This window comes from Aquarana catesbeiana, linkage group LG09, assembly GCF_042186555.1.
Source record: "Aquarana catesbeiana isolate 2022-GZ linkage group LG09, ASM4218655v1, whole genome shotgun sequence".
Taxonomy (NCBI): Eukaryota; Metazoa; Chordata; class Amphibia; order Anura; family Ranidae; genus Aquarana; species Aquarana catesbeiana.
The window spans coordinates 216879144-216951232 of NC_133332.1; the positions used below are offsets into that span (position 1 = coordinate 216879144).

At 44.1% G+C, this 72089-nt stretch overlaps 1 long non-coding RNA gene across 1 annotated transcript; it reads left to right on the plus strand.

Moving 5' to 3' along the window:
* Window positions 1–22688: 22688 nt before the first annotated feature.
* LOC141108263 (uncharacterized) lies at window positions 22689–58034 on the plus strand. The gene is made up of 3 exons (XR_012236044.1): window positions 22689–23141; window positions 44860–45014; window positions 56785–58034. It is a non-coding gene; the product is annotated as an uncharacterized lncRNA (long non-coding RNA).
* The last annotated feature ends 14055 nt before the right edge of the window (window positions 58035–72089 follow it).

Consider the following 72089-nt stretch of genomic DNA (forward strand, 5'->3'; position numbering starts at 1 on the left):
CGCCCTGGAGCACTGTAAGAAAGCTTCTGACTCTGGCTATATGTGATTATAAAATAATCTCACATTATTGAACTTGGCTTTGCCCATCAATGCCAAAGCAACACATTTACTTTATATTAGGGATGCACCGATACCAGTTTTTTAGTGTCATGTGACACTTTTTTTTTTTTAGACCAATGAAAAATGATTACCGTTACTTTATAATTATGAAGAACAGTTCCTCTGTGGCTTTTAAATCGCGCTACTTCAGCAAGATTTTAAAGCCGCAGTTCAGTGCGATTTGGACCTCGGATTTCATTGCGGCTTGCGAGTTAATTTAACAGAAGTCAATGCAAGTTCAAATGGAATCGCAAAAGAGGTGTCAGTTTTAGTATAGGAGCATTTGTATGAGTAAATGCTTAGTATCAGCACTGATACCGGTATTGGTTTGGGTGCAACTCTACTTTAAAGTGATATTAAAGTCTTTTTTTATTAAAATAGAAAAGATGTTATACTAACATACCTGCTCTGTGCACAGATATTGCACAGAGCAGCCCCTTACCTCCTCTTTTTCAGTTCCCTACTGAAGCTCTCACACCTCCTCCTCTCTGAGTGCCCCCTCAGCAAGTCGTGGGTTGAGGGGGCACCCATGCAGGCGTTCTCCTGAGCCAAGCTAAGTGTGTCCACAGTCCAAGCTCCCTTCTCACTGGATTTGACTGATGGCAGTAGGAGCCAAAGGCTCCTGTGAGTGTCCTGTGGGAAGAGATGGAGTGCTCTGTTGCAGCCAGGGACAGAACTGGATTGGCAGAGAGAACTCAGATATGTGTTTAGGGTGGGGGAGGGGGGTGGGGCAGTTGCTGAAAAGTTATTTACCTTAGTGCACAGAAGGCATTAAGTTTAAAAAAACCTCCTCAGGGGGTCATGACGTGAGACGTCGGACGGGAAGGGAGGAGCTTGAGGGGTGCCGGCTGGCCGGCGAACTGTCGGGCTTCCACACAGATAGGCCGGAGCCTACGTGGTGGCGAAGGAGAGGAGGAGTGCCAGGTGAGGCTGCGGGACTATAGACACTGACGGCGCTATCATACAGACGCTCCAGGGCCTGATGTGAACCGGGCACGGCACCGGGCGTATAGCGGGACCAGCGAAGTGGTAGTTGTGGCCGTCCCCTCCCCCCCGACCCGGGCTGAGAGGCTCTGATTGGGGAGTGCCCTAAACAGCAGAGTCAGCAGTGCACGGAGACGGATGAAAGAAGTCTGGCAAGATACCTGCTCGGGGCAGAGACTGCAAAGCTTCACTGGTGGACTACAGCGGGACAGTAGGAAGGTCCGTGGTAAGGGCTGCTTGGTGCTCCAGAGCAATCGGCTTAAGGTAAGAGCGGAATGACATGGAGGATGCTCCTGCAAAGGGGAAGACTCTCTGCTGAAGGTATGCTGGGGAATTGATAATTTGGAAAAGTTGCCGATTTATGAACTGTGTCATCGCCCTAAACCTGCATTGAAAGTATAGGGGGGAATTCGGCATACTAAAGTACTAAAAGACGAGAGAGGAGGTGGTGCAGGGCAGGACATAGATACTTAAATGATTCGAAGCCATGGCAGCCATTGCAGCCACTTCCAGGACTAAGATAGGACCAGGAAACCCCTGAGGGGCAAGAGCCGAGACAGGAGTGAAGAGGAGCAGCCCCGTAGGAACATCCCCCTGGTGCAATACACTCCCTCAGGCTGTAGGGGGTAAAAGCGCAATAAATTGAAAATCACAGAGCAAGATTAAAAATCCATAAGGGATCATGATGGCCGACGCAGCCATCATGAGTAGAGCAGTGTCTAAAGCTGGGAAGTGGGGTGCACCCAAAAGACCGAAGGACAATACCACAGGGAGCACAATCAAGCAATATCTGGCCCAGGGGGCGAGCCCTAAGAGTACCCACCTTGAGACCCAAAAGGCAGGCATGGCAGATAAAAAGAGGGGATCGAACGGGAAGAGTGAACAGACCCCAGATCATTCCAGGGACGAAAGTACAATGGAGAGTGTATTGGAAATAACTAGACTGGAAGAAGACGATAGGCCGGAGGCACAATTTCCCACAAAAAATGAAATCTCAGAAATGTTCAAGACGCTGGAAATCTCAATTAAAACTGAGATAAATATGTTGAGGACGGATCTAGGCAACTTATTGACCAGAGTCGAGAGAACAGAAGACATAATAGACAAACAGACCCAGGAGCTATCCGACCTAAAAGAACAAGTTAAAATTACCCAACAAAATCAAATAAAAATCTGGTATAGGTTAGAAGACCAAGAAAATAGAAACCGTAGACAAAATCTGAGAATCCGAGGGGTACCGGAATCAAGGGGGGAAGACTTGAGAAAGATCATAGCTGCAATCTTCAGCCCCCTTTTGGAAGTGGGAGTGGAAGATTTCCCAAACATCGAGAGGGTGCACCGGATAGGAAGATTTGACACTATGAGAACGGAGAGAGTTCGGGACATAATAGTAAGATTTAAGTTCTATGAGGATAAAGATAACATCTGGGTAAAGCTAAGAGGAAAAACCCTGTTGCAATTTGAGGGTGCAAAGATTCTAGTCTTTGCGGACTTAGCCAAGGACACATTAGCGAGAAGACGCCAACTTAAACCCCTCCTGGAGCAGATGATAAAACAGAATGTAAAATATTCATGGGGGTTTCCGGCCTGTTTGATAGGAAGTAAAGATGGTAGATTGGCCAGGTTAAGATTCCCGGAAGAACTGGGGGAATTCTGTGGGAAATTAGGTTTACAAGCCCTCCCATTGCCAGAATGGACTAATGAACAATGGGCTGACTTGGGGGCGGGCCATGTGTAAATTACCATGAGTGTGAAGTGGGATTCAGGGGGAGGGTGCAGGGAGAGGAGGGGTCAGTGTGATGTAAGAAAGTCTGGTGGACAGGGGTCCTGCTGGGGCGACAGCCAATCACCCTGGCCGCTGCTGAAACAGGGGCCGGGGGGGGCACACAGCGAGCTCCACCTTAGGAGTTGGAGACCAGGAGAGGGACATGATACATGTGACCCTCAAGGGTCTAGGGGTCCAGATGGGACCAAATAGGGAGAGGTGGTTGGGAGGGGGAGAGGGGGGGGAATTGGGGGGGGGAGAGGAGGTGAGGGGGGGTGGGTAGGAAGGGCGGGAAAGGGAGGGGAGATACCTCAGCAACAATAAATAAAAAAGAGTGGGTAAACCTCTCCAAGGTCAAAGGAAAAGGGCCTCACAGAGGAGAGTGGAAGTACAGTAATGACCACAATAAAATTTACAACTTATAATGTTAGAGGACTAAATATGGCCAGTAAAAGACGGAATATTTTCAATGAGCTTAAATGGCTAGGGGCCGAGATGGTCTTTCTCCAGGAGACACATATTTCACACGAGTCCAGTTTAAGATTGTATTCAAGGGAATACCCGAATTGGTATCAGGGAGACACCATTTCAAATAGAGGACGGGGTGTAGCTATGGGGTTTGCAAAAAGAACAAGGTTTGTGTTGGAAGATAGACTGGTAGACCCAGAAGGTAGATACCTATTTCTTAAGGGCAGACTGTATGAGAGGGAGTATACACTGGCAAACATCTACGCACCCAACAAAAATTCGATGAAATATCTTGCGAACATCTTGGAAAAATTAAAGGAATTTAGGAAGGGACATATGATATTGATGGGGGACTTTAATTTCTGTATGGACCCAGGACTGGACAGTTCGGCCCGGGCACAGGGGATAAATAACGTGCAATTAAAAGGGGTAAAGCAAAAACTCCACCTCTGCCAACTGGTGGATATATGGAGGGTTCAGCAACCTAAAAAACGGGACTACACGTTTTACTCCCCTGTGCACAGGTCTTACTCCCGGATCGACTATATATTCGTGGAACATAGAGACTTGGAAGTGGTCTTAGACTCTAGGATAGGGAATGCCACTTTCTCGGATCATGCCCCTCTGACTATGGAAATGACAATAGGTGGCGGACCGGGTCAGCCGGGGTTGTGGCGTCTAAATGAGGAGCTGATCGAGATGAGGAGGGGTACGATAGTCAGAAGGGAGCTAGAAAATTATTTTTCTGTAAATGATACAGGGGAAGTATCGGGGTCCACCTTATGGGAGGCCCATAAAGCCTACATCAGGGGGATCCTGATAGAAATGGGGGCGAGGAAGAAAAGGGAGAGACTCGAGAAAACCCAAAAATTAATAGCGGAATTAGCTAGGGCTAAACAAGAACATAAAAAACAGCTGGGCCAGGACTCTCAGATATTATACCAAAAGGTGGTAAATAAAAGGGCGGAGTTGAAAACGGTAATGGAGCAGGAGTCAAGAATAATGTTTAATAAGATCGCAAGAGAAAGATACCAATGGGGATACAAATCAAGTAAACACCTGGCGAGAATAGTACAAAAGAAAAAAGCTAGAAATTTTATAGAGAAAATCCAGACTAAGGACGGACGTATGGTATATTCATCACAGAGTGTAGCGAATACTTTTAAGAATTTTTACCAAGAATTATACTCTGTTAAACAACAGGGCGCTCAGCTAAGCAAAAGGAGTGAGAGAAATATTAACTACTTGAAGGAAGCTGGGCTCCCCAGGATTACAGACTCCGCCAGGGAAACCTTAGAAGCTCCAATTTCAGAAGAGGAAATAAGAAAGGCATTATTAGAAGCGGCGTCCGGGAAAAGTCCCGGGCCGGACGGATTCACACTGCTCTATCACAAAAAAATTCAAAGAAATACTAGTCCCAAAGTTATGCCACTATATGAACGGATTAGGGGAGAAGTATGAGATTAGTAGGGAAGCCTTAAAGGCCTCCATCACAGTCATCTTGAAAGAAGGTAAAGAGGGAACGTTATGTTCAAGTTACCGGCCTATCTCTTTGTTTAACGCCGACATAAAATTGTATGCAAAAGTCCTGGCAGGTAGGTTAAAGGGGCTAATGAACACCTTGGTTAACTTGGACCAAGTGGGATTTGTCCCTAAAAGAGAGGGGGAAGACAATGGGGTTAAAACGCTGCTCCTATTGCAAAAGATAAAGGATGGTGGACCCCCAGGACTACTGTTGTCAATTGATGCCGAAAAGGCTTTTGACAGAGTAGACTGGGGGTTCATGATACAGACCTTGGAAATTATGGGAGTAGGCCCCAGGATGATCCAATGGATTAAAACTCTGTACCACCACCCTACTGCAGCAATAAAAGTCAATGGTTTAATGTCCCAACCCTTTGAGATGAAAAACGGCACGAGACAGGGATGCCCCCTGTCCCCATTGTTGTTTGTTCTGGCCCTGGAACCGCTTTTGGCAACGATACGTAAGGATCCGGCCATAAGTGGCTTTAGGGTGGGAGAGGAAGAACACAAGATCGCAGCATTTGCTGATGATGTGCTGTTCTATATAACGAACCCGGTGACTTCAATGCCCAAGTTAGTAAAATCCTTGAGAAAATACGGGGAGGTATCTAACTTCCAAATAAATCTAGCAAAGTCTGAAATATTGAACATCAACTTAAGTAAGACAGAGGAAAGGATCGTGAAAAAGGAATTCAACTTTGGTTGGACCAAAGAACTAAGGTACTTGGGAATTAAACTCGCAAATTCAATAGAGAAGATATAAAACATAAATTATCTACCTTTACTCGATGAAGTTAGAACTGACTGTAAAAGATTTTCCGGTAGGCCTCTTTCATGGATAGGACGCATCAATATTATCAAAATGGTCCTTCTCCCTAAAATCACGTATTGATTCCAGATGGTGCCAGTGGCACTCCCTCAACATTATCTAAGAAGGTTAAAAACTATAATAATGAATTTTATATGGAAAAATAGAAGACCAAGAGTCTCCTTGCAAATATTAAAACAGGGGAAAATAAATGGTGGCCTGGCTGTACCGGATTTCCAAAATTATTACAAAGCAATAGTCCTGTCAAGAATGGTCGAATGGGCGAAGGGAGAAAATGAAAAAAGGTGGGTGAATATAGAGAAAACTCTTAGTAAGGCACATTTGGGAAGCATCATTTGGAATCCTCCACACTTTAGAACTTTAGATAATAACACTCACGTAATAACACGGAACGTTTTTAAAATCTGGGATGGGATATATAAACAAGTGAATGGGAAATACAATTCACCATTATTAGCACTGAAGGATAATCAATTTTTCGTATTGGGAACAAAAAATGTAGGTGGAAATGAGTCACCATGGGGGATAACACAATTAAGAGATATAATTAAACAGGGTAAAATGATTACACTTCAACAACTTAGGCATGGTAGGGTGGCACGGGGGTTGGACGAGTGGCGGTACCTCCAATTGAACCATTTTGTCGGTAAGTTACCCCAACCCATTAGGTCAGGAGAAGAATTAAATGGAGATGGAACGGCTGTGTGATACAGAGGAACCAAGGAACACAATCTCCAAAATATACAAAATTTTGATGAGGACAGAAAAATTGGAGATACCGCCATTGATTAGGAAATGGGAGAGGGAATTGGGTTCACAGAGGGACAAAAACACAATCAGTAAAATTTTGAAAATGGTCCATAGCTCAGCAGTAGATATTCGAACTGCAGAAATGAACTATAAATGCATGAGCGGGAGCTATGCAACACCAGATACAATAAGTAAATATCAGAGGAATAGGTCGGCACGTTGTTGGCGAGGCTGCCAAGAGGTGGGAACAATGGCCCACCTTTGGTGGAATTGCCCTAAAATTAAAACATTCTGGAAGAAGACCCTATTTTTAATCAAGACAATTACGGGGATAGAGGTGGTGGAAGATCCGTGGGTTGTGTTGTTCCACGGGGGAGAAGGAGACATAAATAAATATAGGCGGTCGCTGGTTCCCCATCTGCTAAATGCAGCAAAGAGATTGATACCGAAGAGCTGGCAAAAGAAGGAGAGCCCAGCGTCCTGGGAATGGATAGATGCGGTAGAGGAAACATATAATATGGAGTCCCTGAGGAACAGTATAGATGAAGAGAGCAAAGGGAATACAGATAAATGGGAGTGTTGGAAAAAATTTTAAAAATCCTGGAGTTATGTTAAAGAATTGAAAGCCTTGGACTAGTGAAGGAGAGCGAAATAGGAACTGACCTTGGAGAGCGAGGGAGAGGTACTTGCTGAGGTGGAGGGGAGGGTGGGAGAGGGAGGGGAGAGAAAATATGACGACAAGAGCTGTATATATCTGTGGTCGCTTGGGGTGTGTTAAGCAATATTTATTCTTTTTTGATATGGCAAGTGCTACTATGATGAGACACCGAGAGGGAGGCTAAAGAATAAATGAACTGCAAAGTTGATTTAAGCCCCTCGGAAAGGTCTGCTGAAGTGGCAAAAAAAAAAAAAAAAAGTTTAAAAAAACCTTAGTGTTTGGGACCACTTTAAAGCCGACCATTGAAGCTGCACATTCTAACCTTCTCTTTGCTCCTCTCACTCCATTCAAGTGAGAAGCCTTGGGTAATTCCATGTTGCTCTGGTAGGAGCTTACAGAGAACTAATAACTCTATCTGCATGGCATGGCATGAGTGCCTGAGTGACCAAACATACACCATTGCTGTCATATAGAAGGAAACAGAAAAAGTCCTACATACCTGGAAGTACAAATGATTTACCTTGCACTGGATATGGCTCCCGGATTTGTGTTAGATGAAATTTTACGCTCTTGCCTCTGTGTAGCAATTCTCTTTGCATATGGAGATAATACTCTTGTTGCTGAAGAATTCTTCATACAAAGAAAAGTTGAAGTCTGGACAGAAAAGCCTCCTCACCAGTGGTGGGTGGTGCTCCTTTCTTTGGGGGGGGGGGCTGCAAACAAACCATTCAGTCCCCCCCAAAATCCATACCAGACCCTTATCCGAGCAAACAGCCTGGCAGGCCAGGAAAGGGGGGGGGGCAAGCGAGTGCCCCCTCCTGAACCATACCAGGCTGCTTGCCCTCAACACGGGGAGGGTGCTTTGGGGTCCCCCCCAAAGCACCTTGTCCCCATGTTGACGGGGACAAGGGCCTCATCCCTACAACCCTTGCCCGGTGGTTGTGGGGGTCTGGTTATTGCATATTATTGGAATGGAAAGCATATACATAAATAAAAAGGGTAAATAAATTATATGTTTGAAATACATGTAAATACATAAAGTTAAAACAACCACTATCCACATAACTATATAAAACAGAATATAGAGGTTGTTCTAAAATCTCAAAAAGAGAGAGTGTGTCGGCCTTATGCAACACTTTGACTTCAGCTTATTTATAAAATCCAGTAAAATACTCACAAAAATATTACAACAGGCATATAACCATCCTTAATTAAAAGTGAAACTGCGCTGAGGATGATGTTGTGATAAACAAGCCTATCACACAGAATAATAATAAATGTATATATATAATTTTGATTCCAACACACCAAGTGTAAAAGTTTCACTTTAATTATTGTTTTTACCTATGTGTGTATCACACCTTATTGAACTGCTGCTTTTCTGTGTTAGTTTTACTTAGGGCAATATTTTTCTTTATTATAAAACCATCCATCACATCCCATTGACAGGTCCTCCTCACATCTCCATCTTCTACTGAAGGACCCCTTCAGCAACATTCAGTTCATAAAAGTCACTTTGAGGGACAAACCCTCATATTCAGGGCTGAGAGGTTGCTGTAGCCTGAAAGCGCCGGCCTGACCTACCTGTACAGAAAATGTTCTTGATAACCAAATTTTCTCACTAACTGATAACTATGGAACTGGTTTACTTTCTCAATGGCAGTCACACATTTTGAAGCGGTAGTAAACACAGATAATCTGCTCCCCAGCCACTGCTGGTCTATGCAGAACTGTATGTGGCCAGAGGTGCAGGGCGCCGGTGTATGCAGTACAGCATGTGGCCAGGGGTGCAGGGGTGCCGGAGACACTAGGGAACCGAGCATCTCCGAGCGTCACTGGCACCCCTGCACCTCTGGCCAAATGCGGTACTGCACACCCCAGTGGCTTGAATCCTGCTCATCTTGCGAGACAACGCTCGCAAAGCGATTCAGGATTTTTTAAAAATACCTTGTATTGTGAAATGCAGCATAAGGATAGAAAATAGTCAATGTCGATTGAGAGAGTTTATTCCTGCTTTAAAGGATAAGTTCACCTTCCGTAACATTTTACATGTTGTACTGATATTCAGGGTGCAACATGTTACAAACGGACCGATCCCCGCACCTCCCCAATCGCCACTGTGACAGCTACAGGGGTTCTTTTCCCTCCCCGCCAGCTGTCACAATTTAAAAAAAAAGCCCGCCTGGCCACGTCACTAATTGACAGGGCTCCGGGCATAGAACTACCAGGTCCAGGCGGCCTGTGCTGTTGTCGGCTTGTAGTTTTCAATGAACTACCAAGGTGCTGTGGTAGTTCACTCATGTTTCCTGTCAGATTGTATCTGCTTACCCATACAGGATGTACACACAGATATACTGACAGATCTGAAGGAGACCCGCATGAGATCGTAGGTCTGGTGATCCTGGTGCAATGCTTTGCAGGCTCCAAAAAAATAAATAAAATACAAATTTTTTTACCTGCAAAAAATATGTGTATTATTTTTTGCAAAAAGTGAACATATCCTTTTAAGCCTAACTGTGGCCACAAAAAAAATAAAAATAATATTATATATATCTATAGATATATATATCTATAGATATATATATATATATATATATATATATATATATATATATATATATATATATATATATATATATAAATAGATAGATAGATAGATAGATAGATAGATAGATAGATAGATAGATATAGAGAGAGAGAGATACACATACATACACACAGTAAAACCTTGGTTTGAGAGCGTTTTGCAAGACAAGCAAAATGTTTTAATAAATTTTGCCTTGATATACAAGCGATGTCTTGATATAAGAATAGCGTCATGTCACAACTGGAGTATAAAAAAGAAGAGAGGAGCCTCTAAGTGTAGCAATATGGTTACATTTAATGACGGTACAACATTTAGCAACTTATTGTTGCTACACTTAGAGGTGCCTCTCTTCTCTTTTATACCCTGTAAAAAAAATGCTTTGATGTTTCTGGAACGAATTATGCTCACAAACCAAGGTTTTACTGTATATATATATATATATATATATATATATATATATATACCCTTGCAGTGCCCCTCCCCCCATCCCTCAGAGCGGGGGATGGGGTAGTTAATAATACCTGTTCCTCGACCCCCTAGAAATAACCAGCATTTAACCCTTGCAGTGCGGTGGGGGGCACTACAGGGGTAGATGTCTTCTCATTCCTGAAGTTGGCCTTTAAAATGAAACAACAAACCATATCTAACTCTTTTACAAATGATTGCAGGGAAAACGTGCTTCCCACGATAAATTTCAATATAGACTAAAATGATAATGATTCTATTTTTGTATGGGGGAAGGGTGTATCGCCCCTCTCACCGCCTTATAACTCTGTAGCACTGATTACAGGTTGCATTGAATGCAGTTAAACTTGCTGGAAAATGTGTCCTATGTACGGAACCCCCACGACTATTATGCCCCCAAGCTGGCAGCATAAGGAAACACAGGCCCCTCCCCCTGTATGTCCCCGGATTTACCTGCTCAGGCCGCTCCCCGTGTTCCCCCCGGACCCCCATACTGTCCTGGACACGCTTCTCCTCGCAGGCTGCCATTCAGCGTCCTGCGTCTCCTAGGCAACCAGGCACAGCTAGGATCGCTGCTCGGAGGATAAAGAGCGCCGAGCGCATCGATACGGGATCAGCACCCTGGACAGCGGTCCGAGAGAAGAGCGCGGCCAATCAGTGCAGTTCGTCTTGCAGTCGTGTGTGAGAGGGCGGGGTTGTTGTGCCCACAGCTGAGCGATCAGAGCTGCACGTGGCTGAGATTGAAGAATATTGTAGATCGGCTACAGAGATCTACGGAACCGATCACACCGGACAGACCCGAATCAGAGCGGTCACATAGTCATAACGGCACAAGAGGTTTATGGAGGATCGTATTCTGTTTCTTATACCGCTCCACTTACTTTCACCCCCACGCTTTAGCTGGAGGGTACAGGGAGAGAATTGACTGTTCCCTTCCAGCTCCTTAGTATGCATAACAGCCTCATATAACACACTCCTGCTGTTATCAGAGGGTTTGAGACAGTTCATGTATTTTTAAAGCTGGCCATATAGAGATTACAAAATGGAGCAGATTCCTATGTACACCATCCATATACAGCATGAATGGATGAATCTCTCACTCCAGCTGTTGTGGTTTGGTCATTGGCTGTGACAACTGTTAAACTCCCTGAACAGCGCTTGCATCCGATTGGATCCAGGTGCTGTTCAGCCAATCAGATCCTTGAAATTTCAATCAAGGGATGTCGAGGCCACCAACAGGTCCGTAAACTGAGCGAATTTCAGCCACTTAATCAGGAACTGTCCAAAATTTGCTCAGTGTATGGTCAGACTAAAACCGAGAACTCCAACCTAGATCTATATAGGCATTGAACAGCAATGTACAGAGACATTCTTGATGAAAACCAGCTCCAGAGCGCTCCAGACCCTTAGACTGGGGCGAGTGTTCATCTTCCAACAGAGATAAATATGTTAAAGTAAAGTGCAGCGCTAAAATATGAGTACAATTATTTTGAATAAAATGTACAAAAATAAATGTCCATAAGTGAAAATATGGGGACCAATATAGGTCCTAATAGTGATAAACCAAAAAGTAGCCCAGTGAAATGAAAAAAACAATCCAGGTGTATCAAAGCAATAATATGTCACCAATCGCTTACCGGAATGATTGAACTCAAATAGTTGTACACCTAATGAGTCAATCAGGCTTTTGTGAGGTACCAGGGATGGTTCAGGCTCACAGCATGTGTATGTTCAATCATTCCGGTAAGCGATTGGTGACTTTGGTGGTGGATCTTCTATCAATTTACACTAATTATGTGACACTTACAGTCTGACATATTATTGCGTTGATACACCTGGATTGTTTTTTTCATTTCACTGGACTACTTTTTGGTTTATCACTATTAGGACCTATATTGGTCCCCATATTTTCACTTATGGATGTAGCACCAACTCTCGATGGAGCTGCTGGTTTAAAGTGGGCTGTTACCTTCACTCTCGATACCTCTGTTTCACCGCCACCGGGTCTAGGGTCCCGTTGAGTTTACCTCTGGACGATGTAGGCACCAAACACTTGAGTATATTTTCCAATGCTTTAATGAACAAGTAATAAAGGAAGTAGCAGGAAAGAGGTAGAAGGAAAGTTGCAGGGAAGCTCAAATACCTTTCCTTAGTATTCTTTAGAACATTCTTTGGAATGTTGGAATGGAAAAACACTTGTAATTGAATGCACTCCCCTTGTTGGATTCAATCTTTGCCCGCCTGGATAGGCTGACAGTGCTGGCAGTGCGGTACACCGGGACCCCCTCTCCCTCCTCCGCACACTGACCTACATCCAGGGGCCGTGTTCAGCCAGCCGGCCGGCCGCTCAGGACACTCTGCTAGCCCGGCAGCACATCACCGCCGCTCCCCACAACAGCTCCGGCCATCCGGTCACCCAGCTCCGGCCATCCGGCACCCATCCTTGGATCCTTCGATCCATCCCTGACTCCCCCTGCAGCGGTACACCGGGACACCTTCTCCCTCCTCCGCACACTGACCTACATCCGGGTGCCGCGTTCAGCCAGCCGGCCGGCCGCTCAGGACGCTCCGCGGCTCCGGCTGCTAGCCTGGCAGCACATCACTGCCGCTCCTCACAACAACCGACTGGTAGCTCGACCGGCGGGCCCGCGCCCCCCCCCCTCCTGTTCGGCTTATCCTCACCGGATCTATCCACCCACCATCATCAGACGGTCCGGGTAACCACGCTAGGACAGCCCGCGGCTCGGGCCTAGCCAGCGGCCATCTTGGTACTCCCTATCATCGGCCAGCCCGCGGGTCGGGCCTAGCCGGCGGCCATCTTGGTACACCTCAGTGCCGAACGGTACAGCATCTTGGTCCTCCCTCCTGAGGCCACTAGCACTCCGGCCGCGACACCTCCCGATTGGACCCACCATCCCACAGCCCCTCTTTTGTAGCCCCCCCGGGACACCACCGCAGCCGCAGTCTAATCACCCCGTTCTAGCCGCTAGATTCGGTGGGACAGACCACGGCTGCGGCCTAGCTCCGGCCAGCCAGCCAACTCCCCCCTCCCACTCTCGTCCAACAGAGCCCCGTGCCCCCTCCACACCTGGAAACACCCTCCTGCTACTGGACCTCACTGTAGGGGGCACTGGTTATTCACCAGAGGCCAGTCCACCTCAGATCATCCTAGACGCAGACACCGCATCACCCACCATCCTACAGGTAAGCCACCAGGGGTACACTAGCAGTTGATCCAGGGGCCCGAGTCCGATCGCCCCTCGGGGGGTCAGGAAGGAATTTTTTCCTCTGCTGCACAATTGGCCATCGCAGCTGGAGGTTTTTCGCCTTCCTCTGGATCAACAAGAGGGTGGTAGGCAGCCTCACCTCCTCCAGGACCTCCGCACCAACATTCAGCCCGTCACCCACACCACTCCAGAAGCAGTGGTAGCCATCTGATCCCTCCATCCTCCAGCAAGCTCGTCATCGCTACATCAGTACCATCATTAGATTACCCTTCCTTCAACAACTCTCTCTTCCTCATCATGTGCAACTTCAAATACACAGCAGACGCCCTCTACAGGCTAAGAAACACTGCCTCACCCTTACCAACCGCCACTCAAAAAAGACTAAAAAAAGAACAATTACTAAGGGCCAACCCACAATCAACCATCAAATACAGGGAGACATCGATCCAACCACAACAACTAGCATGCGCCCTGATCAACACCAGATCTGCAGTCAAGCACAGGCTGGAAATCCACGACTTTATCATCGAAAACAACATTGATTGCCTCTTCATTACAGAAAGCTGGCTAACACCTGACTGCAACACCATCCTAACTGAATTGGTGCACGAGAACTACAGTATCCTAACTGAGCATAGAATAGGAAAAAAAGGAGGAGGCCTAGCAGTGATTTTCAAATCGCACTTTGGGTTTACCAAACCAACTTTACAGAACTCAGTGCCTTTCATGGAAACACTCTCACTGCATCTTCAAACACCTCAAGACACCATTCACATACTACTATGCTACAGACCACCAGGACCAAAGACCAATCTCCTTACTCCACTCACTGAATTCTTCTCAATACACACCCTGAAAACCAAAAACCTTCTGGTACTTGGGGATTTTAACCTCTGGGCAAACTCTGCCCAAGACTTTATCGCAACAGCTTGCGTCAACCAAATGGAAGAACTAGGCCTTCAACAGCTGATAAATGCTCCCACGCACGGTTCAGGACACACTCTAGACCTCATCTTCAAACAGAATATGGACATCAACATACTTGACAACACTCCACTACCGTGGACAGACCACCACGCTATCCAATTTAAAATCACCACCCTCCAAAAACAGAAACGCGCAACAACAACAAACTGGAATAGATCTCAGAAGAAACTACACTCCGAACTCTTCAAAACCACATTATCAAACAAAATACTTTTGCTAAACTCAAACCTCTCAACGGAACAAACACTCAACTCCCTAAACAAGATATTACTACAAACAGCAGACTCAGTGGCGCCAAAACGCAGAACACCCATCCGCAAAAAAAACTTGAGATGGTTTAATGGCACTCTCACCCTACTCAAGCAAGAACTTAGAAGAGCTGAAAGAGCATGGAGAAGAAATCCTACCAAGGAAAACCATACTAACTACAAAGCACTCACTGTGAAATACCACAAGGCAACCTTCAAAGCCAAAAAAGAACATTTCTCGGACACCATCTCAACTGCCCTAAACCGTCCGCGGGAACTTTTCAAAATAGTCACTCAGTCAATGAACCCGACCTGCTTAGAGCCCCCAGCAAACGATACTCAAGAATTCTGCAATGAGTTATCAGACTTCTTCATCGACAAAATCGACAACATTCGGAAATCAATTCATCAGAAAAGAACAACCAACCTCACTCAACCAAAGCAAAAAGAGGATATCGACACGAACATCACACAACCACCGAATTTCTCTTTGTCCCCAATCACCACTGACACGACTATAAACATCATCAGAAGCCTTCGAGACAGCACTTCACCAAACGACATAATTCCCGCAAAACTCCTGAAAGAATGTTCCGACATCTTGGCCCCTACCCTAACACACCTCATAAATCAATCATTCAAAGAAGGGACTGTGCCAACCTCCCTCAAGCAAGGCATCGTCAAACCCCTGCTAAAGAAACCCAATCTCGACACTAAGGACCCTAACTGCCGCAGACCGATAACAAGCCTCAACACCATCTCCAAGATTATGGAGAAAGCAGTAGTACAGCAGCTACAACGCCACCTGGACACACACCAACTCCTGGACCCTCTGCAATCAGGCTTCTGCCCGGGCCATGGCACAGAAACAGCACTCCTCAAAATATGGGACGACGCCCTTGAAGCAGCAGATGACGGAGAATCATGTCTCCTGGTACTGTTAGACCTCAGCGCAGCATTCGATACAGTGGACCACAATACTTTACTTGTCCGCCTCTCAGAAGTTGCAGGAGCTACAGTTCCTGCTCTAAAATGGTTTGCATCCTTCTTAGAGATTCGCTCTCAGATAGTGAAACTAGGAATATTCACCTCGGAAACCTGGGCAGTCTCCTGCGGAGTCCCTCAGGGCTCACCCCTGTCACCAGTGCTATTCAACATCTAAATCCGCCCACTTCTCAATATCATCAGGAAAACGGACCTTTGCTTCCACTCATACGCTGATGACACCCAACTCTACCTTCGCATCACCGGACAGAAAAACAATCATGAGCAATTAGAGAAGTGCCTCACTTTAATAGATGACTGGATGACCATCAGCTCCCTCAAGCTCAATGATTCAAAAACAGAACTTCTTCTCCTACACGCTAACAAAAATTCCAAAATTAAGACTCCGTGGACACCTCCCGCCATCCTCGGACAGACCATTGCTCCAAGCACCAAAGCCAAGAGTCTCGGAGTCATCTTTGACTCAGGAATGACAATGGATGCACAAATAGGATCAGTAGTTAGCGGATCCCACCATCTCCTCCGCCTGCTACGTAGACTCATCCCCTTCATCCCAGAAGAGGACATAGCGGCAGTTGTGGGAACAATCATCAATTCCCGACTCGACTACGCAATTTCGCTCTATGTAGGACTACCCCAATATCAGCTTGCGCGCTTGCAACTCATCCAAAACACGGGGGCAAGACTGTTAACAGGAAAAAAACCCTGGGAATCTATTTCCCCATCCCTAAAGTGCCTACACTGGCTAACCATAAAGAATCGGATCACATTCAAGACCCTCTGCCTCACCCACAAATGCATACAAGGAAACGCTCCGCTATATCTCCGGGAGAAAATAAAACACTACACACCTAATCGCAGTCTTCGATCAGCTAACCAAAACCTCCTCATCATTCCCAAATACTGCTACAAAGCAAAGGGAGAACGAAGATTCAGAGTCCAAGGACCTCGACTATGGAACGCTCTTCCGACCCACATCCGCATGGAAGAAAACCATCAGACCTTCAGGAAAAAACTAAAGACCTTTCTTTTCTAAAAAGCTGACAACAGAGAACGCATCTAGCGCCTTGAGGCGATTCAGTTTGCATTTGCAGCGCTCTACAAATCATTCATTCATTCACTTGCCTAGCAGCCAGTACGCAGCACGAACAAAAGTCTCTGCCACAGACTTGTTTGGAATAAAACCCGTACGATCCTCTGCCATAGGATGTATTGGTTTGCGATGAATGTCAGACACAGTACTTGAACCTTTAAGCCAACCCGGCAGTACTATGCAGTAAGATTACTTCAGGATACGTCCTCCAACCGAGTCACCAGGCCCCTCCCAAGACCAGCACTCTGCATGATCCTTCCATGACGGGTCCTCCCCTGGGATCTCCCTGGTTGTCCAGCTTCTTCACTCAGGATAGACAGCTCAGGACCATTCCTCTGCTGCTGTTGTAAGCCCCAGACAGGCTTCTGGGCCCACCCACACGCCACAGCGACGTGGGCCTCCGCCACAAGGTGGTACTCTTAACACATACCTGTCGGCCAGGAGGGCCAGCAGGTGGCTGAAAATGAACCCCTAAACATGGCATCTGTCCCATAAATACCCTCTCCCAGAATGCAACTCGGAGGACCACCTCCACGGAGTTATCTCCGGGACAGAGGAGCACTCATACGCTTCAACACGTTGTCTTTCCAACACCAGCCCATGGTGACAACAACACCCACCGGCACAGTGTGGAACTACACGCAATTCAGCCAAGCTTGAACAGAGGCAAATCTAACTTCACCTAACAAGTAACCCATAAGATTTCAGCGGTAGAGCGCTACATGGACATTTATTTTTGTACATTTTATTCAAAATAATTGTACTCATATTTTAGTGCTGCACTTTAACATATTTATCTCTGCATTTTGAATCACTGCTGTGCTGGCTGCTACCCTTGTACTTATGGACAGTGCGGTATACGATTGTAGTTTTCATCTTCCAACAGGACAACGACCCTAAACATACAGCCAGAGCTACAATGGAATGGTTTAGATCAAAGCATATTCATGTGTTAGAATGGCCCAGTCAAAGTCCAGACCTAAATCTAATTGAGAATCTGTGGAAAGACTTGAAAATTGCTGTTCACAGACGCTCTCCATCCAATCTGACAGAGCTTGAGCTATTTTGCAAAGAAGAATGGGCAAAAATGTCACTCTCTAGATCTGCAAAGCTGGTAGAGACATCCCCAAAAAGACTTGCAGCTGTAATTGCAGTGAAAGGTGGTTCTACAAAGTATTGACTTGGGTGGGGGGGGGGGGGGGGCTGAATGCAAATACACGCACTTTTCACATATTTATTTGTAAAAAATGTTGAAGACCATTTATCATTTTCCTCCTACTTCACAATTATGTGCCATTTTGTGTTGGTCTATGACATAAAATCCCAATAAAATACATTTACGTTTTTGGTTGTAACATGACTAAATGTGGAACATTTCAAAGGGTATGAATACTTTTTCAAGGCACTGTAAGTGTACAATTCCACATAAAGAATATACAAATTGCCCTTTATCATTGGAAAGCTGTCCTTCTGTCAGTGACTTTGCTTTGATTGAGATGATGTCACCAGTCTGCTGCAGGAAGGAAGAAGCATTTTGCTGGTCTCCTCTTCCCCAGTGATCACTTAGACTGTACATTGTACTTTGTAGCAAGCCATAAGGTGAGAAGCTGCAGCAGGAGCAGATGATCTCTGTCAGACATTTGTGAACACAGCCTAGAACTGCACAGGCACCAGAGTTTACATGTGTGCATCATCTTTGAGCCACCATCTTATACCGCATACACACGATCAGAGTTTTCGTCGGAAAAAACTTGGATGGTTTTTCCAACGGAATTCCGCTCAAGCTTGCCTTGCATACTCACAGTCACACAAGTTCTCTGAACTTTCGACCGCCAAGAACATGGTGACGTACAACACTACGACGAGCCAAGAAAATGAAGTTCAATGCTTCTGAGCATGCGTCGAATTGTTTCCAAGCATGCGTAGGAATTTTGCGTGTCGGAATTGCTACAGACGATCGGAATTTCCGATAGGAACTTTTTCTGTCGGAAAAATAGAAAACCTGCTCTCAATCTTTTGCTGGCGGAAATTCCGATCGTGTGTACGCGGCATAAGTGCAGGAAGTAGATGCTGACCATGGATGATGCCTGAACAAAGATGGCTCTGTCCTTATGGAGAGAAAAGCATGGAATACATTGCCAGACTGATCTCTGTGAGAGGTTATACATTCCTCAAAGTTTAACATTTATATATCAGGTAGCATGCACATGACATGAGAAACCTTTCTGATGCTAGGTCTGCTTTAACATTTTACTACTGAAGTCGATATGCTGCTGAATTATGACAAATAATATTGCAATATAGAAATCAGCTGACATGAAGTCCTGGGCATAGATCTCTGCATACAGTACACTGCCAATCCTTGCTGTACAATGTGCATTGCCTATGGTGGTGAGATGTGGGCACCATGGAGTACAATGTATGTTGTCACTCGGCACAGTGCTGAATATTGATCTAGCTGTAAGTTATCAGACGAGACGGCTGTGTAGTGACTGTGACACACAGACATCTAGGGCACATGCCAGGGGGGAGGGGGATGACTGTAACTGCTGTGTGGCAGCAAACCAAGGTGAGACATGCCTATGCTTGGCAACTGCTGTTACCATGGGAACTGGATCTCCTAGCACTCAATCAGTCCACCCCTCTATACTGACCCCGCTCAGCCTCTCCTAGGAACTTATGACTACAGGGGGTCAAGACTGCCACGTAATCAAGTAGTAGTACATCTAATTTAATGGACTTAAAGCGGAGGTCCGCTGAAAAAAAAAAATTAAAAGCCAGCAGCTACAAATACTGCAGCTGCTGACTTTTAATATATGGACACTTACCTGTCCAGGGAGCCCGCGATGTCGGCAGCCAAAGCCAATCCGTCCTTCGGCTCTCGGCTGCTGCCACCGCCATCCTCGGTAAGGGAATAAGGAAGTGAAGCCGTGCGGCTTCACTTCCTGGTTCCCTACTGCACATGCGCGAGTCGCGCTGCGTGTCCTCTCAGGTCCCTGCTGTGTTCTGGGACCTGTGTGTCTCCCAGAATACAGCGGGGGAGGACGGGGTAGGCGCCGGAAGTGGCATAGGTCACCGCAAGCGCCGCTGTGATCTATGCCAGAAAGTGGGAGCAAATACCTGTATTAGACAGGTATCTGCTCCCTCCTCCCCCCTGAAAGGTGCCAAATGTGACACCGGAGGGGGGAGGATTCCAAAAAGTGGAAGTTCCATTTTTGGGTGGAACTCCACTTTAAAGCAGAACTGTAGCTAATAAACAAACAATTGCAATCAGGAAGGTTTTTTTATTACGTATAATAATATATATACCTACCTTTCTGTTAGCAATTTTCTTTAGTGTGTATACTGAGGTGTGCATGCACAGCCCAGTGTACAATCCCAGTATTGTATGCACAGGAGTGACATCTTCCCAAGTTAGCCAATCAAGATAGCTGTAGGAACCAAACCATAGGTGTGCACATCCTATTGCATTAGGGTGCGCACCCAGAGCTCAAATACACATGCTTGTGTGTGTGTATATTATATGTACTGTAGAGGTTGGTGTCAGTGGGGCAGTGGATGGTGTCAGTCAGTACAACAGTGGACTTTGTCATAAGGGCAGAGGATGGTGTTAGTAGAGCAGTAGACTGTGTCAGTAGGGCTGTGGATGGTATCGGTAGTTTTTTTTTTTTTTTTTTTTAATCATTTTTTTTGTACTTTTTACAACATTATTATTATTATTTATTTATTTTTCCAATTTTTTTTTTAGGAGCCCCGTTGGGGGACTTTGCTGAAATATCATGAGTCTAATCAGACCCCTGATGTCTTACGTTTGAGCAGAAGAAAAAGACTGAAGACAGAGATTCCACAGTCTTTTTCTCTGCAACCTCAACTGCACTGGAAAGTGAATGAGTGAGAAAAGTTCTGTGCTGATCGGAATCCTGTTCATTCACAAACGGAAGCATAGTAAATACAGTTTATTATGCTTCAGTTATGAAGGAACACAGAGAGTAATCTGCACCAATACAGCAGGGGGAATCAGTGCTGCATGAGGTGATTAGGGTGTGCCCAGGCACATCTGACACACCCCATGTGCGCGGCTATATGCCAAACCCAGAAGGAGACGTTGACACCAGTATAGGGAACAGAGGTAAGTTTAGTTTCACTTTAAAAAGTAATTATATCCGAAGTATAGGCAACACCATTAATGCAATAGTATTAAATGTAGAAAGTAAGCACCTAATGCTATGTTGATATCATCCAACTGTGTTCCTCTGCACAGCAGCATTCAGACTGAGGGGGGAGGGGCAGCAGTTGAAGCCAGTTTATACAACGTGTTCATAGAAAAAAGGAGGAGAGCTTGCAAAAGGTTGAGCTCTTTAGTGTGCTGCTGTTCTTTCATTGTCCACTCAGCAGGCTGGTGGTGTGTTCTTGACCAAGCTGTGCTTCTAATGCACTAGTCGAGTATCAGTCACATCCAGCACCAGGCTTTGCTCTCTGTTAGGGTTGTCTGGATCACAAGACTGACTAAGCAGAATTGTGTTTGCTAGTTCTGGATTAAATGGAAACATTTCTACACACAACTGACTTCTTGCCCAGTAGGAAGGTGACTGTAGGCAGCCTCTGATCCTTTACCCTGGCCATAGTAGATAGTAGATGAGCAGTGAGACAAGGTGTCCTCCATCAAACATTCCCCAGATCCTCCTCTGTGTTCTCAGCTAATGAGTTAATATGGCATATGCACAGAGTGACTCCCTTTTCCTCATTAATTAGCTGACAGTTTGGAGAACCTACAGTTATGATCCTGAGTTCTGGTAAGCAAATACAGGCAACCCATACAAACATAGAGGATATACCAACTCCTAGCAGATATAGCCCTGATGGAAGCTGAGCTCAAGACCCAAGTTCTGCAGAGCAACACGTGGAGAATTTTAGCAGCGTAGGTTCATAGGTGAGAATACGTCTATTTCCCAAAGACAACCTCTGGATATGATGCTGAGCACATGTACTCAACTTCTTTGATCGACCATGGCGAGGCCTGTTCTGAGTGGAACCTGTCCTGTTAAACCACCGTATGGTCTTGGCCACCGTGCTGCTGCTCAGTTTCAGGGTCTTTGCAATCTTCTTATAGTCTAGGCCATCTTTATGTAGAGCAACAATTCTTTTTTTTTAGATCCTCAGAAAGTTCTTTGCCATGAGGTGTCATGAAGTTGAACTTCCAGTGACCAGTATGAGAGAGTGAGAGTGATAACACCAAATTTAACACACCTGCTCCCCATTCACACCTGAGACCTTGTAACACTAATGAGTCACATGACACTGGGGAGGGAAAATGGCTAATTGGGCCCAATTTGGACATTTTCACTTAGGTGTGTACTCATTTTTGTTGCCAGCGGTTTAGACATTAATGGCTGTGTGTTGAGTTATTTTGAGGGGAGAGCAAATTTACACTGTTATACAAGCTGTACACTCACTACTTTACATTGTAGTAAAGTGTAATTTCTTCAGTGTTGTCACATGAAAAGATATAATAAAATATTTACAAAAATGTGAGGGGTGTACTCACTTTTGTGAGATACTGTATATAGATAACAGTGTGTGACTGTGATGGAACATTAGAGTGAGCGCATCTCTGGTGCAGAAGTTGATGTAACTGACTCAGTGTTCTTTGTACAGCATTGCGGAATATATAAGATCTCCTGTATATCAATGTATAATAATATTGCCATGTGACTGTGATGGAACATTAGAGCGTAAGCTCCTCTGGTGCAGAGATTGATGTAACCGGGTCAGTATTCTCTGTACAATATTGCAGAATATATCAGAGCTATATAAATGTATATTAAAAACAGTGGTGGAACATTAGAGTGTAAGCTCCTCTAGTCTCTGGAGGATGTAAATGGTTCAGTGTTCTCGGTACAGTACTGCGGAATATATCAGAGCTGGAGAAATGTAAAGCTGTGAAACATGCTGGCTCTATATAAATGAATAACATACAGTATACAAGTACTCTATGTCAGTGGGAGCTTATAGCAGGGGTGGTATGCAGAGAATTAGCGTTGCAGAAGGCATGAGAGAGCCACATGATTGGTGGATGTGAGAAAAGAGCAGATTAATTATAATGCAGACAATGCTCTGGAAACACACAGGACAGATGCAGCCTCTGTTAAATACATGTCTGCTCCTTGTAGCATCCTCCTCCCCCCCATCCCCTGGGGGGGGCTTCTACATCATTCATGATTCTTCCTCATCCTCCGTCTCCTGTGCAGCGACCACATCTACACAGCTCATCATCCACCTCTGTTGTCTGCCATGGCAGGGGAGATGGACTCCAAGCACCCCCAAATAGATCCCCGCATCCTCATCTTCCTCCTCTATATGGTCATCCTGCAGGAACTGGTCAGTGGCTGGATGGAGTACAAGAAACTAGCATGTAAACCCAAGAAGAAGGCTGGACCAGTCTGGTCATCCAGGTGAGTCACTGCCAAGGTATAGACATTCCTTAGTCTGTGGGTAACCTATGACTTGCTGTCAGCTGGGGGACTACAAGCTTCAGCATCACCTACTTGTAGTCCTACAGATCCTCCTCTGTTTATGGCAATCTCTGGCTCTCTACGCCAGGGGATTACAAGGCCCAGCATGACATGTACTAAATCCCCCCTGTTGTAATGGGATAACATTCTGCCTAATCCGCAAGAAAAAAAATGGTTATACATCCTCCTATGGCTGTACTACATGGAATACATTTATAAATCTTTGTCTTATTACCTTAGAAACATATCACTGAGAGTGTATATAATGTAGTATACTGATAGTTAGACTGCATTTGCATGGAGTTTGCATTTGGGTGCACTTGCCAAGGGTCATTTTATAGATCATTTATAGTGCAAATGTAAAAGGTAGTGCGGTAAACTGTGAATATGCACAAACCATAGTTTGGACACACTACTTTCATCTCCAATTAGTACAAATTAGCCCTGGTTTACACCGGTGCAGCTTTGAAATAGCGCTAATTCAGCACAATTTTAAAGCCGCAGATCAGTGCAATTTGCACCTCTGATTTCATTGCAGCTTGCAACTTTGTTTAACAGAAGTCTATGCAAGTCACAATGAAATCGGCAAAAAGTAGTGCAGGAACCTATTTCAAAGTCGCTGTGACATTAGTCACCGCAATTTGAACGGTTCTATTGCTTACAATGGGGTGCGACTTGTCATGCGAATTGAAACTGTCAAAACGCATGAGAAATTACACCAGTATAACCGGGGGGGGGGGGGTTATGCTCAGTAGTGTATAGTGCACCTGTGTTCATTTTAGAGTAAAGTAATTGTGAACCATACAGTTATATCCATAACTGCTTTTGCTAAGTTAGTTTCATAAATTATCTTTCTTACCTTTTTTTACAAGGTTAAAAAGTTCTGTCATATGACCATGTATCTCTGATGGGGGAGCAGGCTTACAGGACACTGTGCAGACACACATCATGCCTGTATTTCATAGTCTGTTCAGCCTTAGGCAAGATTCATTCTGTGTTTGAGCAGGCTGTGATTGGTTGGGGAGTGTGGTGACTGAGCAGACTACCCAATACAGGCATGCTGTCTGTCTGCACAGTGTCCTGTACCTCTGAATGGCCAGCCTAATGACGTAAACTGACCAGCAAGAACAGGTTAGCTTCTCTGTTTTGTTTGGTCAGTTTAAAACAAGGAAGAAAGGTGCCTGAAAGGATTAACCAGGAGCTTCAAATGGAAGAAGTACATGAAAATGATAGAGACTATAATTGATACAATACACATACAGGTGCATCTCAAAAAAATTGGAATATAATCAAAAAGTTAATTAGTTTCAGTAATTCAATTCAAAAAGTAAAACTCAAATATTATATAGATTTATTACACACAGTGATATATATCAAGCATGTCTTTGTTTACTTTTGATGATTATGGCTTACAGCTAGTGAAAGCCTAAACTTCGGTATCTCAGAAAACTTGAATATTACATAATGACCAATAAAAACAGGAATTTTTATACAGAAATGTTGGCTTACTGAAAAGTATGTCCATGTACAGTATAGTATGTACTCAGTACTTGATCGGGGCTCCGTTTGTATGATTTACTTCATCAATGTGGCCTGGCATGGTGGTGATCAGCCAGTGGCGCTGCTCAGGTGTTATGGAAGACCAGGTTGTTTTGATAGCGGTCTTCAACTCGTCGGCATTGTTGGGTCTGGTGTCTCTCATCTTCTTCTTGACAATACCCCACCGATTATCTATGGGGTTTAGGTCAGGTGAGTTTGCTGATCAATCAAGCACAGTGATACCATGATCATTAAACCAGGTATTGGTACTTTTGGCAGTGTGGGCAGGTGCCAAGTCCTGCTGGAAAATGAAATCAGCATCTCCATAAAGCTGGTCAGCAGAGGACAGCATAAAGTGCTCTAGAATTTCATGGTAGAAGGCTGCGCTGACTTTGGACTTGATGAAACACAGTGGACCAACACCAACAGATGACGTGTCTCCCCAAATCATCACTGACTGTGGAAACTTCACACTGGACCTCATGCAACTTGGTTTCTTGGCCTCTTCCTCCAGACTCTGGGACCTTGATTTCCAAATTAAATGCAAAATTAACTTTCATCCGAAAAGAGGACTTTGGATAACTGAGCAACAGTACAGTCCTTTTTCTCTTTAGCCCAGGTAAGACACTTCTGACATTGTCTCTGGTTCAGGAGTGGCTTGACAAAAGGAATGCAACAGTTGTAGCCCATGCTTCCGATACGTGTGGTGGCTCTTGAAGCACTGACACCAGCTGCAGTCCACTCCTTGTGAATCTCCTCCAAAGTTTTGAATGGCCTTTGCTTTAATATGCTCAAGGCTGCGGCTATCCTTGTTGATTAATAATAATGCCCACACAAAAAAAGCATCAGTTGTTAGTGTGATATACATATAAATGACCTAGTGATATAAGGTAACATCAATAAAAATAATATTATATAATATATAAATTGCTACTAATAGCACCTCGTGAAGAGTGAAAAAGTCCAGTATCGTAATGCTAGACATACGGAACCCTTCCAAAAATGAAGTGAAAAAACATATAAAATCAGACAGCAAACCAAGTCCACATCAATGTGAGGTGATTCAGAAAAAAAGTTGAATAATGAAGAAAAAAAATTCCAAAAGTGCAGGTGTCTTCAATCTACAAATGTTGTTGCACCGTGTACACCACTCCTCAGTGACGTGATTCCACTCCCATGTGAATTGCACACTCACCAGCTGATAAGGCCTCACACTCTTGTGCTTAGCCGGCAACACGCCTCAACCCACTATCATGGGGGTTAACATGCGACCACCAGTATCCACTGCTAAGTGCACCGAACATGCTCCAGATGGCGTAATAACGTTTTAAAACATTTAATTCCAAAATAAAATCCACACATATACACTCACATGTTAAGTAAAATCACTAGGCACTTCACAGCAAAATGAAACTGTATCACAGCAAAGCACAGCAGAGCACGCAGTAGCACTAGCACAGGACGGCCACAGCGGACCCAGGGAGTGTGAATGCCGGCGATCGTCTCACCTGTTCACAGCTCACGTTTCTCAGCTGGTCTCTGCTCCGTCAATCGTCAAATCTCCCTCTAACAGACGTCTATGATTGCCGTGTAGCCACGCCCAAAAGATGCCAAGGTAAACAACATGATGCACCAAATAAAAATAAAATTAAAAGATACAAAATAAAAATGATATATAAATAATAATGAGAGCAGATAAAAGTAATAAATCACCTCTAATGGATAAGCGGGATCAGTGCCACAATAAGACTGTCCAATCTTAAGCTTGTAAACTTGCTTACTGTTCCACTTCACCATTTCAGCAATGTTTTACATGCCGTCACTAGCTCCTCCTGCTGATGCAACGTCATATGTCACGTGACTTTCTTGAGAAAGTCACGTGACATGTGACGCAACACGTCGGGAGGAGGAGCCAGTGACGGCATCTAATGTTATTGTCAGCACAGCAGATGCTGTATGAAGAGCGGTGTCAAACGTCTGACTATTTTTACACAAGCGTTATTGCTACTACACAAATGTGAGTGGATTCAAATTACTATTATTGATCCATGCAACTTGTATCATTGCACAATGATGCGTTTTTTTCATTTATTTCATGTAAAACATTGCTGAAATGGTGGAGTGGAACAGCAAGCAAGTTTAAAAGCTTAAGATTGGACAGTTTTATTGTGGGACTGATCCCGCTTATCCATTGACAGTGATATATTACTTTAATCTGCTCTCATTATTATTTATATATAATTTTTATTTTGTATCTTTTAATTTTATTTTTATTTGGTGCATCATATTGTTTACCTTGGCATCTTTAGGGCTAACCTTGCACATATAGGGGCTATTTGATTCCCTTATTTGGTGTGTTTTGTATATATTGTGAAGCACTTGTTATATATTGGTTTTAATATGGTTCACCTAGTTTATATTCACTTATATTTAGTAGGGTGGGAGGTTGATTTCAGCACACCAATATATGTATATTTGAATTAGCTGATTACAGTGTGACATCATGAGTCTACAATATTGAACTTTTTCACAATATTAAAATTTTTTGAGATACTGAATTGTGGGTTTTCACTAGCTATAAGCCATAATTATCAAAATTAAAAGAAAGAAATACTTGAAATATATCACTTTGTGTGTAATGAATCTATATAATATACGAGTTTCACTTTTTGAACTGAATTACAGAAATAAATTAACTTTTTGATGGTATTCAAATTTTTTGAGATGCACCTGTATGTGAACACACACAGGAAAAAATATATGTAAGGTAACATACATTTTAAATCCCAGCAAATCTAACATAATCGAAGTGTGATATAAATTGATTCCAATCAGCATGTACCCTTAAAGGAGTTGTAAAGGCAGAATTTTTTTTTATCTTAATGCATTCTATGCATTAAGATAAAAAACCTTTTATTTGCATCAGCACCGCCATTGGCTCCCGCGGCTGTCAATCAAAGTCAGTCAGCCAATCAGGGGATAGAGGGGGCGGGGCTCCATGTCTGAATGGATACAACAAGCTGTGACTCGGCTCCAGTGCCCTCATAGGAAGCTGCTCCCCACCCCTCCCCCCCACCAGAACACTATGATCAGCGCTCTCCGCCATTAACTGAGAGTGTTAATCGGGAGTTAGTTGGCTGCTAGTTTTCCGGCATGCTCGTTGACAGAAGCCGGCCAAACGAAAAGAACGACATACACACGGTCCGAACGTCAGATGGTTTTTATTGAGCCAATGTATCCCAAGATTAGGCCCGAGTATACGAGTAGAGAGAGATTAGAAACCCTCTCAGTTTTTATTGCTTTCTGTGGCTCCCATTAAGGAGATTCACCCTCTCTATTTGTCTTGTTTACGAATCTTATCACTGAAAGTGAAAGTAAAAGAAAATCCCCAGAAAAGCAATAGAGGGGAAATCTTCCAATTAGGACACTAATTCTGGTGATCTGGGGTCCCCAAGAGATTCCCCTAATTTGCAGGGATTTCTTCTCATTCTTGTTTGGCTATGGGACAGGAAGTGAAGGAAAAACTCTGAAATGGGACACAGATGGTGAGAAAAAAATCTGACAGGGGTTATAACCCTCCCTTGTTCTATCCAAAGTGAAATAAACGTTTTGCATATATTTCTCCTTTAACCACTTGCCTACTGGACACTTTCACCCCCTTCCTGCCCAGGTCAATTTTCAGCTTTCAGCACTGTCACAATTTGAATGACAATTGTGCGGTCATGCAACACTGTACCCAAATTACATTTTTATCATTTTTTTCACACAAATAGGGCTTTCTCTTGGTGGTATTTAATCGCCACTGGGTTTTTTATCTTTTGCTAAACAGACAAAAAAAGACAGAAAATTTTGAAAAAATAAACATTTTTCATAGTTTGCTATAAACTTTGCAAAGAGGTAATTTTTCACCTTCACTGATGTGCGTTGATGAGGCTGCACTGATGGGCACTGATAGGGGGCACTGTTGAGTAGGCACTGATTGGCCACACGAGTGGGCATGATTAGGCAGCACTTGTTTGAAGTGTTGGGATTGCACTGATGATCAGATGTCCCTTTAGCACAAACCGGTTATTGGCTCTTTTCTCCCCTTCTCATGCTGTCAGAGTGAGGAAAGGAAAGGCAATAACCGGCTTGTGTTTACATCATGATCAGCTGTCACTGAACATAGCTGATCATGTGGTAAAGGGCTGCTGTGATTGGCCCTATTCCCCTGATTTGTGATCAGATCAGCGATCAGAGAACGTACGCCGCAGACAGCACAATCACAGCATTAACAGTATTAATTTACTTATTTTTTTTACAAATTCTTTATTTATGAGCAGCAATCCCCAACATAGCAAGACATCGTAAAATAACACAATATACTGTATAGTACAATATAGCTCAAAGATCTCCTGACATTCATGTAAACAATGCAGAATGATAAAAGAGGACAAAAAAAGGACTGAAAAAAAAGACAAAATCCACACAGACAGAATCTGATAATAAAAGTTAGATAATTCATCACCAAGTAAAAATAGAGGGATCGTCACCGTATATGTAGGTAAATATTGTATAAACATAGGCTTGGCAAAGGAGGATACTGCAAGTATTTTACTAGAAAAGGTAGAACAATAGGAGAGGGCGAAAGGAGAGGGGTGACATTGGTGCATATGGATGGAAGGTACCACAAGCACTCATCAGCCAGCGGAACCCACGTCAAAGAGCGCCTTGCCCTCCTCTGAATAGACAAACATGGTCCATAAGGTCCAGGTTTTAGAGTGCACCTTGCGTTTATGTTGCGCAGGAAGAACAAGGTCTTCCATCTGATTTAGTCCTTCAACTCTCTTAAGCAAAAGTCAGATGGATAGGAGGTTATGAGTCTTTCCATTTGGTAAAGATGCATGATTTGGCGGCGTTAATAAGATGGCGAAGTATAAACTGGCCGGTATATTCGAGACATGAAGGAGGAAAAAGGTTGGATTCTCAGGAATGTGGTAGCCTCAGTTTGGGGCAGGACCAAAAGATGTGCAACAGTGTCCCTCACTCCACATCTTCATCAGCAATCCGCAGCGGTCAGAAAGTATTTATGAAGACTAGAAGAGGTATGATACCATGGGGTTAAAATTTTGAAGTTGTTTTCCTGGATCCTTGTTCAAATAGAGGATTTCAAAGCATACTGATTGATTTTGTTCCTTTGGTCAATTGAAAAAGTCCTACCCACTTCTCAAGATAGGGCAACTGGAAATCATCTAGGGGAACTACTAACAAGGAGTAAACCTTGGAAAGAGCATGAGGTAGTATACCTTGTTCAGTACAATAGTCCTCCAATGTAGTCAGCCGATGTCGATAGTTTCATGGAGAGGGAAAAGAGCTGAAAAAATTATGGAGCTGCAAGGCCCTCCAAGAATCCAGGTTAAAAGGTCTTGTGGGATCCATCAAAGTCTGTATGGAAGGCCAAGCATCTGACAGCAAAAAGTGAACCACAGGTTACATAAACTTGGGAAGAGAGGAGAGTAGCCAGGGGCTAGAGAAGTGGTGGAGAGAAGCGAGGAGCAGATGTATGCTGTATGCCCTATTAGGGGGTGTGCCTTGAGAGAAGAGGGCAAGTCTGTGTAGCACCACGGCTATCTACAAAGCGGTATCTGACTCTGAGCTCTGTCTAGTTGCGGCCAGAGCTTGATATCCACATGACGGAACTATTTTTGCATATCTGGTATCGAGAGGCCACCATATTGTTTAGGCAGTGACAACAGGCGATGACAGACTCTGGGCTGTTTATGCGCCCAGATGACATTAATTGACATTTTGACCATAGATACACTTTAAGGGAAGTTCTGCTGACTGCACTATAGGAATGGACCTTGAGGAAGAACTTCACTCCCCTTGCATGTTTTCTTATGATGGCTTGTCTTTGATTCACCTGCCCAGTGGATCCAGCTGTGGTCTGCTGTTCAGAAAAGATGAACTTCAACATCCTCTGAACTCATCAGTAGCTGAATTTCAAACTCGTGCTCTTTTCTTACTTGACTGAACTCTGGGCTGGGTCATTCCCATCCCACAGCTCACCTCCTTGTTTTTCTGAGCTGCGGGGTGGGAGAAAAAAAAAGACTGCAAGTTCAGGCTATGGCTACAGATGATTTTGTAGGGCACCAAAGCTCCTCTGAATTTTTCATGTTCAGAAGATGTCTACTGAACAACCGATGGGCACTGCACATTTCCTACACTTGTGAGTGCATTTCAATTAATTTTGTTTATTAAATCCCTTTTATATTACACCAGGTCAGTTCTTTTAACCTTTCCCAGAAGCTTTACTGCATGTGTTGGCTGCTGCTTTCATATCTGGAGTGCAATTTTAGGGTAGAAAAAAAATTATTGTGTATACATGGCCAAAAATAGAGCCAACTTGGCTGTATGAAAATGTTCCTTTTCATGTTGGATAATACAATATCAGACAAGGTGAACTGTACTATTCCCAGCACAGGAACAGAACTGTTCCTAGTAGGATAATTCAATAAGCTGTTTAAAATCCTGGACATTTCTTAAAGTGATTATTAACAAAAGCTACATTTGTAGAAGCTTATAAACTGCATCTGTAAGTAAAGGAAATGTAATTTTCTTTTGAGGTGGGGGCGCAGTTATAGTAAATACGGATGGTTTAAGAGAGGCATTGTCATTTCATAACCTTATTGCCCAACTCTAGCAAAACATTCTATTCTGGTGTTGGACACAGCAAGGAAGGGTTAGCACTAGGATTGCCACCTGTCTGGTTTTGACCCGGACAGTTCGGGTTTTGTAAGCTGTGTCCAGGTTTCCCTCTGCCTGAGACCCAGACACCAGTGCTACTGACAGGGAGTACCACTGGGCCTCCTGTAGAAGATCGGGAGAATGCTGACAGTGGACTTCACAGACTGTGATATGCCTACCGCTCTGACATATGTGAGTTTCCATACAGATTCTTTTTAAACATTTAATTTATTAAAAACGACTGCACCAGCGGCTACCTGGCACCTCTCTCTCCCTTCCAGTTAGTCTCCTCTGTAATTGTTCTCTACCTCGCTGCACCTATCCCTCTGCTGTCTGGGGCCCCCTGTGTGCTGGGGACCCCTACACGGGGTAGCCCTCTGGTACCCCCTGTCGGCGGCCTTGGGGGGGGGGGGAGGATTTGTGCTGGTAGGGAAAGAAGATGATTTGTATTAGGAGGGGGTGAGGATAAGTGCTGGAATGAGGAAAAAGGGGGGCTTGTGTTGGGACTGGGGATTTAGGGGATAGTGGACAGCGAGTTGTGCTGTGGAAGGGGGAAGAAGATTTGTTTGGGGGGGGGTTGTTCTGGGAGGGGGAGAATTGTTTTTTGCTGGTGGAGGGTGAGCATAAAGATTAATGCTGGATTTTTTTTTGCAGGAGAGGGTGTGGGGATTTTTGATGAAAGGGTAAAGTGGGGGAGAGTATTGCTCGGGGAGGGAATTTTGCACTCTTCTTAGCCCTACACTGTGCGTTACACACTCCTGACTCCTGCACTTTTTTTGTTTTGTACTCATGGCTCCTAATATGCATTACACACTCCTGTCCCCTGCATTCTGTGTATATGACTCACAGGCTCTATTCACAACTAGGCAGTCCGGATCGCGAGCGGAATAGAAACTTCTTTTGGGTGATAGGCATCCCGCAATTCTGTTTGCATGATTTTTCCTCAATTTGTTGGCCGACAATCGTGGCAAAATCGTGCCGCGATTGGGGTGCCATTGAAAGTAATGGGATTGCGAACGCATCCTGTGATTTGCAGCAATCGCAGTGATCCCGCCCACAATCTGAAGCTCCTAGGTGTGAATGGAGCCACAATTTGGCCACAATCACTGTGGCGCACTAAGCTGCATTACTACTCTCCTTGGGGCACCCAAAAGTGTCCCAGGTATTTTACAATGTTATAGTGTATACTCAAAAAAGAAAACATGCCGTGCACCTCTAAAGTGTTCGGGTTTGGCTTGATGAAAAGGTGGCAACCCTAGTTAGCACTAGGGCTGCAACTAACGATTACTTTCATAAACGATTAGTTGGCCTATTATTGTTTCGATTAATTGGATAATAACCTTAAAAAAAGTGCGGTGTATAATTTAGTTAATATGTAAAGTTTAAAAAAAAAAGGGAATTTATTCCTAAATATCTCTATGCAGTTGTAAATATAAATAACCAACTATATGGTTAGGGAGCAAAATCTCTAATCCACTGTGAGAACAGACAGAAGAGATATACTGTATATACTATTAGAGGTTGAATCTGGTAAATATCATCCGACTCCGAATATCATCCGAAAGGTGAAACTAAGCAACTTGATAAAGTGCAAATAAATTAAGTGTCCAAAAAAATTATTAAGTATACTGTATACTCGCAGTGATAAACCATCAAAACATCAATACATGAAGGATGAATATAACAAATTACAAAGTGCATATGTGCTCCAAAAATATTGCTGGTACCGTGTGCCACACTCCCCTCTTGTGACCTCACTTGTGTGGTTTGCATCCCACAAGCGCTGTTTATGTTCATCTATTCGTTTATGAAAGAAGTTGAAATCTAGAAGTTGAAATCTATTTTCATAATCGATTAGTCATCGATTAATCAATTAGTTGTTTCAGCCAGTGGCGGCTGGTGTTTTTTTGTTTGGGGGGGCAGCAAACAACCGAACCCCCCCCGCGGCAAACTCAAACCCCCCACCCCGCTGTCTGTCAGGCCAACCCCATCTAGGCGGCGGGGACCGGTCATCCGTGGAGCGGTGGCGGAGATCGGGCATCCATGCAGCGGCGTCAAGGACCAGGCATTCACGGATCAACGGCAAGGACCAGGCGTCCATGGAGCGGTGGTGGGGATCGGGCATCCATGCAGCAGCAGCGGGGACGGGGACTGGGCTGCTCTTCTCCTCCTTGTTTCCGCTGTGCATCTCCTCCCCTCCTCCTAGACGTCCAATAGGATCGCCTGTCCTTTAAGCCGTTTGGGTGACGGGTATCAGTCCCGCTTCCCTATTGGCTGGGAGGAGGATCAGTGTTGCAACACGAATGTTAATTTGCTGTTGCAAAACACCTGGGTGGTCTCTGGACGCATCATCAGCATCCTGAGTCCACCCTATTTTGAAGCCTATTAGAGCCTAGGGCTCTAATCAGGTGCTTCAAAAAAACCCTGGCCGCTGTACCCGGTGACCCGAAAGGGGCCGGACGCATGAATAGGGGGCGGCCATGGATAGATTAATGCTATGCATAAATGGATAGATAGATTCATGCTATTCAATGGCTATTCCATTGCATATAGGGGGTGGCGAGGAGAGAGGGGGCAGTGCCCGGGCACCCCTCATGGACGGGCTGCCACTGGTTTCAGCCCTAATTAGCTCTCAGGTTTTAATTTGTGCACATTTGTCCCACTGGGGAGATTTACCCTCACTTCTTGCTGAGAGAGGAAATTGTGTGAAATCTCTCTAGTAGTTACAGAGACTGCAACAATAACCTAACAGGGGATTACAACCTCTGTTAGGTTATGATTACTATCTGATGTCCTGTCCCAGTGGTGACAACTCTCAAATCTCCCAAACTGGGTCATGGCCAGCAATACAAAATTGACAGAAGGGTTTACTCTTCCCAAGCCTACCCAAAGCTACCATTATAGTTCTGTTTAGTCTTCTAATTGATACGTCTCTTTCACACTCTACAAAATATGGCTCTTAAAGTGGTATTAAACCCAAAAGCAAACATTTATTATATTGCAGCTTAGCAATTCTTAGAAGTCCTGTTTTTTAAAGAACAAGCTCTCCTGCAAATGTATCTGTTAACACTGATGAGGCAGACTATTTACCACTGAATGAGTGTTTACAAATGATCAGCTTTTATTTATTCATAAAAATAATTTGCAGCGCTAAAAATAATATTGTGCAAAACACACCAATTTGGTGCAATAGTGAAAAAAACATGAAAATATAGAAAAAAATTAAAAGTCTACTTTGAGTGCATATAATGAAAATGACAGTCCCAATCCAATAATGAAACACCACTATGTGACAGAAGGTGTCTAATTGAGAAGAATTCCATGATCCCCACTAGGGATAAGCCGAACACCCCCCCGGTTTGGTTCGCACCAGAACCTGCAAACGGACCGAAAATTCACATGAACGTTAGAACCCCATTGACGTCTATGGGACTTGAACGTTCAAAATCAAAACTGCTCATTTTAGAGGCTAATTTGCATGGTATTGTCCTAAAAAGGGTTTGAGGACCCGGGTCCTGCCCCAGGGGACATGTATCAATGCAAAAAAAACTTTTAAAACCGGACGTTTTTTCGGGAGCAGTGACTTTAATGATGCTTAAAGTAAAAAAAAAAAAAAGTGAAATATTCCTTTAAATATCGTACCTGTGGGGGGTGTCTATAGTATGCCTGTAAAGTGGCGCGTGTTTCCCGTGCTTAGAACAGTCCCTGCACAAAATGTCATTTTTAAAGGGAAAAAAAGTCATTTAAAACTGCTTGCGGGTTTAATGTCGGGTCCTGGCAATATGGATGAAAATCAGTGAGACAAACGGCATGGGTACCCCCCAGTCCATTACCAGGCCCTTTGGGTCTTGTATGGATATTAAGGGGAACCCCGCACCCAAATTAAAAAAGGAAACAGCAGTATACAGGCTCTGTATTCTGAACAGAAGTATACAGGCGGTGCAAACAAGACAGGGACTGTAGGTTTGTTGTTAAGTAGAATCTGTTTGTAATTTTGAACTGGTACATTTTTATTGTGTTTAGCTCCAGCCAAAAAATCTATTTTAAGCTTTTTGGAAAACATAGGGAAGGGTTATCACCCCTGTGACATTTGTTTTGCTGTCTGTGCTCCTCTTCAGAAGATTTCTGTCCGACTTTCACGTACCTGACTGACGAACCCGATATAGCAGGGGAAGGCCTCCCGTACGTATCTGGTTCCTGGCCCCTGACAGAGCAAACAGAAGGCACGGGAGTGCAGAGTGGTATGAGAGCCTGGCGGGTGACTTGTGAGGCTAAGGCCCAAGATCCTGGTGCAAGCAGATGGGAGGTACTTGGCAGGCTGAAGCACAGTTTAACTGGTGCAGAACAGGAGCAGGGCAGGCAGGTCCGGTCACAAACAGAGTTGGCAGCAGGCGGTCAGCACAGTACAGAGGAGTAGGCATATTCAAAGTCCAGGTCACAGGCAGGGTTGGCAGCAGGCGGTCAGCACGTTACAAGGGATCAGGCAGGTTCAAAGTTGAAGGCAGGCCGGGGTCAGAAGCAGGCAGATAGCAGGGGAGAATCCAGTAGACAAGCCGGGTCACAGGGAGATCAGACCTTCAGGCAGGTAAACAGGAAGTACAGGAACAGGAAGCTGAAGATCGGACAGCACTGAGCACAATGCACCAGCAGACTAAATAGGGCAATTGGCGGAAAACACCGTGCGCGCACGCCGACGCGCACAGGCGCGCGCCCTCACACGCCCGCACAATGGCGCGCCAGCGTGGGTCGGCGCGAAGCGGCGCACACCAGAGTGCCCGACGACAATCCTGCTCTGGGATCCTCTCTGACAATTTCACCTCACTTTTTGTCCCAGTGACAAATGTTTTTTGAAAATTTGGGTGTTTTTGTGAAACAAGGATTGGTGATAAAGCATCAATGGAAAGGAGAAATGTTTTTCCCATATTAACTCTTACAGGAGAGTATTTCCCTTCCTAGGGGTAGATTTCATCTCACTTCCTGTTGTCTCCTTCTGTTTGCAAGTAGGAGTAGTTTGTAAGTTGGATGTTTGAAAGTAGGGGCCTGCCCTATATACTCAGCAGAAATTTGGGCCTTAGGTTTTGTTATGGCCACAACACTGTAAGCCCTCTCAGGGCCCTGCTGTGAAATATTAGATCAAGAATTGTAATTACATGCCCCTGTTGAACAGGGGCTGAAAAATTGGGCCTTAGGCACTGGTGCTGGTGCCACAACACTGCAACCCCTCACAGATACTCTAGTTGGAACGCAGGAACAAGCCCTGCTGCAAAGTATTGCATCAAAAATTGTAATTACACGCCCCTGTTAAACAGGGGCTGAAAAATTGGGCCTTAGGCACTGGTGCTGGTGCCACAACACTGCAACCCCTCACAGATACTCTAGTTGGAACGCAGGAACGAGCCCTGCTGCAAAGTATTGCATCAAAAATTGTAATTACACACCCTGTTAAGCAAGGGCAGAAAAATTGGGCCTTTGGTGGTGGTGGTGGTGCTGGTGCCACAACACTGTAAGTCCTCACTCGCTCTTGGTGGGCGCAGAAATGGGCCATGCTGTGAAATATTAGATCAAGAATTGTAATTACATGCCCCTGTTGAACAGGGGCTGAAAAATTGGGCCTTAGGCACTGGTGCTAGTGCCACAACACTGCAACCCCTCACAGATACTCTAGTTGGAACGCAGGAACGAGCCCTGCTGCAAAGTATTGCATCAAAAAATGTAATTACACGCCCCTGTTAAACAGGCGCTGAAAAATCGGGCCTTAGGCACTGGTGCTGGTGCCATAACACTGCAACCCCTCACAGATACCCTAGTTGGAACGCAGGAACGAGCCCTGCTGCAAAGTATTGCATCAAAAATTGTAATTACACGCCCTGATAAACAAGGGCAGAAAAATTGGGCCTTTGGTGGTGGTGCTGGTGCCACAACACTGTAAGTCCTCACTCGCTCTTGGTGGGAGCAGAAATGGGCCCTGCTGTGAAATATTAGATCAAGAATTGTAATTACATGCCCCTCTTGAACAGGGGCTGAAAAATTGGGCCTTAGGCACTGGTGCTGATGCCACAACACTGCAACCCCTCACAGATACCCTAGTTGGAACGCACGAATGAGCCCTGCTGCAAAGTATTGCATCAAAAATTGTGATAACACGCCCCTGTTAAACAGGGGCAGAAAAATTGGGCCTTAGGCACTGGTGCTGGTGCCACAACACTGCAACCCCTCACAGATACTCAAGTTGGAACGCAGAAACGAGCCCTGCTGCAAATTATTGCATCAAAAATTGTAATTACACGCCCCTGTTAAACAGGGGCAGAAAAATTGGGCCTTAGGCACTGGTGTTGGTGCCACAACACTGCAACCCCTCACAGATACTCTAGTTGAAACACAGAAACGAGCCCTGCTGCAAAGTATTGCATCAAAAATTGTAATTACACGCTCCTGTTAAACAGGGGCTAAAAAATTGGGCCTTAGGCACTGGTGCTGGTGCCACAACACTGCAACCCCTCACAGATACTCTAGTTGGAATGCAGGAACGAGCCCTGCTGCAAAGTATTGCATCAAAAATAGTAATTACACGCCCCTGTTAAACAGGGGCTGAAAAATTGGGCCTTAGGCACTGGTGGCGGTGCCCAGAACCAAAAATGTTCTTACAAGCTATCAGCATGATCATTGAGGAGGAAGAGGATAGTCACTCAGCATCAGCATAGACAGTCTTTGAAGGGATCAGAGATTTCAAAAAAAATTATTCAGTTACATCAGCGTCAGGTGCTTGGTAGCTGTTGGTGATCCAAGACTGATTCATTTTTATGAAGGTCAGTCGAGCGACCGAGTCGGTGGACAGACACACCCTGTGATCGGTTACAAAGTCTCCAGCAGCACTGAATGTGCGTTCCGAAAGAACGCTGGATGCAGGACAGGCCAGTAGCTCAATTGCATACTGTGCAAGCTCTGGCCAGTGATCCATCCTCAAGACCCAGTAACCCAGAGGATTTTCGGTGGGAAAGGTGTCCAAGTCAGATCTTGCCCCTAGGTATTCCTGCACCATGTAAAACAGCCACTGGCGATGGTTGCTGGAACCGATCATACCTTGGGGCTGTGGACCAAAAAATTGTCTGAACGCATCGGTCAGACAGCCATCTTCTCCACCGCTATTTCTTTGACTGACCGAAGCCTCAGCAACACGTTGTCCAGAAACAGGAGTTTGTAACCTCCCAGTCTCTGGGAACGCGTTGCACAGACCTTTCTGCAAGGCCTCCCGAAGATGTTTTATCCTCTGCTCCCTCTGCGATGGCAAGATAAGGTCTGCAACCTTACCCTTGTAACGTGGATCAAGGAGAGTTGCCAGCCAGTATTGGTCCTTCTCCTTGATACCATGAATACGAGGATCCTTACACAGGCTTTGCAGGAAGCCTGTGTAGATTTGCTGAGGCATTCGGTCCAGAGTCCTCTGGGTCACTAAGGACGATATGGTCCGCAGCCACCTCCTCCCAGCCACGTACAAGTCCATGTGTTTCTTGGGACTGATCCCTTAAAGACTGCTGCTGATGCTGAGTGCCAGGCTCCACCTCCATACTGACACAATCCTCCTCCTCCTCGTCCTCGTCCTCCTCCTGTGTGATCGGCGGGCACGCAGGAACACTGTCTGGATAAAGGGGGCCTTGAGAGCTAAGGAAGTCCTCCTCTTTCTGCCTCTGTTCTGCCTCAAGTGCCCTGTCCATTATTCCACGCAGCGTGTGCTCCAACAGGTGGACAAGGGGGACAGTGTCACTGATGCATGCACTGTCACTGCTCACCATCCTCGTGGCCTCCTCAAATGGTGACAGGACAGTGCATGCACCCCTGATCGTGGCCCACTGGCGTGGGGAAAAAAACAAGCTCCAATGACCCTGTCCTGGTGCCATAGTCGCACAGGTACTCATTGATGGCCCTCTGCTGCATGTGCAGCCACTGCAGCATGGCCAACGTTGAGTTCCACCTGGTGGGCATGTCACAGATTAGGCGGTTCTTGGGAAACTCCTTTTGGAGGTCTGCCAGCCAAGCACTGGCATTATATGACCGGCGGAAATGCACACAGACTTTCCTGGCCTGCCTCAGGACATCCTGTAAGCCCGGGTACCTGCCCAAGAACCTCTGCACCACCAAGTTAAGGACGTGAGCCAAACAGGACACATGGGTCATTTGTCCCTGTTGGAGGGCAGAGAGGAGGTTGGTGCCATAGTCGCAAACCACCATTCCTGGCTTAAGTTGGTGTGGCGTCAACCACCTCTGAACCTGCCCCTGCAGAGCTGACAGAACCTTTGCCCCAGTGTGGCTCCTGTCCCCCAAGCACACCAGCTCAAGCACCGCATGGCATCTTTTGGCCTGCATACTTGCGTAGCCCCTTGAATGGCTACGGAGCACCGCTGGTTCTGAGGACCAAGCACAGGAAGAGGCCACGGAGGAAGAAGAAGAGGTGGAGGAGAGAGGTGTGTCACAGTCATTAGTAGTGGCATTTTGGAGGCGTGGTGGCGGAACAACCTCCAACACTACTGTACCTTGTCCTGCATCCTTCCCAGCTGCCAGCAGAATCACCCAATGCGCGGTGAAACTTAAGTAACATCCCTGTCCATGCCTGCTGGACCATGAGTCAGCGGTAATATGCACCTTACCGCTGACCGCCCTGTCCAGCGAGGCATTGACATTGCCTTCCACATGCCGGTAGAGAGCCGGAATCGCCTTCCGTGAGAAAAAGTGGCGTTTGGGTACCTACCACTGAGGAACCGCACATTCCACAAACTCACAGAAGGGGGCAGAGTCTACCAACTGAAAAGGCAGCAGTTGAAGTGCTAGCAATTTTGCCAAGCTAGCTTTCTACCGCTGGGCATGTGGATGGCTGGGAGCGAACTTCTTTCGGCGGTGCAGTAGCTGGGGCAGGGAAATTTGCCTGGTACAATCTGACGTCGGTGTACCGAAAACAGATTGCCCACAAGTACTTGGCTGTGACACACCTAATTCTACACCTTCATTCCTCTCAGTGCAGGTCTCAGAGAGGACTGAAGGTATAGTGGGGTTGGAGATCTCAGCTGCTGAGGAGCAAGGAGAGGTCCTCTTTGTTCTTTGGTGTGGGTCTTTTAGATACGCTTGTCAACGAACTGCATGGCAGGTCAACATATGTCTGGTCAAGCATGTGGTGCCCAAGTGGGAGATGTTTTGGCCAAGCGAGATACGCTTGAGACATATGTTGCAAATAGCAGCGGTGTGATCTGATGCACTCATCTCAAAAAAGGCCCACACCAAAGAACTTTTGGAATAACGCGCAGAGACAGTAGCGCCCTGCACATGCGGAGCTTTGGGGTGTGATGCAGTCAGTGTGCTGCCCTTAGGCTGGCCCCTGGAGGGCATCCTGCCTCGTTGGTGATGTGCCTCCTCCTCCTCCTCCTCTCTCCTATCAGGCACCCACGTTGAGTCAGTGACCTCATCATCCCCTCCCTCCCCTTCACTGGAGCAAACCTGGCAGTATGCTGCAGCAGGGGGAGCATGACTGCCAGATTGCTGTCCTTCTTGGGCACCCCCTCTGTCCGTGCTCACGTTACTGCCTTCATCTAGCTCAGTATCATCATCAGAGCCTTCTAAACCCTGGGCATCCTCCTGGAGCATGTACCCAACACTGTGGTCAAACAGTTTGAGGGACTCCTCAGGAGGACATGGTGGGGCTAGGGAAGGAGTCACTGATGCCATTGAGCGGAGGGAAGAGGCCGCGCTGGCAGATGCTTTGCCAGACAAAGTACCCTGAGCATGGGTGAGAGAGGATGAGGAGGATGAGGACGGCTTGGTCATCCACTCGACCAAGTCTTCCGCATGTTGCAGCTCAATACGGCCAGCTGCCGAAAAAAAGGCCAAGCATGTCCCACGGCCACGTGCTGATGAGGATGCACTGTCTCCACGACCAGCACTGTTGCCTCTAGACAGAGCCTGCTTGCCCTCTTTTATTGGCTTGTGACTGTCTGCCTCTCCTTGTTGGCCTTCCAGACATGCTAATGGCCTGTAGCTGCACTAAGCTGGGATATATATGTACTGATACTGCAGCTAGCAAAATCAACTGCCTGCCTGTAGTATGAGAACACCACCAACCTTCTACAGGTAGCTTTAGCTGAACACTGTGCAGAGCTCGCAAAAAACTAACTTGTAGCTTATTTAGCTGCCTGCGGTAGTGATAGAATCAGGAAAACACCATCAGCCTTCTACAGGTAGCTTTAGGTGAACACTGTGCAGAGCTCGCAAAAAAAAAAATAACTTGTAGCTTATTTAGCTGCCTGCAGTAGTGATAGGATCAGGAAAACACCACCAACCTTCTACAGGTAGCTTTAGGTGAACACTGTGCAGAGCTCGCAAAAAAACGAACTTGTAGCTTATTTAGCTGCCTGCAGTAGTGATTGGATCAGGAAAACACCACCAACCTTCTACAGGTAACTTTAGCTGAACACTGTGCAGAGCTTGCAAAAAACTAACTTGTAGCTTATTTAGCTGCCTGCGGTAGTGATAGGATCAGGAAAACACCACCAACCTTCTACAGGTAGCTTTAGCTGAACACTGCAGAGCTCGCAAAAAACTAACTTGTAGCTTATTTAGCTGCCTGCGGTAGTGATAGGATCAGGAAAACACCAACAACCTTCTACAGGTGGCTTTAGCTGAACACTGTGCAGAGGTCGCACTACACTAACTTGTAGTTTTAGCTGAACACTGTTCAGAGGACCCACTACACTAACTTGTAGCTTTAGCTGAACACTGTGCAGAGGTCCCACTACACTAACTTGTAGTTTTAGCTGGACACTGTTCAGAGGACGCACTACACTAACTTGTAGCTTTAGCTGAACACTGTGCAGAGGTCGCACTACACTAACTTGTAGTTTTAGCTGAACACTGTTCAGAGGACACACTACACTAACTTGTAGCTTTAGCTGAACACTGTGCAGAGGTCACACTACACTAACTTGTAGTTTTAGCTGAACACTGTTCAGAGGATGCACTACACTAACTTGTAGCTTTAGCTGAACACTATGCAGAGGTTGCACTACACTAACTTGTAGTTTTAGCTGAACACTGTGAGGAGGACGCACTACCCTAACTTGTAGCTTTAGCTGAACACTGTGCACTACACTAACTTGTAGTTTTAGCTGAACACTGTGCAGAGGTCACACTACACTAACTTGTAGTGTTAGCTGAACACTGTGAGGAGGACGCACTACCCTAACTTGTAGCTTTAGCTGAACACTGTGCAGAGGTCACACTAAACTAACTTGTAGCTTTAACTGAACACTGTGAGGAGGACGCGCTACACTAACTTGTAGTTTTAGCTGAACATTGTGCAGAAGTCACACTAAACTAACTTGTAGCTTTAACTGAACACTGTGAGGAGGACGCACTACACTAACTGTAAATAGTCTAGCTGCCTGACTGTGGTACTAATAGGATCAAAAGAACACCAGCAATTTTCTTCAGGTAGCTGTAAATACTGTAACAAGACAAGCCTGCCTGTCAGTAGGAAGATAACAGGAACGGATCTAGCTAAACTGAATACAGTGTATATATATATATATATATATATATATATATATATATATATATATATATATATATATATATACACACAACACCTGGGATGCATATATATATACACAATACACTGTAAGTGCAGCTAACTCACTGACTGTCCTGCCTAATCTATCTAACTTAAATCAAATGACACTGTCTCTCTATCTCTTTCAACGCCGGAACACACACTACACAGGGCCGCCGTGCAGGCGGCCTTATATAGTGTGGGGCGTGTACTAAATCCCCTGAGCCATAATTGGCCAAAGCCTCCTTGGCTTTGGCCAATTACGGCTCTTTGTTCAGACGGCGCTGTGACTGGCCAAGCATGCGGGTCATAGTGCATGCTTGGCCAATCATCAGCCAGCAATGCACTGCAATGCCGCAGTGAATTATGGGCCGTGACGCGCCACACGAATTTGGCGCGAACGGCCCATATCGTTCGCAATTCGGCAAACGGGCAAACAGACGATGTTCGAGTCGAACATGGGTTCGACTCGAACACGAAGCTCATCCCTAATCACCAATATAGTGAACGGACCAGGGCCAGCCCAAGACATTGTGCTGCTTGGGCCCAGGAATAAAATGCTGCCCCCCCCCAAAAAAAATCACGCCCACTAAAAGGCTCCCACATTTATTATTTTATACCATGACAATTAAAACCAAAATTAGATTTATCAGGAAGTCAGATTTACATGCAACAGTGGTGGTGGGGTTCAGACAGAGGTGGCGGCGGTGGTGGTGAGGGGGGGTTTAGACACAGGCAGGGGTGGTAGAGAGAGGGTTAGACACAGGCAGGGGTGGTAGGAGGGTTAGACACAGGCAGGGAGGTAGGGGGTTAGACATGGGCAGGAGTGATAGAGAGGGAGTTAGACACAGGCAGGGGTGGTTAGACACAGGCAGGGGTGGTAGGGGTGGTAGGGAGTGAGTTAGACACAGGCAGGGTAGTAGGGGGGTAAGACACAGACAGGGGTGGTGAAGATTGGATTAGTGGCGCTGACACTTACTTTCTCTCAGTGTCGCCTATAGCGATCCCTCTTTCATCATTGGGTCTCTGCTCAGCAGAAAGCTCCTCCCCCTTCACTCTGTTACCTATCAGCTGACTTTCTCTTGTCAGTAGCAATGGGGGGAGCCGCAGAGAGGATGGGCGGACAGCCAGCTGTGCGGGTATGGCAGCGAGTGCTCTGCCATTACCTCTAATTGCAGCGGTGTCGGGCCATCCACATATTGGGATAAGGAGAGGAGCAGAGCGGGGTGGGCGGAGCAATCGGGCGGGACCAGTGTCTTCTTGGGCATCAATATGCCGCCCCTCAGAACCTGCCACCCGGGACCAATGGTCCCACTGTGTTCCATGGTAGGGCCGGCCCTGGAATGGACTCTTACCAGATTTAAACAAGCTTACGCGACGTCGCCACGCCTGTTTAAATCTGGTAAGAGTCCAATTCCTATAGTGGTGATGGTCCACATGGTGATCACGGAATTCTTCTCAATTAGACACTTTCATTATATGCACTTAAAGTGAACTTTCACGTTTATTTCACTATTGCACCAAATTGGTTTGTTTTGCGCATCTTTATTTTTAGCGCAGCAAACTATTTTTATGAATTTGGTTGCACATTGTGTCTGCTTCTTGCCAGCAGCTTTGTTTATACCTGCCAGCGTGTTTTCTACTACAAATGTTTTTGATTTATGTAAAACCTTTAATGCAAAATAAAATAAAACGTTTGCTGTAACTTCTTGTGTAACTAATTTGTGAGCTGGAGTTTGGCTTCAGTTTGTTAGTGTATCTAAATCTGCAAGTCCATCTAACACTCCCCTTCCCCAAAATTAGGATTACTACTGTCTGCTGTGCCCCCTGTGCTCCTTCATCCAGAGTGAGGGCACGCTAATACAGGAGGTGTGCTCCTGGCCAGATCATCAGGTAAAAACAGAGGGAAAAAAGCCCAAGAGAAGGAAAACGAATGCAGCCACCACATCTAATGATTGGTAAGCTGCAGTATATTACATTTTTGGTTTTGAGTTTAATACTGATTTATAATATAGCAGTTGTCGGTAGTCTCCTAAGACAGGAAGTCAGGAATATCTCCCTCTAAGTTAGCACTTTCATTTTATAAATAAACTCCATTAAAATCACTTTTTAGAAACATTTACATACCTATTTATTCCTAGCAGGGAAATTTTCCCTCACTTCCTGTTGATAAAGGCCAGTGGCAGCTGGTGGGTTTTTTTTTGGGGGGGGGGCAAAAAACCACCCAGTCTGCCGGTCGGTCTGGCACCCATCCCATCTAGGCATCGGGCAGCAAGCATCAGGCATTGGATAACAGGCATCGGGCATTGGAGAACAGGCATTGGGCAGCGGGCAGCAGGCATCGGGCAGTGGCTCCTGTGTCCCTTTCCTCCATCACAGTGGCTGTGATGGAAGAAAGGGACCCTCCTCCTCCCCTCCTCCTAGGCATCCAATAGGATTGCCTATCCTTTCAGCCCTTTTGGGTGATGGGTTTCAGACCCGCTTCCTGATTGGCCGGGAGGTGGACCAGTATTAGAATAGCAAATATTAATTTGCTATTCTAACACACCTGGGTGGGCTGTGAGCGCATTCACTGCTCCCTGAGCCCATGCTATTTTGAAGCCTATTAGAGCCTATGACTAATCAGTGCTTCAAAAAAACACCCCCGTCATTTTAATTCATGCACCCGACGTCCTGCAAGAAGTCGGACGCATGGATAGCGGGGGGCAGCGCCCATGTACCCTTAATGGACGGGCCGTCCCTGATAAAGGCGGTGATAGGAAACCTTCCAAAGTAGACACACAGACAGAAATACACATTTAGTAGAGCAAGGATGCTTTACAACACCTGCCAATGTTTGTTTGTTTTTTGATGTATACAGTGAGGGAAAAAAGTATTTGATCCCCTGCTGATTTTGTACGTTTGCCCACTGACAAAGAAATGATCAGACTATCATTTTAATGGTAGGTTTATTTTAACAGTGAGAGACAGAACAACAACAAATATATCCAGATAAACGCATTTAAAAAAAGTTGTAAATTGATTTGCATTTTAATGAGTGAAATAAGTATTTGATCCCCCAATCAATCAGCAAGATTCCTGGCTCCCAGGCGTCTTTTATACAGGTAACGAGCTGAAATTAGAAGCACTCTCTTAAAAGAATTGCTCCTAATCTCAGCTTGTTACCTGTATAAAAGACACCTGTCCACAGAAGCAACCAAGACCAAGAAGCTGTCCAAGGATGTCAGGGACAAGATTGTAGACCTACACAAGGCTGGAATGGGCTACAAGACCATCGCCAAGCAGCTTGATGAGAGGGTAACAACAGTTGGTGTGATTATTCGCAAATGGAGGAAACACAAAATAACTGTCAATCTCCCTCGGTCTGGGATCCCCATACAAGATCTCACTTCTTTGAGTTTCAATGATCATGAAAACGGTGAGGAATCAGCCCAGAACTACACAGGAGAATTTTGTCAATGATCTCAAGGCAGCTGGAATCATAGTCACCAAGAAAACAATTGGTAACACACTACGCCGTGAAGGACTGAAATCCTGCCGTGCCCACAAGGTCCCCCTGCTTAACCTCCCTGGCGGTTTTCCCGAGTGTGGCTCGGGGTTAAAAATCAGGACCATTAGCGGTAACCCCGAACCACACTCGGGATTACATCGCAGGATCCTGGTGTGGCATTACTTACCTTGTCCCCGGGATCCTGCGATGTCCCCCGCAGTGTCCGCGGGCTGTTTCCTCTGCCCGAAGCCTCTCTGTGCCAGGCTCCGTTCCCTGCGAGCGTCGCGACGCACGGGGGCGGAGCTTGGCGGCAAATTCAAAAAAATGTCAAAATCATAACACATACAGTACTGTAATCTTACAGATTACAGTACTGTATGAAATGATTTCACATCCCTTTTGTCCCCAGTGCTTTGGCCAATGCCCTGCATGCAGTTTTATGTGATATATACTGTTCTTTCTGCCTGGAAACTGGAGATTGTCTATAGCAACCAAAAAGTGTCCCTTTACGTCAAAAATGGCTTTAGACCAGCTAGAAAACAGCGATAGTAAATTAGAACACTTGCAGAATTGAGCGATAGTGAATCGTGGGGAAATTTATTTTATTACTATTTATTTTTATTTTTTTTAATTATTTATTTTTATTTATGATATTATAATTTATGTTTTTGTGTTTCAAACTTTATCATACCCGGGATATCTACTAGACTCTTGTTTGGACAGATTTAAGTGTGTTATTGTTAAGAATTACAGACCTACAATATAAAACGCCAAATTTCCATGCAAAATAATGGTACCGCTTTCAGCACCTAAAATCTGAAATAATCATACCGCCAGGGAGGTTAAGAAAACACATGTAAAGGCCCGTCTGAAGCTTGCTAATGAACAACTGAATGATTCATAGAAGAACTGGGTGAAAGTGTTGTGGTCGGATGAGACCAAAATCTAGCTCTTTGGCATCAACTCAACTTGCTATGTTTGGAGGAGGAGAAATGCTGCCTATGACCCCAAGAACACCATCCCCACTGTCAAACATGGAGGTGGAAACATTATGGTTTGGGGGTGTTTTTCTGCTGAGGGGACAGAACAACTTCACCACATCAAAGGGACAATGGACGGGGCCATGTACCATGAAATCTTGGGTGATAACTTCCTTCCATCAGCCAGGGCATTGAAAATGGGTCGTGGATGGGTATTCTAGCATGACAATGACCCAAGGTAACAAAGGAGTTGCTCAAGAAGCAGCACATTAAAATGATTGAAAAGGCTCCTTTTTTTTTTTTAACATGTTATACTTACCTCCTCTGTGCAGTTAGTTTTGCATAGAGCAGACTGGATCTTCTCAGGTCACTCTTTGCTGCTTCTAGTCCCTCCCTCCTTTGAGTGCCCCCTCAGCCAGCAGCTTGCTACAGGGGGCACCCAAGCCAAGTCAGAGCACCGTGTACAAATTCAGACACGGAGCCTAACCTGGCCCCACCCCCTCTCACCACTGATTGGCAGACTGACTTTGATTAACAGCCCAGGGAGTCAATGGCGCTGCTGCTCCGTCTCAGCTAATCAGGAGCAGTGTACTGGATGGCTGAGGGGATGGTGGACATCGCTGGAGAGGGAAGGAGCTCGGGCAGGTAATTGGGTGGTACTGGGGAGGCTGCTACACACAGAATGTTTTTTATCTTAATGCATAGAATACATTAAGATAAAAAACCTTCTGCCTTTACAACTCCCAGACCTTAATCCCACAGAAAATATGTGGAGGGAGCTGAAGGTTTGAGTTAACAAACGTCAGCCTCGAAACCTTAATGAATTGGAGAGGATCTGCAAAGAGGAGTGGGACAAAATCCTTCCTCAGATGTGTGGAAACCTGGTGGCCAACTACAAGAAACATCTGACCTCTGTGCTTGCCAACAAGGGTTTTGCCACCAAGTACTGAGTCATATTTAGGAAAGGGGTCAAATAATTATTTCACTCATTAAATTGCAAATCAATTTATAACTTTTTTGAAATGCGTTTTTCTGGATATTTTTGTTGTTATTCTGTCTCTCACTGTTAAAATAAACCTACCATTAAAATTATATACTGATCATTTCTTTGTCAGTGGGCAAACGTACAAAATCAGCAGAGGATCAAATACTTTTTTCCCTCACTGTATGCGATTCTGTGCTGGTGACAAAATGTTTATTACTTGACGGGTGTCACAAGTACAGACATTGAAGAAATAACTCTTTAATGGGATTCCAGAAAAAAAAACTAACAGAAATTTTAATTCTTCACCACAACAAACAAAAACAAACAGCCAGATATAAGCTTTACACATTATTACAACTGTTTTGAATAAGTCAGCTACATAACTAATACTTAGTGTCTAAGAAATGCATTGCATTTTGTGAATTGTCGGATGATCCTGTACGACGTGTTAACAAATTGGCACAATTGTTTCAAATATTTGACCTAATTCATTTTCCTGAGTAGCTGGGAGCCAGGTGGCGCCCGCGATGTGCACATGTCTTGCAGGCTGTTTTTGTGTACGCTGCCATATTGGTGTAATCTCTCAGCACAAGCGAATGGCAAGGAGGGCGGCAGCTGTCTGGCTCCCATCTTGTTTTTCTGTTCTGCTACTTTGATGATTATTTCTGTCATTGTCTTCTAGTTTATTTGCTTGTAATCTAGAGATAACTGGTTAAATATTAAATCTTGCCATTTTCTACATCTGCCATTTAATTAAAGCTTGACTCTTGGAAACAGTTAAATACGCAGTTGAAATACATATGTGTGAACTCCACACATCTCCAGGCACCATGGTAGGGCAGCTAGACTGGTGACCATAACTTGCTTGGTATGGTGTAGGTGGCTAAAAGAACCGTAACAACTAATGACCCTGTGCATCCTGGTCACCTGTATTATAGCAACTAATGAAACTGTGCAGCCTGGCCACCAGTGTTCTAGAAACCAGTGACCCTGCCACTTGTGTGCCACTAATGACCGATGAAGTCTGCCCACTGTGCTCCTTCATCCAGAGTAGGGGCACCTTAATACAGGAGGTGTGTTGCTGGCCAGATCACCAATGCAAAACAGAAGGAAAATGGCCTAAAAAAAAGAAACATAATGCAGCCACTACATCTAATGATTACTAAGCTGCAATAAATAACATTTTTGGTTTGGGGTTTTATTCAGACAATCTCTGTTTTGGTAAATTATTGTTTTCTCTGAGTAAGATAGCATTGTATTGAGCAAGCCATTCTTGCAAGGTAGGAGGGGAAGGGGATCAGTGGCGGCTGGTGCTCAAAATTTTTTGGGGGTGCAAACAAACTGAAAAATTCAGAAAAAAAACATCAATTGCAGCCTCACTGTGCCCATCAAACGCAGCCACTGTGCCCCATCAAATGCAGCCACTGTGCACATCAAACGCAGCCACTGTGCCCATCAAACGCAGCCACTGTGCCCATCAAATGCAGCCACTGTGCCCCATCAAATGCAGCCACTGTGCACATCAAACGCAGCCACTGTGCCCATCAAACGCAGCCACTGTGCCCCATCAAATGCAGCCACTGTGCACATCAAACGCAGCCACTGTGCCCATCAAACGCAGCCACTGTGCCCATCAAACGCAGCCACTGTGTCCATCAATTGCAGCCACTGTGCCCATCAAATGCAGCCAGTGCCCATCAATTGCCGACACTGTGCCTATCAAATACCACCACTGTGCCCCATCAAATGCTGCCACTGTGCCCCATCAAATGCCTCCAATGTGCCTATCAAATACCGCCACTGTGCCCATCAAAAGTTAACACTGTGACCCCCCCCTTGCCCGCTAGTTGTTTGCCCGCCACTTACCCTATCTCGGTGGGGTGGCGTTGGCGAGCTGTGTCCTAAATATTCGCTGTTCTAATACACCTGCGTGAACTTGCGCTTGCAATTCACCTTTTTTGAAGCCTATTAGAGACCATGGCTCTAATCAGGTGCTTCAAAAATACACCACCGCCACTGTAATTCAGACGCCTGGTGTCCGAAAAGGGGCCGGACGCCTGAATAGGGGGTGGAGGATGCAATGCATGAATCTATCCATTATTCATTTAGGGGAGTGGCTGGAGAGAGGGGGTGGCGCCTGTGCACCCTTAATGGATGCACCGCCACTGAAGGGGATAATCATTTTAGGACAATCAGAGTTACTGATCTAGTTACTGGGACTATACGGAAGGCCATATTCGGTTCGAATCCCAACCGGTTCAGCAGGAACTGGCTGAGATTCAAACCATTAATGGGCAGGCTGAATGTACCAAGGTGATCGCATAACTTGGGTACAACCAGCCTGCCGGATTGGCTTCTGATTATCGCAAGCAACTGCTATAGCCGCTAGTGATAATCAGTGTCATCTCCCAGCAGGGATGGCTTCCTCCTCCTGCCCCTGCCAGGAGAAGACAATTGCTCGGCCGGAGGGATTCCCCGGTCAGCACTGTCTGTGTTGATGAGGGAATCGTGCAAATTTCTTTCCTGCAACCCATGGTTGCAGGAAAGAAATTTGCACCGTCTATGGGCTGCCTAACTTCTTGTTGGTAGGCTTCCTCATCTATCACCCCCAAAGGACACTAAACTGGGACCATGGTAAATGAAGTCTGATAAATGCTATGTATAACATCCACTATAGATTACCAATATCGAAAAAGTTTGGGGCACTTCCATAGCACTGACACAACTTTTAATTGATGCACAACTGCTTTAACCACTTGCCGACCGCCTAACGCAGATATACTGCGGCAGAATGGCACGGGCAGGCAAAATCACGTACCTGGTACGTGATTGCCTTCCCGCGGGCGGGGGGTCCAATCGGACCCCCCCCCCCCGGTGCCCGAGGCGGTCGGCTTTGGTCTGGGAGCGATGAGAGGCGAGGGGGAGAAAATCCATTTGTGGCCCCCCCCCTCGCGATCGCTCCCAGCCAATGAGATCATTCCCCTGCCTCTCTATAGTACACAGAGGCAGAGGAAATTATGTCATCTCTCCTCGGCTCGGCAGTTTCCGTTCCGGCGCCGAGGAGAGAAGACATCTGAGTGAGTTGCACAACACAACACACGCAGTAGAACATGCCAGGCACACTTTACACCCCCCGATCACCCCCCGATCACCCCTCCCCCCCCCCCCCCCGTCACACTGACACCAAGCAGTTTTTTTTTTTTTTCTGATTACTGCATGGTGTCAGTTTGTGACAGTTAGTGTGGTAGGGCAGTACGTGTTAGCCCCCTTTAGGTCTAGGGTACCCCCCTAACTCCCCCAATAAAGATTTAACCCCTTGATCACCCCCCGTCACCAGTGTCGCTAAGCGATCATTTTTCTGACCGCTGTATTAGTGTCGCTGGTGACGCTAGTTAGGGAGGTAAATATTTAGGTTCGCCGTCAGCGTTTTATAGCAACAGGGACCCCCATATACTATCTAATAAATGTTTTAACCCCTTGATTGCCCCCTAGTTAACCCTTTCACCACTGATCACCGTATAAGTGTTACGGGTGACGCTGGTTAGTTCGTTTATTTTTTATAGTGTCAGGGCACCCGCCGTTTATTACCTAATAAAGGTTTAGCCCCCTGATTGCCCGGCGGTGATATGCATCGCCCCAGGCAGTGTCTGATTAGCGCCAGTACCACTAACACCCATGCACGCAGCATACGCCTCCCTTAGTGGTAAAGTATCTGAACGGATCAATATCTGATCCGATCAGATCTATACTAGCGTCCCCAGCAGTTTAGGGTTCCCAAAAACACAGTGTTGGCGGGATCAGCCCAGATACTTGCTAGAACCTGCGTTTTGCCCCTCTGCCCAGCCCAGCCCAGCCCACCCAAGTGCAGTATCGATCAATCACTGTCACTTACAAAACACTAACCGCATAACTGCAGCGTTCGCAGAGTCAGGCCTGATCCCTGCGATCGCTAACAGTTTTTTTGGTAGCATTTTGGTGAACTGGCAAGCACCAGCCCCAGGCAGCGTCAGGTTAGCGCCAGTACTGCTAACACCCACGCACGCACCGTACACCTCCCTTAGTGGTATAGTATCTGAACGGATCAATATCTGATCCGATCAGATCTATACTAGCGTCCCCAGCAGTTTAGGGTTCCCAAAAACGCAGTGTTAGCGGGATCAGCCCAGATACCTGCTAGCACCTGCGTTTTGCTCCTCCGCCCGGCACAGCCCACCCAAGTGCAGTATCGATCGATCACTGTCACTTACAAAACACTAAACGCATAACTGCAGCGTTCGCAGAGTCAGGCCTGATCCCTGCGATCGCTAACAGTTTTTTTGGTAGTGTTTTGGTGAACTGGCAAGCACCAGCGGCCTAGTACACCCCGGTCGTAGTCAAACCAGCACTGCAGTAACACTTGGTGACGTGGCAAGTCCCATAAGTGCAGTTCAAGCTGGTGAGGTGGCAAGCACAAGTAGTGTCCCGCTGCCACCAATAAGAAGACAAACAGGCCCGTCGTGACCATAATGCCCTTCCTGCTGCATTCGCCAATCCTAATTGGGAACCCACCACTTCTGCAGCGCCCGTACTTCCCCCATTCACATCCCCAACCAAATGCAGTCGGCTGCATGAGAGGCATTTTCTTTATGTCCTCCCGAGTACCCCTACCCAACGAACCCCTACAAAAAAGATGTCATGTCTGCAGCAAGCGCGGATATAGGCGTGACATCCGCTAATATTGTCCCTCCTGTCCTGACAATCCTGGTCTTTGCATTGGTGAATGTTTTGAACGCTACCATACACTAGTTGAGTATTAGCGTAGGGTACAGCATTGCACAGACTAGGCACACTTTCACAGGGTCTCCCAAGATGCCATCGCATTTTGAGAGACCCAAACCTGGAACTGGTTACAGTTATAAAAGTTACAGTTACAAAAAAATGTGTAAAAAAAAAAAAAAAAAACACAAAAAAAATATAAAATAAAAAAAAATAGTTGTTGTTTCATTGTTCTCTCTCTCTCTATTCTCTCTCTATTATTCTGCTCTTTTTTACTGTATTCTATTCTGCAATGTTTTATTGTTATTATGTTTTATTATGTTTGCTTTTCAGTTATGCAATTTTTTATACTTTACCGTTTACTGTGCTTTATTGTTAACCATTTTTTTGTCTTCAGGTACGCCATTCACGACTTTGAGTGGTTATACCAGAATGATGCCTGCAGGTTTAGGTATCATCTTGGTATCATTCTTTTCAGCCTGCGGTTGGCTTACATGTAAAAGCAATCCTAGCGGCTAATTAGCCTCTAAACTGCTTTTACAAGCAATGGGAGGGAATGCCCCCCCCCCCACCGTCTTCCGTGTTTTTCTTTGGCTCTCCTGTCTCAACAGGGAACCTGAGAATGCAACCGGTGATTCAGCCAGCTGACCATAGAGCTGATCAGAGACCAGAGTGGCTCCAAACATCTCTATGGCCTAAGAAACCGGAAGCTACGAGCATTTCATGACTTAGATTTCACCGGATGTAAACAGCGCCATTGGGAAATTGGGAAAGCATTTTATCACGCTAATCTTGGTGTGGTCAGATGCTTTGAGGGCAGAGGAGAGATCTAGGTTCTAATAGACCCCAATTTTTTCAAAAAAGAGTACCTGTCACTACCTATTGCTATCATAGGGGATATTTACATTCCCTGAGATAACAATAAAAATGATTTTTAAAAAAATGAAAGGAACAGTTTGAAAATAAGATAAAAAACAAAAAAATAATAAAGAAAAAAAAAAAAAGCACCCCTGTTCCCCCCTGCTCTCACGCTAAGGCGAATGCAAGCGTCGGTCTGCCGTCAAATGTAAACAGCAATTGCACCATGCATGTGAGGTATCACCGCGAAGGTCAGATCAAGGGCAGTAATTTTAGCAGTAGATCTCCTCTGTAAATCTAAAGTGGTAACCTGTAAAGGCTTTTAAAGGCTTTTAAAAATGTATTTATTTTGCTGCCACTGCATGTTTGTACGCAATTTTAAAGCATGTCATGTTTGGTATCCATGTACTCGGCCTAAGATCATCTTTTTTATTGCATCAAACATTTGGGCAATATAGTGTGTTTTATTGCATTAAAATTTTAAAAAGTGTGTTTTTTCCCCAAAAAATGCGTTTGAAAAATCGCTGCGCAAATACTGTGTGAAAAAAAAAAAAAAATGAAACACCCACCATTTTAATCTGTAGGGCATTTGCTTTAAAAAAATATATAATGTTTGGGGGTTCAAAGTAATTTTCTTGCAAAAAAAAATAATTTTTCATGTAAACAAAAAGTGTCAGAAAGGGCTTTGTCTTCATGTGGTTAGAAGAGTGGGTAATGTGTGACATAAGCTTCTAAATGTTGTGCATAAAATGCCAGGACAGTTAAAATGACCCCATTTTGGAAAGTAGACACCCCAAGCTATTTGCTGAGAGGCATGTCGAGTCCATGGAATATTTTATATTGTGACACAAGTTGCGGGAAAGAGACAAATTTTGTTTTTTTTGCACAAAGTTGTCACTAAATGATATATTGCTCAAACATGCCATGGGAATATGTGAAATTACACCCCAAAATACATTCTGTTGCTTCTCCTGAGTATGGGGATACCACATGTGTGAGACTTTTTGGGAGCCTAGCCTCGTACGGGACCCCGAAAACCAAGCACCGCCTTCAGGCTTTCTAAGGGCGTAAATTTTTGATTTCACTCTTCACTGCCTATCACAGTTTCGGAGGCCATGGAATGCCCAGGTGGCACAAAACCCCCCTAAATGACCCCATTTTGGAAAGTAGACACCCCAAGCTATTTGCTGAGAGGTATAGTGAGTATTTTGCAGACCTCACTTTTTGTCACAAAGTTTTAAAAATTGAAAAAAGAAAAAAAAATGTTTTTTCTTGTCTTTCTTCATTTTCAAAAACAAATGAGAGCTGCAAAATACTCACCATGCCTCTCAGCAAATAGCTTGGGGTGTCTACTTTCCAAAATGGGCTCCTAAAAAGTCCCACACATATGGTATCCCCATACTCAGGAGAAGCAGCTAAATGTATTTTGGGGTGCGATTCCACATATGCCCATGGCCTGTGTGAGCAATATATCATTTAGTGACAACTTTGTGCAAAAAAAAAAAAATTGTCACTTTCCCGCAACTTGTGTCAAAATATAAAATATTCCATGGACTCAACATGCCTCAAAGCAAATAGCTTGGGGTGTCTACTTTCCAAAATGGGGTCATTTGGGGGGGGGGGGTTTATGCCATCTGGGCATTTTATGGCCTTCAAAACTGTGATAGGTAGTGAGGAGTAAAATCAAAAATTTACGCCCTTAGAAATCCTGAAGGCAGTGATTGGTTTTCGGGGCCCTGTACGCGGCTAGGCTTCCAAAAAGTCCCACACATGTGGTATCCCCGTACTCAGGAGAAGCAGCTGAATATATTTTGGGGTGCAATTCCACATATGCCCATGGCCTGTGTGAGCAATATATCATTTAGTGGCAACTTTTTGCAATTTTTTTTTTTGTCATTATTCCATTACTTGGGACAAAAAAAATAATAATTAATGGGCTCAACATGCCTCTCAGCAATTTCCTTGGGGTGTCTACTTTCCAAAATGGGGTCATTTGTGGGGGTTTTGTACTGCCCTGCCATTTTAGCCCCTCAAGAAATGACATAGGCAGTCATAAATTAAAGGCTGTGTAAATTTCAGAAAATGTACCCTAGTTTGTAGGCGCTATAACTTTTGCGCAAACCAATAAATATACACTTATTGACATTTTTTTTACCAAAGACATGTGGCTGAATACATTTTGGCCTAAATGTATGACTAAAATTGAGTTTATTGGATTTTTTTTGTAACAAAAAATAGAAAATATCATTTTTTTTCAAAATTTTCGGTCTTTTTCCGTTTATAGCCCAAAAAATAAAAACGGCAGAGGTGATCAAATGCCATCAAAAGAAAGCTCTATTTGTGGGAAGAAAAGGACGCAAATTTCGTTTGGATACAGCATTGCATGACCGCGCAATTAGCAGTTAAAGCGACGCAGTGCCAAATTGTAAAAAGTGCTCTGGTCAGGAAGGGAGTAAATCCTTCCGGGGCTGAAGTGGTTAATAAAATGTCCCACATAAAATGTATTTTACCCCAGAGAAAGTGTGTAGATTTTCTAAAGTGATAATGGGCTTAAGAAGTAGTACTCGTGTAGTCCTCAGTGATTTTGGCAACCACAGATTTCAGTATGTGCAATAATCTTGAAATGTATTCAATTTTGACTTTTGTCTCCTTTTCTGCAGTTACACCAGGTCCTCTTCGCGCATGACTCTTTCCCCACTTAATGTGAACACAGTGCGAAGAGACCGCACGAGAGATTACCGAAAACCAGGGAGAATTTTTAGGAAAGCCTAAACCACGTCAATACAAATATTTGATCGATTTGTTGAGCCTTGTCCCAGTTTTCTGTTTGGCCTGCAGATGTGACATCTAGCGGGGTTCTGTGCCCAGAAGCCATTATGGATGTGGAGAAATTGGTATGGGACAGTGCGGAAAGTGGACCGGTTTTGTGAAGTATTGGGGCAGCTATACTGTGAGCCATAACAAAATACATATGAAAATGAGACTTGTGATTTCTCCAGAGCCTACAACACCAACTCAATAAGAATTGGCAAGGTTAATGTCTCAGTGACTTTGCTAGGCCCTATTGGCTAAAGATTTATTTATTTATTGGCTTCTTTATTTATTGTCATGTTCAGTTACTATGCTTTAATAAGACAACTTTTTTGAAAGACATTTGTAGTACATGTGCCATAAATTCCAAGATAGGTGCTTTTTAGTCATGTTGTTGGGTTTGCAATGGTTTTAACAGAGCCCTGTTAAAATGTAACTGACACATCCATGTGAAATTGTGCACGTTGGCCATGTCTTTTGATTCATGTGAAGAAAGACCTGTTTACATTGTTCATAAAATTTACGCAATTTTGCTTCTATTTCCTAATACTGAACCAAGAACATAAACATGTGAATCTAATTAATTGCCGTGGCAACAATTCCAATTTTTCTTTATTTCTTCAAATTCTGTCACACAATTTGGACTACCATGTTCTCTTCAGACAATTCGTCCAGTAATTTACTTTCTCACAGGTTTTTCAGTGAGGGTGCTGGCTGCATGGTCTGGTTTACTTAGAGGTAAATCACACGTGAAATGTGATTATGTAAAATATACTGCAAAACGAATAAGTCTTGTCGACAATTGTTTCCAAACAAATGGTAATGGGTGTTAAAATATACTTACTTATGTTTGACCATTTTTGTTGGGTTAAGGAAGACTGTGAACCAGCAGATGCTAAGGAACGACATGTCTGAGTATGGGTGTTAATGTTTTGGAAAGGAAGGCATACTATGAGCTATAATTCTTCAATAACTCTGGGGCAAGTGATCTGGTCTGCAAACAAAAATTTCCAACCCAAAACAATAATTTATAATTCAACTACCCAAAAAATATTGTGGTCAAATGAACTCCTAACAATAAAAGGATCCATTTTTGCCAGTGGTGGCTTTTTTGCGGGTACTGATAGAAATCACTATCGCCTATTCCAGCTGTTCTTTGCCTGAATGCGCTACCATCTCAAGTCTGTTGTGCATTCATACACTAATTCATTAACTAAAACTATTAGCTTAGCTAAGCCAAGCCTGCAAATCCATGAACCCTGCTTCTCTGTCCTTAGCTTGTTGCTGGCAGCCTCAGCTTTGGAGCTTGTTCAGCCTAAATTTGTTTTTAGGTATGGAGATAAAAGTGCATCCAGTAGAGCCTGTTTACACCAACATGGTGTGTTGCATTGAGTTCTTCTGCAGACTGTTTTGTGTGCATTGACAATGGCACACAAGCGAAGCAGGAGTTTCCTGCACAGGGATCCCAGTGATGGTATTTTTTGTGCAGGAAGGTTCTTGATCTTTGGAACAGAAGATCCAAGCCTAGGAAAGGATGAGTAGGCAAACAAAGGGTTAGGTTTCCATATGGAATGGTTGGTGTGAGGGTTACTAGAAGAGACCTGCTTCAAGCTTCTTTTACATTCCCATTGACTTGAACACAAACATAAGCTCTTTGACATAGGCCTTTGCAGTGTCAGAGTGTCATAGTGTGAGTATTGGGGGAAGGGTGTGAGTCTTACATGGAAAACTAGTGTGAAAATAAAGCCAGGTACACACTAAAAGTTCTAACAGCGAGTTGCATGAAAAAAAAAACTGACAGTTCCGGTCGGAGCCATGCAAGGTTAGTTCAGCAATCTTCCCCGCTAAGCTGTTGTGTTCTGACAGGGGGATGGCCCCCCACCAGAACACTCCGATCAGTGCTCTCTGTCATTGGCTGAGAGCGCTGATCAGGAGTCAGTCAAATGCTGGTTTTCCAGTATGCACAACCAACAGAAGCCGGCCAAACGGAGGGCTTCTGTTGGATAGACCTACACACACGAGCCAAATGTCGGCCATTTTTTTAACCGCCCGTTGTTTCCCGGCATTCGGCCCATGTATACCTGGGTTAAGTGTTATAGAAAAGGCCAACAAGGTGGATGGAGGAATCTCCCCCACTAGGACACTGGTCTCTGACAGCGGGACCCTCCACTGTCAGAATAGACTGATCATCAGCTACAGTCGCTGTTAAAAAAGAGTTTTCCAGCAAGTCCCTTCAAGAGAAGTTGATCAAAGACTCAATTTCTATGAAGCAGAAGCAGCCACACAGTCACCGATGAACCTGGGAGAATTTCTGTCAATGTATGGTCTACTTGGGTCTGATGGTTAGTTTTAGGGTTACTGAAAAGGACTAGTGTTTTTGGGAGGGTTAGCGTTACATGAAGAGGTAGTTATAGGGTTGCACAATAGGTTTGTGTTAAGATTATGGGGAGGGATATTGTTAAGGTGGAAGGGTGGGTTGGGGTTACAGGAAGGGTAAGGGTAAAGCTGTCCACCCACAGCTCAAATTTCAACAGATTCCTGATAACTAGGCCAAAATTTGAGCCGTAAGTGACCCGGCTAATACCACCCAGTTTAACAGACTTCAATTTAGACATGAAAGGAGCCTTGTGGAAAAAAAGTCAGCTGAACGGTGACTGCAGCCAGTCAGCTGTCAAAATACAATAGCCAACAGCAGGAGATTCGTCCATCTATGCTGTTTAACATGGATGAGGGAATCTATAGATTTCTCTACATGTATATAGTTTTCAAAAAACCCATGGTGGGCTAACGCTGCACTAAAAAATCAGAAAAATGAAATATATCACTATATTTTATATATCGTTTATATAACAAGCTGCCAGCACTTAAAAGTCTAATGCCCTGTACACACGGTCGGATTTTCCGACGGAAAATGTGCGATTGGAGCGTGTTGTCGGAAATTCCAACTGTGTGTGGGCTCCATCGGACTTTTTCCATCGGATTTTCCGACACACAAAGTTTGAGAGCAGGCTATAAAATTTTCCAACAACAAAATCCGATCGCATCAATTCCGACCATGTGTGGACAATTCCGACGCACAAAGTGCCACGCATGCTCAGAATAAATTCCGAGACGGAACTGCTCGGTCTGGTAAAATTAGCGTTCGGAATGGATATAGCACTTTCGTTAGGCTGCAATGTTTTAAATTGTTTAATACAGCGCACACTCTTCTTCTTTATAATGCTAGAAGAATGAAATAGTTTTGCTGCTCATATTCACACAGACTTCTCACAAACTTCTTTCTTTATTATTTATCATGATTTCATCAATATATTTTGATTTGTCACATCTGACAAAAAAGATATATATATATTTTTTTTGTTTGTATTTTTTTCAAGCCCGATCTTGTTTTTTTTTTTTTTTTACTGCAGCATAATTTTGGGTGTGTTTTGTGTGTCAAGTTACCACAACACCATTATTATCTTGTATTATTTAATCTCAAGGAGATTGCTTGGTGTTGGTGTCTCTTGTTAATTTCACATTGTATTTTTTAAATGTACCTGCCTCTTCACAAACAAACTATCCTTTTTGAAGGAAAACACACATAGGCGAGTATAATTGAAAAAAAATTCCATTATTAAGGGCTCATAACCAAACAAAGAGGAAGGCAACGCTGGACAAACATCAATCAAACATCAATTATTTTACTGCAAAATTGGTGGCCTGAGGAGTCCATATATAAGGGAGTACAGTCTGGTCCAGAAGTCCAAGAGATCATGAAAGCAGCAGATGACATGTATTGTTCCCAGGCTGTGATCATTCAAGAGCCTGCATCTTTTGCCAGACCAGACTGAACCCAGGTCACCACTCTTTGGTTCCTTACACACTTCCTTCACGGCTGTGGCTCTGGTGTTGGAGGTGTGGCAGGAGGAGGAGTAGGACCTGGAGGAGGAGGAGGAGAACCTGGAGGAGGAGGACCATGGGTGAGCTGACAAATGTGGCTTTCGCATGTGAGCTGTCCCCTCAACCCCTTATGTAGAGCTTCTAAAATGACACACTCACATAAGAGGCGTTGGCCCTCCTCCATTCGCAGCATTTTGCAAGCTGTTATGGCAGCAAAATCCTCTTCCACACTGTGGGGGTTCTGAGGGCCTCAGTAGCCTTCCAAAATAGGCCTATTGCAGCCTCCTCCAGGTTACTCCTCCTCCTACCACTTTTTCTTTGAAGGAGGAGGGGAGGGACCTGGGTATCGGGCAGCCTACTTGGCCTGGCCACCTCCTGGCTGAGACTTCCCTGTGTATGAAAAAGGGACATCGTTTTAGTTTTTGGTTGATCAATCACGATCAGAAATTAGGAATCCAAAACAACATATATTTAACATCATTAATTTGGCAACCAGAAATATTTAGAAGAATGCTATACCTGGCTCAAGCTGGGCTCCTCCACATGTTGCTGCCTGGAAGGCCCAGGTTGGACGTCAGAAGCCTCAGCTGGGGGGGAAGGAAGCATGGAAGGAAGAGTGGAGAGTGCTGGCCTGGGTTCAGTCTGACTTGCCAGAAAATGCAGTCTGTCATAGTACCACAGCCTGGGGAGATAAATGTCATCTGCTGCTCCTGATCTCAGGGAATCCTGGACCTTCTTGCACTCCCTTAGATAAGTGCTCCTCATGGCACCAATTAGGATCTTCAAATAGGTGATGTCTGCCGTGGGGATCCCCGGCTTCACAAATTGCAGCAATTCATCCAGCGTTGCCTTCCTCTTTGTTTGGTTCTTATAATCAGGGTGGTTTACCTGCCACAGACAAGGCAGCTCCCTGAACATATCTATGAATATGCTCATAAACTCCTTATGCTTCAAGATATCCATTTTCTGTGCAAGACACAACACAAGACAAACCCTAATGTCAGGGTAAAGTCTCCTAATCTTGTCCCAATAGAGGCCTCAATCTAGAAGCAGTATAGGCCCAATGTTAAATCTTACCTTCGTCATCACGATATGCGCCTCTGATACTCCTTCCTCCGCTCACAGATCGTACATACTACACACGCGTATTACGCTTTATATACACTGCGCATGCGTGAAACTCCGTCCGCCCCTGACGTTCTTTCTAGTCTAGGCGAAAGTAGTCAAGAGTCTGCAGAAGAATTTTGGGGTACGACGATCCAAGGATCAACTCAGGAAGCGGTGGTCGGACCTCAAATTAAAGGAGCACGAGCAGTACAGAAGGATCAGGAGAGTGCTGCAAAAAAGTAAGTAGTTGTGCTGTGTTCCTATTCTTTATTTTTATTGCGTTCATGCTGCTCCATGTGCTTTTCTCAACTGTTGTATAGTTTAAAATGGCAACTTTCATGTTCATGGGAACATTATTAGTTTGTTCAGGATAGAAAACACCATGTTTTGTCCAGATGCAGTTCTAAACATTTTTTCATGCATACTTCTGTTAACAAAATTTTGGTGTCTAGATGGGTTTGTAACTAGAATGAAATATAAACTAGATTCTGTGTAAGGAGAGGACACTCAGCAGCTGTTTACACATCTGGATGCTGGAGCACTAGTGTGGAACACCAGAACACCCTTTTTATTAGGGGGCCCACACAGGTGCTCCAGTTTATACTATAGGGGTGACTCCATCTGTGCAGCTTGTACAAAACAGGTAAGTTTTCAAGCTTGACAAAGTGACAAAAATATTTCTTCATCTTGCAACTCTGCCAAAACAGACAATTGTACCCTACTTCCATGCAATGTTTCATGTTCCTATTTCTGCCATCAAATATCTGTGTGCTAAGTATACCTATTTTATTTGACATAGGGGCTAAAAGCCTCGGAGGACAACACTCATCTGAGGAGACCACAGACCCACCACCTCATGAGGAAGTTGAAATCCACCAAAGACAAGCAGAGGAGGAAGAGGGAGACGTGGTGGAAATTGTGACCACAACAGGTGAGTGTCTAGGACCACAGGCTCAGGTAAGAGATGGATGCCAGCATATTTATAATACATGGTGTATTTTTGTTTCTATATTTTTAGGTGATCGTGATGTTGTGGATCCAGGTCATTTCACCAGTGAAAGTGCACAGATCCTGATCGGGGAGATCATGGGGTGTAATAAGGACTTGGAAAACATCCATAAAAACATCAATGATGTTCAAAACCAAATGAAGAACATCATTGATGTTTTAGGGAGAGTTTAAAACACCTCCAAATCACTTATTTTTTTGTGTTTTTTTTTGCATCTAAAATTTTTTCACATTTTTTGACATATTCGAGAAAAGCCAAATTTTGAAGATGCACACTGTGTGTCAACATGTGATATCTGCCAGCTAGCACATGTTGACATTCGGCAATTTGTGTGCATCTTCAAAATTTGGCTTTTCCAGGGGTGACTTCACCCCATCTGAACGCAAGATCAAACACAGTTTATAAATACTCATGTCTGATATTGCCTTCAATTTCTACAAAAGTTGAACTTTGTAAGTTCCAGATTTGTGTATTTCTTGTTGGTTTGAAACATGCCTGTTTTACCTTAAATGGACATTTCTACTTTTATTAATGTGACCCAAAAATTGTTATACAACAAACATGTTGGTTTGTTTTAAAAACCTTTTATACATGCACATGTGATTGTGCTGGTATTAAAAAGACTGATAATCAAGAATGTGTGGATTATTGTTTCAATGCTCCCAAACTTTTGTTGTGGTAAAATTGGTGTTTTCTGTGACAATGGGGGTTATTTCCTAAGGGCAAATCCACTTTGCACTACAAGTGCAGTTTCTGTGCAGTCTCAAGTGCACTTGTAGTGCAAAGTGTCTTTGCCTTTAGTAAATAACACCCAACAGTGCTTTCTAATGTTACACAATCACGCCATTTTCAGGACTACCCACATTTCAGTCAGGGTCAGCTAAAAGTAACACAAGCAGTAAATGTCAGCAAATATTTTAGTAGTTAAAATTAGTTTTTTTAATTAAAAAATGTCTCAGACATTGTCTGGCATATTGATGGCCCCCCTACCCGCAAAGTATTCAAGGTATTTTAGACAGACCTTGCGGCACTCAGTGGGGGCAAGCCAGGACAGCCAGCTTCAAGCGCCATCAGGGTTGGTTCATTTACATGAATTCCGGCCTCAGGCCCAACTGAGGCAGCATAGTTGGCAGAATTTCTCCTTAAAAAGTTGTGGAGAACACAGCACGCCCCTCCGCAGTTAGGAAAGTCCCACCGCTGGGCAAAGTGGGAGGCCACAGTCTGCCATTCCTGTGGGTTGGAAGGAAACTGTGGAGTCAAACAAGAAAAATAAATTAATCATTTTGCACATAAACATGGGAAGCAGATTAGACACAAACATTCTTGGCCAACATCAGTATAACATTTATTTTAGGGAGTATTTAAAGACAAAGGTATAAGGTCCATCCAACAGATTCCCCCTCCCCCCCCCCCTCATGGGCCATTTGTAAAATTATATGGGGGCGTTTTGGACAGGTAACCCTCTCCACTTCATTGAGAGATGAATGCATAAATAATGTGTATTACTTTGGTCAGCCCCTCCTTACTTTACACTATTGGCAGCCCACTGGACAGGTAAGAAGTGTCATAATACAAAGATATAAATACACACTGTACACAGTTTTGCACATTTGTACATTCTGCTATTACCTATCAACATAATAATAGGATACTAAAATTTTAAACAGTACCATTTGAAAGTATTCAGGCAGGCCCTTGCACTACATGCTTTGGGAAATTCATCCATAAATCTGACCACAAAAGTGGTGGGTATAGTGTGTATGGGTTTGGCAAAGTCAGCAGATAGAGGATTGATATCAGCTGAGTTAGCAGTTGGGGGGAGGGAGGGTTCCAAATGATTTTGGGACACCAAAAAAAAAGCCTCTGGCACTCTGTCTGAATTTCAAGCAAAAATCACAATTTTACACATTTTGGGGGGTGTTTAGGGTAAAGCACTACTATGGAGCTGACAAAATACATTGTTAAGTGACTACACAAGGTGAATATAGGGCCAGGAGAGCATGCTGGGGAGGTAAGTGAAGGCAAATATGTATGAAGGACAAAAAAATTACATAAAAATCCAGCATGCATGAGGACAAAGGGGACATTCACAGCATATTACAATCATGGTAATTAGGGAATGAGGAAATAAATATAATATATTAACAAACATTATATACAATAAAATGTGATGTTAAAGGATAAATCTTACCTTAATATACTCCTTCTGCAGGACCTGGATGATGGCAGAACAGGTCTCTGGGATAATGATCCCCAGAGCCGAGGGGGAGATGCCTGTCAAGAACTTGAGGTCCTGCAGGCTTCTCCACGTCGCCAAGTACCGCAGGGTGGCGACGAGCCTCTGCTCCGGAGTGATGGCTTGCCTCATGCAGGTATCCTACCTGCTGATATAAGGGGTCAGCAAAGCCAACAAATGGTGAAATACAGGGTCCGTCATCCTGAGAAAGTTCCTGAAATCATCAGGATTATTCTCACGGATCTCACAGAGCAAAGGCATATGACAGAACTGGTCATACTCGAGCAACCAATTCTTGGTCCATGAACTCCTCCCCCTTGTTCATGGACTGGACTTGTGTTAAGGTAAGGACCCCAACACCAAGCCCCCGCACAGCACGAACTCTACGAGGAGTACGTATATGCAACATGGCTAGAAAAAGGTCGGCTGCTCAGAACGAAGTAACAGAACGCACTGAAGAACAGCAAGGCCTGTGAAGAGCGACCTGAAAATCAGTAACGAACGAATATGAACACAACATGTACTCGCTTCATGCACTGAAGACCAGATACAAACCCACAAGCACAAACTGAACAGCAGAAAACGATCTGAAAGCCATGAGTCTGAAAAAGCACGAATCGTCTCTCACCAAACTTTTACTAACACGAAATTAGCAAAAGGAACCCAAAGGGTGCCGCACTTGGTTCTGAAATGTCCTTTTATAGTCTTGTCGTACATGGTGTATGTGACCGCGTTCTTGGCGATCGGAAATTCCGACAACTTTGTGCGGCCGTGTGTATGCAAAACAAGTTTGAGCCAACATCCGTTGGAAAAAATCTATGGATTTTGTTGTTGGATTGTCCGATCAATGTCCAATCGCGTGTACAGGGCATAATACAAAAACTCCAAGTAAATATGCATAGAGTTCAAACCAATTGTAAAATTACTAAAGCGCTGAAGTGGAATAAAATTATGTGTGAATTGTGGAAAGGTAATACAGCTGCAATCAATTAGTGACACCCCACAGTTTTGTATGAAAATAAATAAATAAAGTCATGCGCTCGTATTATCTATTTGGTGTAATACTACCTCTCGTGCCTATCTTATACTTCTAAAGTAGATGAAACATTGTATAAAAACTTTTGGTTAAATAGTAACTTTTCTTAGATAATAAACCGTGACAACAAAAATAAATAGATACATATACAGAGATATATTCAGGAGATATCGTGTTCCGAGCCTATTTGTGAAATTCCCTTATTGCAAACTTCCACAACCTTCTGTCAGTGAATACTAATAAAAATTCCTAATATATAAAGAATATAATTCTGTGATCAAAGTAAAATCCACCTCAAATCAAAGCGATTAGTCCACCGTTTGGATTGAAATGATACCTCCTCTTCTGTTAAACCCAGGCTTAGTGAGTCTGTATCAGCGGTGGAGCGGCTTGTCTCTAATCAGCCCCCGGCATAGATGAGTTTGTTTCTCAGCTTCTACTGGTCTTCCCCCATATAGAAGATAAAATTGTGAAGAAACACCATTGCGCAGATATCAACCAGGTTTTAAGTAACATAAAAACACTTGTTACCACTCACATGCTCCCTTAGACTTAGATCGCATTTTTCAGGATAATGGTCAGTCACATTCAGCTCCGTGCTGCTCCGCGCTGCTGCTAATACACTCACATGCAGATCGCACTATAACCAGGCTAATTCTCCCCACGCGTATCATCACTGACACGTGACTTTTTCAAGGGACCCTAAGATGCATTCATGCAATGAATTAAATTAATAAAATTGGTGTTAACCAATAGAAATGAATGATAATTAAAAAATATAAAACTATAAGCTAGATAGAATAGAAAGACGGAAATTAGCTATTAGGCATTATTAATGAAACAATTTATGATCCAATAGATGTTTAAGCGAAAGGGTACGTAAGATTTCATATCAAAAATCCATCTGGTTTCTAACCTAGAGATTGATCTGACCATGTTCGAAGCCTCTCCAGTGGGGACGAATTTTATTAAAAGCCAGAAAGAGAGTCCCTTTGTTTTTATCATGGTTTTTAGCATAATGTCTGGATAGATTATGCTTTTTAAAACCGCGTTTAATATTTCCCACAGATAGGCGTACACGAAGTGCCCTTTTGGTACGTCCAATATATTGTTTAGAACATGGACATTGAATCAGATACACAACATACACTGTGGAGCAATTAATAAAGGATTCGATATTATACAGCCTATTAGTCTGAGTGGATTGAAAGGTTTCACATTTACATCCCCTAAATGTATTTATCCGGCATATACTACACTTTTTACATGGAAAAAACCTTTCATAGAGTGGAAATATTAAATAATTTTTGGAGGGTCAACTACATTGGGAGCAATACTATGATGCAAAGAGGGAGCTCCTCTATAGATCACTAAGGGGCGGTCTGGAATAACAGGGCCAAGCACCTTATCATTTTTGAGTATACCCCAATGTTTCTTAAGAATTTTTTTTTTTCCAATAAATTTTTTATTTTGTTAAGTAAGAACATTACAAATAAAATTGCTGTATATATTAAACAACATTTGTAGTAACAGTTAAACTGAAAGGCATTTAGTATAGAATTGTTCAGATCTTGATGACCTGGACCTGCCTACCCCAGATGGGTTCATACTGTAAGTAGGAGCTCATCAAGTAAATCTATATATCAGCCCATTCATACTTTAAATAGGGAAGGAATATTAGAAGAGGGAAAAACAGAAATATAGGATAATCAGAAATATTGATCTACACCGACATATTAAATTAAAAATGATTAAATTAAATGATTGACCATAGTATTCCAATCTGAGTGCTAAGGTTACAATTTACATTCTTTTAAGTAATTAGAGGCTCTGGGGTATAACCAGTTGTTACATTTCTTTCTAAAGGTGGTGGTGGAATAGTTTTTGTAAGCTAGAATCAATTCTAATTGTGCGTGGGTATTTAAACTGGCTATAACTGTAGATAGATTAGGCGCTTCCCTGGATTTACACAGACTTGTTATTGTGAGTCTTGATGCTATTAAAATGTGAATCACTATTGTTCTGTATATTGTGGGATATTTATCAAGGTTTATACCTAATAAAGCTGTAGCCGGAGTAAGCGTGAAAAGGTTCCCTGTGATATCTGCTATGAAGGATGATACTGAGTTCCAAAGGATTTTTAGGGTTTTACAACTCCATAGAGTGTGTAGAAGGTTGCCAGTATGCTCATTACGTCTCCAACAAATGTCGGATGTGGATGGATAGTTTTGATAATTTGTATGGAATTAAATACCATCTGTTTGTTATTTTTTGTGCGTTGTCCATGATGATGATTTATTCATTTGAAAGGATTTTTTCCATTGGAAAATTATTGATCTAAATCTCTCTCCCATTTCAACATATGAGCATTTTGTTATTTGGATGGGAGGACAGTAGATCATAGAAAAGGGAAATTCCTTTCCTATTTTGGTCTTTTTGGTGAGTAAGGTACTCCCATAGTACTGATGGAATTTCTATACAGTTATTGGGATTGAAATCCTTTAAATGTTTACGCTTTCCAAGCTTACTCATAATTACAGCCTTGAAGTTCATGGGTAGATTATTGTATAAATGGTAGCCTTGTTTGATCAAATTATCTACTGATAAGCAAATCCTACAATAATTTATTACTTCTGTTGAGAAAAATACTTTGGATTTTATATCTATATATTTAGTTTTAGAAAGGATGTCTTTCTATGCTAGTATTGTGGATTTAATACTTAGTAGATTGCGTGTGATTACTTTAGGAAGTACGGCATTAGCCAATGCTAGGGCGTAGAGATCATACTTTTTAGTATATTCTTTTTCTATATTTAAGCATAACTTGTCTTTTGGTGAGGTGAGCCAACATTTCATCTGTCTAATATTGATGCATAATAGTAGTTTTTATTGTCTGGTAGATTCATTCCTCCAAAAGATTTATTGGTAGTTAAAATTGAAAATACCACTCTGGGTTTCTTTTTATACCATATAAAATGTTTAAACTTGATATTCAATTGTGTGAAAATTTTGGCAGGTATTGGGATAGGGAGGCATCGAAAATAGTATAGAATTTTTGGTAAAGTTTGCATTTTAAATACAGCTATTTTACCGGCCCAGGATAATTGGGGTTTCTGTATATTTTGAAGATCTTTGTTAACTTGTTCTAAAAGGGAGGAGAAATTTGCTTCATAAATTTTTATTGGTGGGAAGGTGAGTTGTATTCCTAAATACGCTATCAATTTATTATCCCAGTTGAAACCATGATTTGTGTGTAGATTATTCATTATTGCAGTAGGGAGATTCATGGGGAGGGTATAGCATTTGTTTTGATTGATTTTGTAATATGACACCTCTCTAAATTTTTCTAGTAATGTTTGTACTGATGGTAAGGATATTTCAGGCTTGGTTAATGTCAGTATAATGTCATCGGCGAATAAGCCTAATTTATGCTCATCTCGTCCTATGGTAATTCCTTTGATATTTGGGGATGATCATATATATTCCACTAACGGTTCTATCGCTAAGGAGAAAATTATTGGGGATAATGGGCAACCCTGTCTGGTTCCGTTTGTTAAAGTGAAATTTCTAGACAACATACCTGACGTAAAAACCTTAGCAGTGGGTTGAGTATATAATGCCATAATGGCAGAATGTATAAAGCCCTGAAAGCCAAATTTGGTTAGCGTTTTTGATATATATTACCAATGCATTCTGTCAAATGCTTTTTCAGCATCTAATGCTAGGAGTAGAGAGGGCATTCGTTTGTTCTGTATTAGATTAATTAGGTTCAGCATCCTTCTAGTACTGTCAGGTGCTTGTCTTCCTTTGACGAAGCCTACTTGGTCAGGTTTAATAAGTGAGGGTGTTATGTTAACTAGTCTATTGGCCAATATCTTTGCATAAATTTTAAGATCGGAATTTAATAATGATATGGGTCTGTAATTTAAGGGGGATGAGGGGTCTTTTCCTGGCTTTGGTAGAGACTGGGAGGTTACAAACTCCTGTTTCTGGACAACGTGTTGCTGAGGCTTCGGTCAGTCAAAGAAGGAGCGGTGGAGAAGGTGGCCGTCTGACCGATGCGTTCAGACAGTTTTTTAGTCCACAGCCCCAAGGTATGATCAGTTCCAGCAACCATCGCCAGCGTCTGTTTTACATGGTGCAGGAATACCTAGGGGCAAGATCTCACTTGAATACCTTTCCCACCAAAAATCATCTGGGTTACTGGGTCTTGAGGATGGATCACTGGCCAGAGCTTGCACAGTATGCAATTGAGCTACTGGCGTGTCCTGCATACAGCATTCTTTCGGAACGCACATTCAGTGCTGCTGGAGGCTTTGTAACCGATCACAGGGTGCGTCTGTCCACCGACTCGGTCGATCGACTGACCTTCATAAAAATGAATCAGTCTTGGATCACCAACAGCTACCAAGCACCTGATGCTGATGTAACCGAATAATTTTTTTTGAAATGTCAGATCCCTTCAAAGACTGCCTATGCTGATGCTGAGTGACTATCCTGTTATACTGAGTAATTATCCTCTTCCTCCTCAATGATCATGATGATAGCTTGTAAGAACATTTTTGGTTCTGGGTGCCGCCAGTCCCGCCACCAGTGCCTAAGGCCCAATTTTTCAGCCCCTGTTTAAAAGGGACGTGTAATTACAATTTTTGATGCAATTCTTTGCAGCAGGGCTAGTTCCTGCGCTCCAACTAGAGTATCTGTGAGGGGTTGCAGTGTTGTGGCACCAGCACCAGTGCCTAAGGCCCAATTTTTTAGCCCCTGTTTAACAGGGGAGTGTAATTACAATTTTTGATGCAATTCTTTGCAGCAGGGCTAGTTCCTGCGCTCCAACTAGAGTATCTGTGAGGGGTTGCAGTGTTGTGGCACCAGCACCAGTGCCTAAGGCCCAATTTTTCAGCCCCTGTTTAACAGGGGCATGCAATTACAATTTTTCATGCAATTCTTTGCAGCAGGGCTACTTCCTGCGCTCCAACTAGAGTATCTGTGAGGGGTTGCAGTGTTGTGGCACCAGCACCAGTGCCTAAGGCCCAATTTTTCAGCCCCTGTTTAAAAGGGACATGTAATTACAATTTTTGATGCAATTCTTTGCAGCAGGGCTAGTTCCTGCGCTCCAACTAGAGTATCTGTGAGGGGTTGCAGTGTTGTGACACCAGCACCAGTGCCTAAGGCCCAATTTTTCAGCCTCTGTTCAACAGGGACATGTAATTAAAATTCTTGATCTAATATTTCACAGCAGGGCCCGTTTCTGCGCCCACCAAGAGTATCTGTGAGGACTTACAGTGTTGTGGCACCAGCACCACCACCACCACCACCAAAGGCCCAATTTTTCTGCCCCTGTTCAACAGGGGCATGTAATTACAATTTTTGATCTAATATTTCACAGCAGGGCCCTGTGAGGGCTTACAGTGTTGTGGCCACAACAACACCTAAGGCCCAAATTTCTGCTGAGTATATAGGGCAGGCCCCTACAACTTACCAACGACTCCTACTTGCAAATGGAAGGAGACAACAAGAAGTGAGATGAAATCTACCCCTAGGAAAGGAAATTCTCTCCTGTAAGAATTAATATGGGAAAAACTTTTCTCCTTTCCGCTGATGCTTTATCACCAATCCTTGTTTCACAAAAAACCCAAAATTTTCAAAAAACATTTGTCATTGGGACAAAAAGTGAGGTGAAATCTTCTGAAGAGGAGCACAGACAGCAAAACAAATGTCACAGGAGTGATAACCCTTCCCTAGGTTTTCCAAAAAGCTTAAAATAGATTTTTTGGCTGGAGCTAAACACGTTAAAAATGTACCAGTTCAAAATTATAAACAGATTCTACTTAACAAACCTACAGTCCCTGTCTTGTTTGCACCGCCTGTATACTGCTGTTCAGAG